Consider the following 72089-nt stretch of genomic DNA (forward strand, 5'->3'; position numbering starts at 1 on the left):
CTCGGTAGGATGAAGGAACTAGGGGGAAAAACAGGAATGTTAGTAGGACTGGACCTGCCCTCCAGCAGTGGGGGAACTGAGGCAGGGGTCCGATCCCCACACTGGGGCAATAGTTTGAGTCAGAGGAGAAACATTTAAGGCTGAGAGTGAAACAGCTGATCTGTGGCAGCCTAAATGGAATGAGAATCAAACAGTTCTTGCCGCACACTAATACACCCTGGACAGGGACACAGATCCCCTAGAAGGCACAGCGGCTGGGAGTTTAGGGACTGTGGAGCAATCCCAGGGTGAGGGCTGCTGTTGACTGCAGAGAGACGGACCAAGGGATGTGAGGGAGGAGGCTGTGGTGGGAAATGCTTGTGGAGGAAAGCCAGGTAGCGGTGAAAGGAAGGCAATACTGCTGAGTCATGTGTAGGGGGTGGAGCCATCACTATAGCCTCTCTCTCCCCACATGCCAGCATTGGCAGCTGAACAGTAGAGAGGCTGGCCCATCAAACACCTGAGGCACTGAACTGTAGGGTAGGGCCCCAGCCGGGGGGCCCTCTATGTGCGTGATGCACTGAACAACGGAGAAGAACCCCAGGCAAGGGAGCCCTCTAAGTGCCTGAATGGGCGCAGATATGGAGAAAGACTGGCCAAAGAGGCCTTCTGATGGCCAGCTACAAGAGGCTCAAAAAAAGACTCTGATAGGGCCATAACTCCTGCAGTGGAGGCAGTCTGTGTCCCTGCACACTTGGCTCCACCAGGGTCCCCACAAGCCCAGCAGCTGCGCTACCTTCATGCTCACCCCGCACTGGGGCAGAGCTACCACAGGCAAAAAAGTCTTGAGTCTATGCATGCAGGGTCACTTTGGTCGTGTACAACTCTTTGCCACCCTGTGGACTATGGCCTGTCAGGCTTCTCTGTCAGGGGGGTTCTCCAGGCAAGAATACTGGAGTGTATTGGCCAATATTGTTTGCCATACCCTTCTAAAGGACTATATTTCCTGCTGCCCTAGCCACCAACTCCCCTGAGTACCTGGTGCTGCTAAAACCACTGTGATCCAAGCAGCTGCACCACCTCCATACCTGGCCCTCACTGGGGCAGACCCAGGTCCTCCAGGGCAGTCTCAGTAGCAAATCCTAGTGGATGACCCACATGTAGAGGTGGAAATAAAACCACAATTGAAACCCAGGGGCAGTGTGGCTAAGGAATAAGACCTAAAACTTTCCACCAGCCGTACAAGCTGAAGATTAAACCCACATGATCAACTAGGCAGACTCTACATCTGTGGCATGTATAAAAAGACATTGAAAATTCCCACAAAAGAAAACACGCTGGTTCTGATAGCTGTAGACATTGGAGGCAAGAACACACAAGAGTAGAAGCAGATCAGAATCTGAGCTGCCCTACAGCAGGTCCAGAGACCAGCACAGTGTTGGAGGGCATCCTAAGGAGGTGAGGTGAACTGTGACTCCCACTGAGGGAAAAGATTCTGACAGGAGTGACTCAAGAAAAACATTTATTTTTCTTATGTTTTGACTTATTCTGAACTGAACTGTAGATTCTTTTGGATTTCCCCCCCTTTTTTTTACCCTTCTATTGTAGTTGCTGATTTTATTGGCACTATGAAATCTAATTAAGCTTTTGAACTTTTTTTCTCAGTCACATTTTTTATTATTGTTATAAACCTCTGCCTCTACATTGGGCTTTTGCAGTTCTGTGGAATTTTCCTTTTTTTTCTTTTTATAATTTTAATTTTTTAAAAATCTATTATTATTTTTTCTACATTTATTCCTTTGTTTGCTTTTCCTACTGTTCTTTTCCCCTTGCAGTTAATCTTTAATGTATATAAATCTTCTTTATCTACCTCTATTTAACTTTGTGTATCTATTCTTTCTTTCCTCTCCTCTCAGCATAATTGTTAGCTTTTTCTTCATTGCTTTATTCTTACTTAGCACCTTACTTTAGTTTTGTTTTCCAGTTTGTGCTTTAGTTATTTTTGTTCTTAACTGGTAGATATAATTTTTGATTTCTTTTAATCACTGGATCAATCTACTGTACTTTATTTTTGTTGGACTGTTTTGATTTTGCTTATGGGTGTATATGTATATGTGTATATTCCATTATTTTAATTATTATTTGCCTGATTTCGTAACTGCCATTTGTCTGGGGTTCATCTTTGGTTTTTTATTTTTGGATATTTGTTTTAATCTCACTTAATGCCAAGACAAACCACTTGTGGAACCTTTGTTCCTGACCAGAGATCAAGCCCTGAACCTTTGGAGTGGGAGAACTGACTCCAAGACCCTAGACTACCAGAGAACTAACCCTAGGGAGTATCAAGCAGTGAGAACTCACACAAAGGAAACCACTTGAATACAAGACCTGGTCTCACCTAACCACCAGTAGCACCCTGTGCTGCTGCCGCTGCTAAGTCACATCAGTTATGTCTGACTCTGTGCGACCCCATAGATGGTAGCCTACCAGGCTCCTCTGTCCATGGGATTCTCCAGGCAAGAATACTGGAGTGGGTTGCCATTGCCATCTCTGACCCTGTGCAGGATGCCTCATCTAAACAATAAACAAAACAAAAATACAAACCCAATCATCAACAGACAGGATTACCACCTCACTCAGCCTTGCCCATCAGAGGGAAAACAAACAAACAAGAAAACTCAGCACAAATCTCACCCTATATGAAGCTTACACAAACCACTGGACCAACCTCAGGAGGGAAGAAACCAAAAGGAAGAAAGAATTCAACCTTGAAGCCTGGGAAAATGATACCTCAGGCACAATGAGTTAAAAAAAAGTAATGAAAAGGCAGAGAAATACTACACAAATGAAGAAATAAACTAGAAACACGGAAGTTGAAATCAATGAAGAGGAACTAGGCAAACTACCTGAAAAAGAATTCAGATAATGATAGTAAAGATGATCAAAACCTTTGAAAACAGAATGGAGAAAATGCAAGAATCAATTAACAAAGACCTAGAAGAATTAAAGAATAAACATACAGAGACAAACAACACAATTACTAAAATTAATAATACTCTAGAAGGAATCAATGGCAAAATATTTGAAGCAGAAGAACAAATCAGTGAGCTGGAAGATAAAATGGTGGAAATAACTTCTGAAGAGCAGAATAAAGTAAAAAGAATGAAAAGAACTGAGGACAGTCTCAGAGACCTCTGGGATAATATTAAAGGCACCAACATTCAAATTATAGGGGTCCCAGAAGAAGAAGAGAAAAAGAAAGGGTATGAGAAGATTTTTGAAGAGATTATAGTTGAAAATTTCCCCAACATGGAAAAGGAAATAGTCAATCAAGTTCAAGAGTCACAAAGAGTCCCATACAGGATAAACTCAAGGAGAAACATGCCAAGACACATACTAATCAAACTAACAAAGACTAAACACAAAGAAAGAATATTAAAAGCAGCAAGGGAGAAGCAACAAGTAACATACAAGGGAAACCCCATATGCTTAACAGCTGATCTTTCAGCAGAAACTCCGCAGGCCATAAGGGAATGGCAGAACATACTTAAAGTACTGAAAGGGAAAAATCTACAACCAAAATTACTGTACCCAGCAAAGATCTCATTCAAAATTGATGGAGAAATAAAAAGCTTTTCAGACAGGCAAAAATTAGGAGAATTCAGTACCACAAAACCAGCTTTACAACAAATGTTAAAGGGACTTATATAGTCAAGAAATGCAAGAGAAGAAAAAGATCTACAAAATCAACCCCAAACAATTAAGAAAATGGCAATAGGAACACATATATCAATAGTTACTTTAAAAGTAAATGGATTAAACGCTCCAACCAAAAGACACAGACTGGCTGAATGGATATAAAAACAAGACCAACATGTATGCTTTCTACAAGAAACCCACTTCATCTAGGCCTTATTGGAAGCCACTGAAGGGATACTTCACTACCGGATGGGTACGCAGTACCACAGATGGTTGTTTATTCCATGAGGCACTGATTCTGCCTTCAGAGGTTCTGACCAGACTGGCTGCTGAAAGAGCCCCTGAATTTCTGAAGGCTTGAGGAGGAAAAAGTAAAGTTTACATACTCTTGATGTGAAGTGCATTTAAGTGTTTGTTGCCTTGTTGCAGTACTATAAACACAGAGGTGTTAATAAAGGTTATGTAGATTACTGTGATTTGAAAACTAAATTCACAAAAACTTACATTAGTGCAGAATTAGTAAGTTTTTGTCTTAAATAAAGAACTTTAACACTACATATTTTAACCGTAAACAGAATCGCTTTTCCTTTGGCATTCAGAATGACACCATGTTTTTACACATACCCCTCCCTTGAAGTGTGTTTGTGTGTGATGCCATATTTCTTTTTCAGGTAAATGCAGTCTTCCTTATCAAAATGAAATTAAACCTATTGCTCTCTCAGTTGTTTTATATTCTAACAATAAATAAAAAAGGTCACTGACTGTGCATTGTACCTGTATTTATATCTTTTGGTTGTTAATGGGAAGCTCTCTGAGGGGAAGAAAAAAAGTAAGCCTCCAGATAAAACAGCTAGTGGAGGTTTCCATTTGTTTGCACATCTCAGTATATTCCTGTTGAGGTCAAGTTTGCAGAGTCTTCTGACTTCTGAGCAAATTTTAGACTTTAACTTGTTTAAAATTTGTCTTAAATGCCAGTAATGTGGCTCTGGTTTATCAGCTAATCTTCAATTCTGTGGTAAATCTTTGAGCTGTTGAGTATCTTTGAGATGGGTTGAATTCAACTTCTGTTGAACTGAAAACTGTCTTAATTGTTTCCTCTATGTGTATAAATTATTTTTGTTACAAAGCCACTGATATGTGCACAATTGTAATTTTACTCAAGTATGTTGCAGTTGTAAATATTAGAGTTTAATCTTGTGTTCTACTTTCATTTAGCAATTACCTGATTTGCCGGTAGCTTTATAATTTTTTTAAGATAATTATTCATTATTTTGTCAATGTTATTTGAATTTAGGATACTAGGAGTCTCTTTCTAGGGACTTTGCCTAGCTAGCATGTCCTAACTTTGTTCTTGTCTTGCATAACTTTAGTAATCTTTGTCATTACATGTAACTTTGTTGCTCTGTATGGCATATTATCGTATCCATAAACATGGTAATTTTGATACAGTTATACTTTTACAGTGGTACATAATCCAAGGACTAGTATAGAATTAAGAGGAGTGCAAGGTGAGGGAGGGAAAGGTTTTTTTGTTCTTGGTAATTTAGATGTGCGGAGAAGGCAATGGCAAGCCACTCCAGTACTCTTGCCTAGAAAATCCCATGGATGGAGGAGCCTGGCAGGCTGCAGTCCGTGGGGTCGCTAAGGGTCGGACACGACTGAGCGACTTCACTTTCACTTTCCACTTTCACACATTGGAGAAGGAAATGGCAACCCACTCCAGTGTTCTTGCCTGGAGAATCCCAGGGACAGGGGAGCCTGGTGGGCTTCCGTCTATGGGGTCACACAGAGTCGGACACGACTGAAGTGACTTAGCAGCAGCAATTTAGATGTGAAACCTCTATGGAACTATCATGTGAAATGATACTGGGTGGTTGTGCTACTGTATAATGGGGATGATAATACCAGGAATTTTAATAAGATTTTGTAAAGAATATCCAGAAAAGTAGTGAACTTATTTTCAGTACGACATAGAAAACAATGTGAATATTTAAGGTCTGTGACTATACTTAAACTTCACTAAGAATTTGCAGAATTGTTTTGAGATGTGAGAATAAAGGTAATTGTGTTGAATCTTTTGGTGCTAATGATAGACAGTTAAAAAGGTAGCTAGTGTATATTGTTATGGGGAAGTATTTATTAGTTACTTCTAAAATTGAATTTGAAATGCTATGTATTCACTTTTCACTCTGTAAATGTAATTCTTCACAATGACTTTATTTATTAAAGGGCAGTCAGTTGTAATTTTTACAGGGTTGTGTGAGCTATTCAAACTCTCTAACTTCTGAACAGGATATTAGCTTCTAAAACCACAGTGGGGATAACATATGGAAATTCTTTTAAGTTTCATTTCCATTAAATGAGAACCCTTATAATTCATATTGCCATGAATTTGACCATCTCGTTTGCATGAAATAGTTCATCAGCCTGGTCCCAGTAGGCTCAACCAAAGAAAAAGACTCCAATGAATGGACATTATTACTGAGTCTTCTTCTCAGTAGCCATAAATAAACCAAAATAGTATCAAATTTAGGTATGAAATTCCACATGTGCAAAGTACTGTTAAGGTGATACATTTTTGATGAAATTTTTAAAAATATTTGAACTATTAAAAACCGTTATCTTTAAACATCCTAAAAAAAAAAACCCACTTCAGATCTCAAGACACATACAGACTGAAAGTGAGAGGATGGAAAAATACATTCCATGCAAATGGGAAGCAAAAGAAAGCTGGAGTAGCAAACCTCATATCAGACAAAATAGACCTTAAAATAAAGAAGATTATAGGAGATAAGGAAGGATACAACATAATGATCAAGGGATCAATCCAAGAGGAAGACATAACAATTGTAAATATCTACACACCAAACATAGCAGCACGTCAATACATAAAACAAACACTATCAGACATAAAAGGAGACATTGACAGTAACACAATAATAGTAGGAGACTTTAACACCCCACTCACATCATTGTATAGATCATCAAAACAAAAAATAAGGAAACACAAGTCTTAAATGATACATTAGATGGGATGTATCTCATTGATATCTTCAGGACATCCCATCCAAATGCAGAAGAATACACCTTTTTCTCAAGTGCACATGGAACATTCTCCAGGATAGACCACATCTTGGGTCACAAATCAAACCTCAGTAAATTTAAGAAAATTGAAATCGTGTCAAGCATCTTCTCTGACCACAATGCTATGAGACTAGTTACCAATTACAAGAAAAAAACTGTAAGAAACTCAAACACATGGAGATTAAACAACATGTTTCTAAATAACTAACAGGTTACCGAAGAAATCAAAAGGGAAATAAAAAAATTTCTAAAAACAAATGACAATGAAAGCATGACAACTCAAAACCTATGGGATGCAGCAAAAGCAGTTCTAAGAGGGACGTTTATAGCAATACAATCCTACCTCAAGAAACAAGAAAAACATTAAATAGACAACCTAACTTTACACCTGGAACAACTGGACAATGAAGAACAAAAACACCCCAAAATTAGTAGAAGGAAAGAAATCATAAAGATCTGAGCGGAAATAAATGAAAAAGAAATGATAGGAACAATAGTAAAGACTGATAAAACTAAAAGCTGGTTCTTTGAGAAGATAAACAAAATTGACAAACCTTTAGCCAGACTCATCAAGAAAAAAAGAGAGAAGAATCAAATCAACAAAATTAGAAATGAAAAAGGAGAGGTTACAACAGGCAATGCAGAAATACAAAGGATTATAAGAGACTATTATGAAGAACTATATGGCAATAAAATGGAAAACCTGGAAGAAATGGACAGATTTTTAGAAAAATTCAATCTTCTAAGACTGAACCAGGAAGAAATAGAAATTATGAACAACTCAGTTACCAGCACTGAAACTGAAGCTGTGATCAAAAATCTCCCAAAAATCAAAAGCCCAGGACCAGATGGCTTCACAGGAGAATTCTATCAAACATTTAGAGAAGAGCAAATGCCTATCCTTCTAAAACTCAAAAAATCTTAGATGAAGGAACACTTCCAAACCCATTCTACGGGGTCACCAGTACCCTGATACCAAAACCAGACAAAGACAACACAGAAAAGAAAACTACAGGCCAATATCACCGATGAACATAGACGCAAAAATCCTCAACAAAATTTTAGCAAACAGAATTCAGCAACACATTAAAAAACTCATACACTATGATCAAGTTGGGTTTATTCCAGGGATGCAGGGATTCTTCAATATATGCAAATCAATCAATGTGATACACCATATTAACAAAAGATAAAACCCATATGATAATCTCAATAGATGCAGAAAAAGCCTTTGACAAAATTCAGCTCCCATTTATGATTAAAACTCTTCAAAAAATGGGCATAGAAGGAACCTACCTCAACATAGTAAAGGCCATATGTGATAAGCTTACAACAAACATTATTCTCAATGGTGAAAAACTGAAAGCATTCCCCCTAAGATCAGGAACAAGACAAGAGTGTCCACTTTCACCACTATTATTCAACATAGTTCTGGAAGTCCTAGCTACAGTAATCAGAGAAGAAAAAGCACAGAACGAGTTCATTGTAACTTATAAAGACATGACCAAAATGTGAGAAAAATACATATACACTCAGGAGCAAATGCCAAGTCTTCAATACTATAGTCATGGCTTAATATAAAAAACTATTAAGGCTTTGTTTACCATCTTCTAGAAGTCTCCTTCTCTTCCCACCTCAAACAAACAAACAAAAACAACAAACAATTATGTTACCATACATAGCCTATCATATCAAAGAGGAAGAACAAATATTACATTGGAATATTTGTTTAAGATTTGGCTTAAATGGAACTCAGAACCGGGAGCCCTTTTTGCCATTAATGAGATGGCTGGATGGCATCACCGACTCTGTGGACATGAGTTTGAGTGTACTCTGGGAGTTGGTGATGGACAGGGAGGCCTGGCGTGCTGTGATTCATGGGGTCGCGGAGAGTCGGACACGACTGAGCAACTGATCTGATCTGATCTCTGATCTGATCAAAGGTTTACAGCAAAAAGGGTAAATGATGGTTAAACTGATCAGTGGAGAAAAGAATTCTGTTTAATAGCAAAAAAAAGAATTTATTTCAAAACCAGTTACATGAACTGAAGCTCCCTTGGGTGACATTTTTGGTGTAATGATTTTAAGCTTCCTGTTAAACACTGTGCACTTTGGAGATTCAATTTGCCTGAGGTATTCAGCTGATAGAAACCCATACTAATGGCCTTTTCAGTTTCTTTTATATTGGTTCCAAAACATGATACTGGATATAGCTGAACTTTTCCAAAGGGCTGGGTCATCAAACCAATTTTCTTTTTAGATGCAGTGAATTCCATTTCCGGGGAAGTTTAGAATAAAATTCACAGAAATGACAGGGATTTTCATGTTAAAAGGACAGTAATTGGATTGTATTCCTTGGAGTATGTAACTCTACGCTATCTGGTGAGGGTTGTGTTTAATTCATGATAAAGTCATAGCTCCTTCACTCAAGACACTGTAGTCAGCTGATTTCTGAGAGGAGATAAACACATAGTGTAGGCACAAGTGGAAATTTGGGGCTTTTGAGTCTTAGAAAATGGTTCTTTTTCTAAAAAAAATAATTTCTGGCTGTCCTGGGTCTTTGCTGCTTTGTTTAGGCTAGTTGCAGTGAGCGGGGGCTTCTCACTATGGCGGCTTCTCTTGTAGAGCACAGGCTCTAGGCATCAGGGCTTCAGCAGTTGCGCCTCTTGGTCTCTAGAGCGCAGGCTCAGCAGTTGCGCCTCTTGGGCTCCAGAGCGCAGGCTCAGCAGTTGCGCCTCTTGGGCTCCAGAGCGCAGGCTCAGCAGTTGCGCCTCTTGGGCTCCAGAGCGCAGGCTCAGCAGTTGCGCCTCTTGGGCTCCAGAGCGCAGGCTCAGCAGTTGCGGTGCACAGGCCTAGCTGCTCCATGGCGTGTGGGATCTTTCTGGATCAAGGATTGAATCTGTGTCCCCTGCATTAGCAGGCAGATTCTTATCCACTGCACCATCAGGGAAGTCCAGAAGATGGTTCTTGATTTGTGCTGATGTGTTTTGGTCAAAAATAGTGAGGGAATCTAAAATTACATTAAAGCTATCCCTTTCAAGAATTTTGAGAAGTCATCGAAAATTAATTACATTATTTTAATGATTTTACACCAAAAAAATTTCACTGCCAAACTCCTAGACGGTTTGAGAAACTGCTTTATCAAACTTTCTTTTCCTTCTTGGGTAAAGATGATTTTGTTATTTTTAAAAATTGAACACTGTCCATCTTGAAATATCTCACAAATCTGAACATTAAAAAAAATTCCTTTTGCTTTACTGCTTGATTTGCAAAGTATATAGTGAAGGAGATATGTCCTGCCACTCACAGCCTAAATACTAGGATAAATACACAAAACTCATATTTGGTTCATGGGGTATATCTCTGGAACAGTGAAAGATATATTTCTTCTTCTTCTCTAAAAAAAAAAAAAAAAAAAAGCAACAAAAGGTTTAGATAGTCCAGGCCAAATAGGAGATAGATAGGATTTAAAAATAGCTCCTGACAGTGCTGGGTATTCAGTGGGAAATAATATTGATTGATGGTAACCATCCTTTGCTAGAACCTATGTAGTAAAAGAAATCTCTTAGGAAAATACTTGAAATTTAAACTAAAAGCTACATGGTAGAGATTCCTGTGATTACTATTCTTAAAGAACACTTGTAATTTCATTTCAAATTCTGTGTGTAAGGGCCTAGAATTCACTATTGTTATTATTCAAAACCCAACATTAAGTTTCAAAATCTAAAAAGCCTAAGAACATTTAAGCTGGGAAAAGAGAGATTTCATACAATATTTAATGGCTACAGCTCCAGAGAAAAATTTAAAATGTAATAGAGGAGGAGTGAGAGAGAAGACTGAAAATGTGATTTGAGGCATATTGCAAGAGTTCCTTTAATGCTAAGTTCTGCAGTAGCAACTCATTCTTATGTACCAAGGGTAACCATCAAAGATTTGCAATGAGCAAAAGAGGAATGGGATGGGAACAGTATTTTTAGGAAGACAAATTTGGCCTTCAGAGACCTGAAATCCTTAATTTCGGTGCTAGATTTAATTTAGACATGGAAAGCAATTGACCTACTATGCACTATAAATCCAAGTTGCTGTATCATCTCTTCCAGCCCTTTAGGGATCCTTACTGTTTCATATACAAATTTCATTCTCATGCTAGCACCCATTTCTTGGCATTTATTCCTTGGAAGGCATTATTGTTTTATTTGCAAATTTGACCATATCTTTAGTTTTGTTTAAGCCTCACTTGGCATGACTGCAGCCATGAAATTAAAAGACGCTTGCTCCTTGGAAGAAAAGTTATGACCAACCTAGACAGCATATTAAAAAGCAGAGACATTACTTTGCCAATAAAGGTCCATCTAGAAATGGCAACCCACTCCACTGTTCTTGCCTGGAGAATCCCAGGGACGGGGGAGCCTGGTGGGCTTCCGTCTGTGGGGTCGCACAGAGTCGGACACGACTGAAGCGACTTAGCAGCAGCAGCAGTCAAAGCTATGTTTTTTCCAGTAGTCATGTATGCTTGAGGGAGTTGGACTATAAAGAAAGCTGAGTGCCGAAGAATTGATGCTTTTAAACTGTGGTGTTGGAGAAGACACTTGAGAGTCCCTTGGACTGCAAGGAGATCCAACCAGTCCATCCTAAAGGAAATCAGTCCTGAATATTTATTGGTAGAACGGATGCTGAAGCTGAAACTCCAATATTTTGGCCACCTGATGCAAAGAACTGGCTCATTGGAAAAGACCCCGATGCTGGGAAAGATTGAAGGCGGAAGGAGAAGGGGACGACAGAGGATGAAATGTTTGGATGGCATCACCGATTCAATGCACATGAGTTTGAGTAAACTCTGGGAGTTGGTGATGGATGGAGAGGCCTGGCATGTTGCAGTCCATGGGGTCGCAAAGAGTCAGGTACAACTGAGTGACTGAACTGAACTGAAGGCTCACTTCCTCCTCCTAGGAGTTTTTCTACCCCTTAAACGCACATTTCACAGAACTCCAATACTTCTTAGCTGCATCATTCCCATAATGTTATCACAAATTACCTTGTGGTGTGGCCTTCTGCATCTCTGAAATCAGCTGACTACAATATCCTTGAGTGAGGGGAATATGACTTATGTGAACTGAACAAAGCCCTCTTCCTCCACTATTAAATTATGTATACTACCCTAGCTTGGTAGGTACAACATGCTTAACTATTGACTGATTCCTTTCTCTCTCCTTATCTCATATCTTACACGAGTCTCTTCGCTTCAGTCAAAAATTAGAGGTAAGAGTTTCAGTCTTTATAGTTCAATCTTTATGTTCCATGCTATTTGCTACCAAGTGGATTTAATTTTTCCTGAAGAGGATTATAATTCAATACTAAGGAAAAAATGGCAACATTATTTTTCAGTTTTTACCATCAAGAGATGGAGTCTATTTCTCCATGCTTTGAATCTTGGTTTGGTCATATGATTTATTTTGGCCAACAGGACATTAGCAAGCATGGCATAAGCAGAGGCTTGACAAATGCTTGTTCACCAGGAGTTGTCCTCTGTCTTGCTGTCTTTGGAACTCAGCTACCATGTGAAAAAGCCCAAAGTAGCCTGCTGGACACTGGAGACATGTGACCCAGCTACTCTGTTGCCCCAGCCAACCACCAGATATTCAAGTGAGCCATCAAGTACCAGCTAGCCCCCAGCTAGACCACCACATAAGCGACAGCAACCACATGAGTGAGCCTAGGTAAGACCAGTGGAGAAACCACTTAAACAAGTCCAACCCGAATGCTGACTTATAGAATTTTGAACTAATACATAATTATTTTTAAGCCTCTAAGTTTGGAAATGTTTTGTTATATATTGAAAAATCAAACTGATTTTGTATATAATAAAATCAAGATATTAAAAATCTCATTTTCATGCATATTTGACAGAAAGCCTACTGTGTTTTAGAGGCTTCCCAGGTGGTGCTAGTGGTAAAGAACCCACCTGCCAATGTAGGAGACATAAGAGACTCAGGTTCAATCCCTGAATGAGGAAGATCCCTTGGAGGAGGACATGGTACCCCACTCCAGTATTCTTGCCTGGAAAATCCCATGGACAGAGGAGCCTGATGGGCTACAGTTCATGGGGTCACGAAGAGTCAGACACGAATGAAGCAACTAAGCATACACGCAGGCACTGTGCTCTAAGGAAGAATGTTCTACACAACTTCTAGAGAACATTTCAGGCAAAAATTAAGAAGAATTATTCTTCCTGGCTGAAGCTAGGGAAAACAAACAAAGAAGAATCACACTGGCAAGTTCATTAAGTTAAATAAACTATATCTACTCACGGAAAGGCAGGAACAGTTTCTTTCCTCCTTTTCTAGAAAGCAACAGAGAGATAAAAGTGTGTGACGTGCAGGAAAAGGACAGGCTTACAACTTCCTGCTCAGCTAATATGATTCTTTCTTCACAAATTTCTTTTTGATTGCTTAAATGCTTCAACACACAACGACATGAACAGAACCAACACAGTCCAGGAACTAAGTCAAGATCTCTTCACGGGTGAACTTTTAAAATTCTGCCTGTGACTCTATGAGAAGAACACTGTTCTGATGCTCATGTTACAGATGAATAAACTGGATTTAAATGGCTGAAATAACTTGCCCAGGTGAATATTTAAATGGTAAAGCTGCAATTTGAATCCAGGCATCTTAGATTCTTAACGAAGGGTCTACATTCTTGACTAAGGTGCTATGCTGCTGCTACTGCTGCTAAGTCACTTCAGTCGTGTCCGACTCTGTGTGACCCCATAGATGGAAGCCCACCAGGCTTCCCCTTCCCTAGGATTCTCCAGTCAAGAACACTGGAGTGGGTTGCCATTTCCTTCTCCAATGTGTGAAAGTGAAAAGTGAAAGTGAAGTCGCTCAGTCCTGTCCGACCCTTAGCGACCCCACGGACTGCAGCCCACCAGGCTCCTCCATCCATGGGATTTTCTAGGCAAGAGTACTGGAGTGGCTTGCCATTGCCTTCTCCACAATGCCTGCTGCTGCTGCTGCTGCTAAGTCACTTCAGTCGTGTCCGACTCTGTGTGACCCCATAGACGGCAGCCCACCAGGCTCCCCCGTCCCCGGGATTCTCTAGGCAAGAACACTGGAGTGGGTTGCCATCTCCTTCTCCAAAGTGTGAAAGTGAAAAGTGAAAGTGAAGTCGCTCAGTCATGTCTGACTCATAGCGACCCCATGGACTGCAGCCTACCAGGCTCCTCCGTCCATATGATTTTCTAGGCAAGAGTACTGGAGTGGCGTGCCACTGCCTTCTCCGAAGGTGCTGTACTCCCTCCCAAATAAAGAGCTAAAACAAAACAATCTGTAAGGGCTGCTTTATATTTTAGTATCCTATTTTGGAGGATGAAAAATGATAGCTTTGCTCTTGTTTATATGTCATTTGTAGGCTTTGAAGCTCAAAAGAAAAGCCTAAATTATTAGGCTACTTTCATGTTGAATTCCATCATATTCTGCTTTCTACTATTTAAAAATAATTTTCCATTGTTTTTAGTCTTTATGTGTAGGATTTTAGCCACAGCAGGGAATGATGTGTCTACAGTAATGAAACCTTGGTTAATACCAGAATATGATCCTTGATTTGGGAAGATACCCTGGAGAATGAAATGGCAACCCCACTCCTCTATTCTTGCCTGGAAAATTCCACGGACAGAGGAGTCTAGTGGGTTATAGTCCATGGAGTTGCAGAGTCAGACATGACTGAGCATGCATGCACACACACACATGAAAGGCCCCTTCTATTCAGAAGAATTATAGTAGGATCCCAAAGCATGAAATTAAGAAAGTTTCTAGATCCTTACAACACCCACAGAGACCTGAGCACTGCAGAGTCCACTTTTCTGCATATTGTAATGTATTATACAAATGTACAAAATGTTCAGTTTTTTGCTAAATCAATTCTTTAGAAACAGACATGATAGAAAAAAAATGACAACACAAGGCCATAAAGCTAACAGAGGTTGAATTTCATTACTGATTCTGTTATGAGCTTCTGTCTTAGAGCAAAGCATCCTGGGAATATCTTTAGACTCTTTCGACAACTTGATGACAGCCTCACAGCCTAACAACTCTATTTACATAACAAGCTGCATACTTAAGTCACTCGGAGAGCACTATGAAGTGTTATAAGACAGAAACATATTCACATACTTTCACCAAGTCATTTAAAATTTCTGAGCCTCAGTTTCCTTCTCTGTAAAATGAGCATCATAAGACTGTTGTGAGATAAGGATAAATGTATATGCCTCTATAAGAAGATGCTGCTGTAAGAATCTGTGCATTCATTAGTATTACACTCATTTTATGTGAAAAACATGTACCAAGACTTTAATTCAGCGTAGTAGATTCAAAACCTCTTGGCCAGTGACCCCCAAAATGTCTCAATACTCTTTGTTTGCAACCAAATTGGAAGGATATAAACATTCCATCCTCAACAAATTTCCTCTGTCCTTACAATGTTTTCCTTGTCCCTCTCTCCCTTTTCTCTACCCTATCTTTTCAAAGATTCTTCAGCAACTACAGTCATGTATCCAGCCATCATTAATATTTTATTACCACAAATAGTGCTCTGTAACTGTTTCCCATGACCTTTCTTTTCCCTTGTTTGCAGAAATGTGCTGAAAGATGAGTCACTCCTTGGCCTAATTCATGAAAAGATGATGGTTTTTTCAGAAACTGGAACAGAGAACAGTCCTTGCTTAAACTACTATCTGTATTTAAGATCAGAATGCTCCTTTTAAATTACAAAAATGTGTTGCTATTAATAAAGATTCTCTATGTATCGATTGAAGCAAGCTTCCATAACACAATGTTTAAAGTCTGATAATGTACTACTGGTTAAAAAGATTCTCAAGGATAAGCTGACCTAAAATGATCAAGTTTGTTAGCACACAAATGAGAAGATATGGGGAATCTGGTAAGGTAATTTATGCTGCTGGCTCCATCTTTCAGCAAGACCCTCTGAAATCTCTTTCTCTCATCACAGAAATACTGAGGTGTCAGTAGTGATAAGGATTTTACTGAGGACTGGACCGAGGAGATAAAACCAGTCAATCCTAAAGGAAATCAGTCCTGAATATGCATTGGAAGGACTAATGCTGAAGCTCCAATACTTTGGCCACCTGATGGGAAGAAATAACTAATTTGAAAAGACCCTGATGCTGGGAAAGATTGATGGCAGGAGGAGAAGGGGACAACAGAGGATGAGATGGTTGGATGGCATCACTGATTCGATGGACATTAGTTTGAGCAAGCTCCGGGGTTGGTGATGGCCAGGGAAGCCTGCATGCTACAGTCTGTGGAGTCTCAAAGAGTCAGACACCACTGAACAACTGAACTGAACTGGACATTGTACCAGCCCCCTTGTACACTTTTCAGTCTTCCTCACTGCTCCCAGAGGTGGGGAGAGTTATTATATTTTACAGGGTTGCAGTCTACAGAGTTAATGAGCTAGTAAGAGACTAAGTTGGGACTAAACCCGGCACTGTCTGACTTTAAAGCTCTGCAGTGCCTCTTTGACATAACCTCCCAAAACTCCTTTCCTTGTGGGAGGACCTCTCTCTGCTCTTTTACTGGGCTAATCTTGGCCCAAACTGTATGCCTTCTTCAGCACTCTCATTCTTTCCTCTCCTCATTTCTCCCCCTTTTGCTCCCTCACCTTGCCAGATCTCTCCAGTACCAGTCTCCTTCCGGTGTCATGACCACGTGGGGTTCTTTACTGAACCCAAGTAAGCTTGTACTTCCTGGGTCCTGGTAGGAAGGGGAGCAGTGCTCTTTAACTGCCCTCCTAGAGACTAACTCCTTCTTGGCTATAAAACTCATTAAAGGTGAACAGAGGCTCAATATCATTCTTGGGGTTGTTTGGATTTTTCAAAAGGAGGTAGAATAGTGGCAGAGTTAAAGCAGTGGAACAGGTAGGTGAAGCTAGGACAGAGCATTTGGGCAGAGGAATTGTTCTAGCATTAAATTAGAGGGAGCAGCAGCTGCTTTGACAAGGGAAAGAGTGTGCTGCAATCAATTGGTGATGCCTGCCAAGGGCGCAGGATGACAGAACTGTATATTTTTGACTCCGATGAAGCCCAGGCTTGGAAGAGGTGAACTCCAAGGCATGTTTGGTGGGTGGTGAGTTCATTTGGAGGTTTCCTGCTTAAGGAAAATTTCTACTACTGTGGCCTTTATCTTTTGTCCAAATTCCTTTCGCCGCCTCCATTTCCATTTTGACATAGAATGTGCACGGATCTGAGACCCTGGGTCACACTGAGAGGGAGAAAGGCATTTCACCACTGCATCCAGTCATCCTTGTAACAGAGTATAAAGAACGTTGGTGGGTGACAGATGCTGAGCTGGCTGTGAAGAAGCCTGTGAGTAGGATTAAGGTGTATAAGCCTAGCGCTCTGTTAGGGTTCAAAGCATTAGGGCCCTGGGCGGGAAGGAGGACAGAAGATCCACCACCTTAGAGCGTCAGTGGGCACTTAGTGCTCACAGTGCGGTTTCCTGGTGGGTAAACTGTCGTCTTCTCATAGCCCCTACAAGGAGGCGCAGAGTCCAGAGGTGTGTGCAGCCTGCCCCCGGAGGTAGATGGCCTTGGAGATGATTCAGACCTTATCTATTTCCCTCTCCTCATTTTCTTTTTTTTTTCAGCCCCATGGCAGGGAGGTGAAGAAGAACTTTTGAGCTGGAAGGTCTTTATTTTTTTGATATTTATTTTTAATTGATTGATGACTGGTATTTCTGTCATACATCAACATGCATTAACCACATGTTAATATGTTACAAATGTCCCATCCCTCTTGAATCTCCCTCTCACCTCCCACCCATTTTTACTCCTCTAGGTTATTACAGAGCCTCAGTTTGAGTTGCCCGAGTCATACAGCAAGTTCCCACTGGCTATCTGTTTACATATGTTAGTACATCACCTCTCAGTTCAGTTTCACATGCTGCTTAAAGCATTATTTCTTAAAATAAGGAGAAACAGCCATTTCCCATCCTTTCCCCAGGTATGCCTAAATTTGTGGGTTTATTTTTTTCTGAACCTGTCAGTAGAGTTCAATTATATGCCTGTCTTTTTCAGATATATAAAAAATGGATTCAAGACAGCTCTCTGATTCAAGACTGCTCTCTATAGCAACAAAAGCAGGAAAGTAAACATGAGGAATGAAAAAGAAAACTAATGGAGAAATTATATCTTCACCTGAAGGTTCCCCGTTTCTAGAGCATCAGCATAGAAATATTTCACCTGTGTCTAGAGTGGAAGAGAACTGGTCGATGATTCTCTTTAATTTTTTTTAAGAGAACGTATTTTCTAAGTTCTTAAGGTACACAGTGTTTCTGAAGACAGCTGTGAAATATTTGAGGTACAAATACAAGCATGAGAGAAAACAGCAAAACAATGATCCTTCTGCTGAAGCCTCTTGAGATGCAGATAATATTTTCTTTTTCCTTAAGATTATTTCTCAAGATAGATCTGTTTGGATTGCAACACAAGAGAGAGAGAATAATTCAGGTGAACTCAAGTTGAGGAGAAAATCAGGCATTAAAAATTTCTGTTATTCTTTCTTCCTAAAATAGAGTAATAGATACACAATCCCTTATGGAATATATTAGTGTGATGGAGAGAGAATGGAATTGGGAAAAAGTGAAGCCTAATATAATCCAATATCCAGTTATCCAGGAGAATTGTAGAACTGAGTTCATAGAGCACTTGAATATTTAAGATTCAATGAAGCAAGGATGCTGGAAACAAAGCCCTAAAGTCAGGGAGGAGTTTGGATATATTTTTTCCAATTATTGCTTTTACATACGTAATAGGTTAATCCTCCACCTCATAAAAATTAAAAACGTTATGTGCATGTGTGCATGCTAAGTTGCGTCAGTCATGTCCGACTCTGTGTGACCCTATGGACTGTAGCCCACCAGGTTCCCCTGTCCATGGGATTCTCCAGGCAAGAATACTGGAATTGGTTGCCATGTCCTCCTCCAGGGAATCTTCCCAACCCAGGGATCGAATCTGTGTCTTTTACATATCCTGCATTGGCGGGTGGATTCTTTACCACGAGCACCACCTGGGAAGCAGAGGTTAAGTTCTTGTCCTACCACCCACATCCTCTGTGCTCAGCATAAGAAAAGTTTTGTGTGTAATCTTTTGTTATATGGAGAAAATATATATTATTGTTTTGGTAAGGTTATTTTTTAAAAGAACAAATGGTAAATTCTATATATGTAGTTATGCAACGTTTTTTCCCATTAACAGTACAATATGTCCAACACTATTTAAGATAGTACATATCTCAAATTGCAGGCATAAGTCTCAGCTATTTTTATTTTTTAACTGAGGCATAATATACCACAGTGAAGATAGCCTGAGGTTATTTGACCATTGCCCTACTGAAGGACATTTATGGTGTTTCCAATTTTACTCTCAGGTACCTTGAATATGCTTTCTTGGTCATATGTGAAGATTGTTACTTTAGGGAAGATACTAAAAATTTACTGGGACATAAGACACATTGGAGAAGACTCTTGAGAGTCCCTTGGACTGCAAGGAGATCCAACCAGTCCATTCTAAAGGAGATCAGTCCTGGGTGTTCATTGGAAGGACTGATGCTAAAGCTGAAACTCCAATACTTTGGCCACCTCATGCGAAAAGCTGACTCACTGGAAAAGACTCTGATGCTGGGAGGGATTGGAGGCAGGAGGACAAGGGGACGACAGAGGATGAGATGGCTGGATGGCATCACCGACTTGATGGACATGAGTTTGAGTGAGCTCCGGGAGTTGGTGATGGGCAGGGAGGCCTGGCGTGCTGTGATTCATGGGGTCGCGGAGAGTCGGATACGACTGAGTGACTGAACTGAACTGAACTGAAGACATGTACCATTTAGAATTCTGTTAGCTAGAGGGGCTTCCCTGGTGGCTCAGTGGTAAAGAATCTGCCTGCCAGTGAAGGAGACAGGGGTTCAGTCCCTGGTCCGGGAGGATCCCACATACTGTGGAGCTGCTAAGCCCATGTGCCACAACTATTGAGCCCACATGCTGCAACTACTGAAGCCTGTGCCCTCAAGAGCCTGTGACCACAATGAGAGAAGCGACGGAATTGAGAAGCCAGTGCACCATAACTACAGAGTAGCTCCCTCTCTCGGCAACTAGAGAAAAATCCATGCAGCAATGAAGACCCAGCACAGCCAAAATATGTAAATAAATAAATTCTGTTAGCTAGAGATCAGAGTACATATTTACCTACACTCTACTTACAGTTGATATCATCAAACATTTAATTTTTTGTCAATCTGATGGGTTAAAAATTGTATGTCATTTTTTTATTTTCTTGATTTTTAATGGAATTGAGCATTGTTTTTCCAGTGCTTGATGCCCTGTATTTTATTTCTGTGAATTACCTGTTGAATTTTGGTGGGGTGGGGGGCGGGGTGTGTATTTTTACAATGGATTGCTTGTACTCCCATTTTTAGACATTTTTCCTTTTGTATTCCAGAAAGCAATCTTTTATCTTCTCATATGTTGAAGTATCTTTCTCCTAGTACACCATTTAAAAAAAATCTTTTTTTAATGGTATAATTTGTCATATAAAGGTTTTAATCTTGAAGTACCTGAGGTGAAAGAGGAGAGTGGAAAAGGTGGCTTAAAACTCAACACTCAAAAAATGAAGATCATGGCATCCAGTCCTATCATTTCCTGGCAAATAGATGAGGGCAAAGCGGATGCAGTGTCAGATTTCATTTTCTTGGGCTCCAAAATCAGCCCATGACTCCATGGGCTCCATGACTACAGCCATGAAATTAAAAGACACTTGCTTCTTGGAAGAATAGCTATAACAAACCTAAACAGTGTATTAAGAAGCAGAGTCATCACTTTGCAAAGGTCTGTGTAGTCAAAGCTATGATTTTTCCAGTAGTCGTGTATGAATGTGAGAGTTGGACCATAAAGAAGGCTGAGTGATGAAGAACTGATGCTTTTGAACTGTGGTTGGAGAAGACGTTTGAGAGTTCCTTGGGCTTCAAGGAGATCAGACCAGTCAATCCTAAAGGAAATCAACCCTGAATATTCTTTGAAAGGACTGGTGCTGAAGCTGAAGCTCCAATACTTTGGCCACCTGATGTGAAATGTTGCAAAGGGCATGACTTAACAACTGAACAGCAACAAGAAGGCCCTACCTACCCAAGGTCATGCATGCATTTTTGTTTATTTATTTTGAATACTTTAATGATTTTTATCTTATCTTTAAGATTTTAGTAAAATTGGAGTTTATCTTGTAACCAGCATGAACTTAAGATGTATCTTATTTTTTACCAGCTGATATCTAGTTAACCTGATGCCATTTATTAAATAATCTGCCCACTGATTTGAAACGTTACTTTGTTGTTGTTGTTCAGTCGCTCAGTCGTGTCCGACTCTTTGTGACCCCATGGACTGCAGCACGCCAGGCTTCCCTGTCCCTCAACATCTCCCAGAGCTTGTTCAAACTCATGTGCATTAAGTCAGTGATGCTATCCAACCATCTCATCCTCTGTCGTCCCCTTCTCCTCTTGCCTTCAGTCTTTCCCAGCATCTGGGTCTCTTCCAATTAGTCGGCTCTTTGCATCAGGTCGCCAAAGTACTAGAGCTTTAGCTTCAGCATCAGTTCTAACTCTTGTTTCTTGACTTGCATACAGGTTTCTCAGGAGGCAGATAAGGTGGGTTGGTAGTCCCACCTCTGTAAGAATTTTTCACAGTTTATTGTGATCCACACAGTCAAAGGCTTTAGTCAAGCAAAAGTAGATATTTTTCTGGAACTCTTGCATTTTCTATGATCCAATGGATGTTGGCAATTTGATCTCTGGTTCCTCTGCTGCTGCTGCTGCTAAGTCACTTCAGTCGTGTCCGACTCTGTGTGACCCCATAGATGGAAGCCCACCAGGCTCCCCCATCCCTGGGACTCTCCAGGCAAGAACACTGGAGTGGGTTGCCATTTCCCTCTCCAATGTGTGAAAGTGAAAAGTGAAAGTGAAGTCGCTCAGTCGTGTCCGACCCTTAGCGACCCCATGGACTGCAGCCTACCAGGCTGCTCCATCCATGGGATTTTCTAGGCAAGAGTACTGGAGTGGCTTGCCATTGCCTTCTCCTTCTGGTTCCTCTGCCTTTTCTAAATCCAACTTGATCATCTGGAAGTTCTCAGTTCGTGTACTGTTGAAGCCTAGCTTGGAGAATTTTGAGCATTACTTTACTAGTGTGTGAAATGAGTACGATTGTGCATTACTTATCTTTGGGATTGGAATGAAAACTGACCTTTTCTAGTCCTGTGACCACTGCTGAGTTTTCCAAATTTGCTGGTATATTGATATCGACCCACTGATTTGAAATGTTACTTTAGCATATACTAAATTTCCAAGTATTATGGAATTTGTATGTGGAATTTCTATTCCAGTCAAAGACCACTTTACTCTTGTTTCCATACTATACAGTAAGTCCCCTACATATGAATGAGTTCTGTTCTGAGAGCACAGTCCACTTTGTGCATAGGTCCAACAAAGTTGGTCTAGGTATCCCAGTAACACAATTGGTTATGTAGTACTATACTGTAATAGGTTTATAATGCTTTCACACAAATAAATAGCTCAGACTGCAAAGCATCTGCCTGCAACGCAGGAGACCTGGGTTTGATCCCCGGGTTGGGAAGATCTCCTGGAGAAGGAAATGGCAACCCATTCCAGTATCCTTGCCTGGATAATCCCATAGAGAGAGGAGCCTGGTGAGCTACAGTTCATGGGGTCACAAAGAGTCAGAAACAACTGGTTGAAAAGTGCAATAGTACAGTACAACAGCTGGCATACAGGGGCTGGCATCGAGTGAAGAGGCAAGAAGAGTTACTGACCGGAGGAGAGAGAGGACGTGGGAGATGGTAAAGACGAAGGATCATCAGCAATAAAAGACAGAGGGCAAGCTGCAATTCCACTCACTCACATCCTGGACTTGAAATAAAGTTATTGTACTACAGTATGCTATACAGTTAAATAAATAAGCAGGGTGACAATATACAACCTTGACGTACTCCTTTTCCTATTTGGAACCAGTCTGTTGTTCCATGGCCAGTTCTAACTGTTGCTTCCCGACCTGCATACAGGTTTCTCAAGAGGCAAGTCAGGTGGTCTGGTATTCCCATCTCTTTCAGAATTTTCCACAGTTTATTGTGATCCACACAGTCAAAGGCTTTGGCATAGTCAATGAAGCAGAAATAGATGGTTTTCTGGAACTCTCTTGCTTTTTCCATGATCCAGCAGATGTTGGCAATTTGATCTCTGGTGCCTCTGCCCTTTCTAAAACCTGCTTGAACATCTGGGAGTTCACGGTTCACATATTGCTGAAGCCTGGCTTGGAGAATTTTGAGCGTGACTTTACTAGCATGTGAGATGAGTGCAATTGTGCGGTAGTTTGAGCATTCTTTGGCATTCCCTTTCTTTGGGATTGGAATGAAGACTGACCTCTTCCAGTCCTGTGGCCACTGCTGAGTTTTCCCAATTTGCTGGCATATTGAGTGCAGCACTTTCACAGCATCATCTTTCAGGATTTGAAATAGCTCAATTGGAATTCCATCACCTCCACTAGCTTTGTTCGTAGTGATGCTCTCTAAGGCCCACTTGACTTCACATTCCAAGATGTCTGGCTCCAGGTGAGTGATCACGCCATCGTGATTATCTTCGTCGTGAAGATCTTTTTTGTACAGTTCTTCTGTGTATTCTTGCCACCTCTTCTTAATATCTTCTGCTTCTGTTAGGTCCATACCGTTTCTGTCCTTTATCGAGCCCATCTTTGCATGAAAATTTCCCTTGATATCTCTAATTTTCTTGAAAAGATCTCTTGTTTTTCCTATTCTGTTGTTTTCCTCTATTTCTTTGCATTGATCGCTGAGGAAGGCTTTCTTATCTCTCCTTGCTATTCTTTGGAACTCTGCATTCAGATGCTTATATCTTTCCTTTTCTCCTTTGCTTTTCGCTTCTCTTCCTTTCACAGCTATTTGTAAGGCCTCCTCAGACAGCCATTTGGCTTTTTTGCATTTCTTTTCCATGGGGATGTTCTTGGTCCCTGTCTCCTGTACAATGTCACGAACCTCTGTCCATAGTTCATCAGGCACTCTATCTATCAGATCTAGACCCTTAAATCTAGTTCTTACTTCCACTGTATAATCATAAGGGATTTGATTTAGGTCATATCTGAATGGTCTAGTGGTTTTCCCTACTTTCTTCAATTAACTTATATGCAGAGTACATCATGAGGAATGCTGGGCTGGAAGAAGCACAAGCTGGAATCAAGATTGCCAGGAGAAATATCAATAATCTCAGATATGCAGATGACACCACCCTTATGGCAGAAAGTGAAGAGGAACTAAAAAGCCTCTTGATGAAAGTGAAAGAGGAGAGTGAAAAGGTTGGCTTGAAGCTCAACATTCAGAAAACGAAGATCATGGCATCTGGTCCCATCACTTCATGGGAAATGGATGGGGAAACAGTGGAAACAGCGTCAGAGTTTATTTTTTGGGGCTCCAAAATCACTGAGGATGCTGATTGCAGCCATGAAATTAAAAGACGCTTACTCCTTGGAAGGAAAGTTATGACCAACCTAGAGAGCATATTAAAAAGCAGAGACATTACTTTGCCAACAAAGGTCTGTCTAGTCAAGGCTATGGCTTTTCCTGTGGTCATGTATGGATGTGAGAGTTGGACTGTGAAGAAAGCTGATCGCCGAAGAATTGATGCTTTTGAACTATGGTGCTGGAGAAGACTCTTTAGAATCCCTTGGACTGCAAGGAGATCCAACCGGTCCATTGTAAAGGAAATCAATCCTGGGTGTTCATTGGAAGGGCTGATGCTAAAGCTGAAACTCCAATCCTTTGGCCACCTCATGCAACGAGTTGACTCACTGGAAAAGACTCTGATGCTGGGAAGGATTGGGGGTGGGAGGAGAAGGGGACGACAGAGAATGAGATGGCTGGATGTCATCACCAACTCGATGGACATGAGTTTGCGTGAACTCTGGGAGTTGGTGATGGACAGGGAGGCCTGGCGTGCTGTGATTCATGTGGTCTCAAAGAGTCGGACACGACTGAGCGACTGAACTGAACTGAACTGAATGCTATACAGTACTATACGGTAAAGTACACAAAAGCAAAAAGACATGGATGGATGCACACGACAGAGTACACCAGACTTGTGAACTAACTTACGCAATTCAACATGCAAATTCACACTCACACCTTTGAAAGTGCCAACTTGAAGGTTCATATTTAAGGGGCTCACTGTGTCTCTGTGGCGACTTACTGTGTCTCTGTGGAGCCTGGTGGGCCACAGTCCATGGGGTCGCAAAGAGTCGGACACGACTGAGTGACTTCACTCACTCACTCGCTGTGTCTCTTGAGTTACTGTGGTGTGTGTGCCAAGTCACTTCTGTCGTGTCCGACTCTTTGCAACCCTATTGACTGTCGTCCACCAGGCTTTCTGTCCATGGGGTTTTCCAAGCAAGGGCACTGCAGTGGGTTGCTGTTTCCTTCTTCAGGGGGTCTTCCTGACCCAGGGACTGAACTGGCATCTCTTGCATCTCCTGCACTGGCAGGCGAGTTCTTTACCACTAGTGCCACCTGGTAAGTTACTATAGCTTATTTAAAACTTGATACAGGAAATTAAAAGCTCCAAAATTTGTTCTTCACAAAATTACCTTGATGGCTGCTTTTCATTGAATTATTCACACAAATTTTAGTACGCTCTCACCAAATTACATAAAAGGTAATTGGGAGATTTTTTTATTATGATTGCATTAAATTTACAGATTAATTTGTGGAGTATTAAGTGGAATTTTCTGGTTCACAACCAGATATGCTCTTCAGTAATATTTTGTAGTTTTCTATAAAAAGGTCTTTCACATCTTGATAACATTATTCAAAATATTTTATAGTTTTGTTACCATTATGAATGGTGTTATTTTGCAATTGCTGAATACAGGTGTATAGAAAAGTATCGTATTTTAAAAAACCTTTTTTCATGACAGAAATTTCCTATGTGAAGAAGATTTTCTCTTTTCAGTGCTGAGAAAAAGATTTGATGGGGTTCAGGGCAGACTGCCCCAAATATACCACATTGGCATATTGATTATTTTGAATTGAAGTTACTTAAGAACAATCAGTCTAAAGGGGGCACTTTGACCCTCCTTTGTCCCCCTAAGAGCAGGAAATAAATCTCCCTTGTGAAAGGTACTCCCCTGCCCCACACCTAGAGATAAAGAGACATCCGTACTTCCAGAGATAGGGAATTCGGGACTGAGGAGTTTGTGTAAACAATAACTTTGCTTAGATTCTTCTAATCAGTTTAGTTCAGTTCATTCACTCAGTCGTGTTCAACTCTTTGAGACGCCATGGACTACAGCACGCCAGGCTTCCCTGTCTGTCCATCACCTGGACCTTACTCAACCTCATGTCTGTCGAGTTGGTGATGCCATCCAACCATCTCATCCTCTGTCATCCCCTTCTCTTCCTGCCTTCAAACTTTCCCAGCGTCAGGGTCTTCTCAAATGAGTCAGTTCTTCGCATGAGGTGGCCAAAGTATTGGAGTTTCAGCTTCAGCATCAGTCCTTCCAATGAATATTCAGGACTGATTTGCTTTAGGACTGACTGGTTGAATCTCCTTGCAGTCCAAGGGACTCTCAGGAGTCTTCTCCAAAACCACAGTTCAAAAGCATCAATTCTTCAAATTAGTACCCAAGTGTAAATTTCTGTCTTGTCAGTTTTTCATAAATGTATTATTTCTTCGTCTAAAAGGTATAAAAGCTGCTTGCTTTGGTCACTTCTTTGGTTCTCATATTTCTATGAGTTCCTATATGTATAAATTAAATTTGTTTTTCTCCTGTTAATCTGTTCTGGGCCAATTTCATTCTTCGACCAGCTGAAAAGAACCAAATGGGAAAGGGGGAAATTTCTCTTCCCTGACAGCTTTGAAAGAATGAGGGAAATATCCATAAATGTCCCTTTCATCCAGAAGTCAGGTGTACTCATCGATGTTTGCAGTGACCCTGGGAGACACTTATTGTTTGGTTTCAGTACAGTTTCTGCTGCTCCTCTGATCCCTCCTATGACTGAGTTCTAGTATTTAAAGCAAATAAGTTCAAATAAATATTAATCTTGAAGAAAGGTAGATAGACTTAGGAAAGAAAAAATCTTAAAGAAAGGTAGATTTTTGTATTAAATCTGTAAATATGGATTGGAAACCTTTTGTGCAAGACACAACTAGTTACTGTGACGCATATAAAAATGAATCAAGTATTTCCCCTGCCCTCAGGGAACTTAAAATAGAGTTAGCAGTGGGTGTATTTTTAGGTCAGTGGTCACAAATTCAGTAAAGTAGCTAACTTTCACTGAATGAGTGCTGTACACCAGAAGCATATTTGTTTTTTATTTAATCCTTATTTTAAAAACCTTGCAAGATTATTCACATTTAGAGGTGAATTTTCTGGGTATGTATGCGTGTGTGCTCAGTTGTGTCTGACTCTTTGCGACCCCAGGGACTGTAGCCTGCCAGCCTTTTCTGTCCATGGGATTTCCCAGGCAATAATAGGAGTACATAATAAATAATTTGACTGGCCTTTGTCCATCATTTCTGGGAGGAAACCTCTAAACCCTTGGAGTTGCCCTGAGTGATAGGAGTGTCTTTGTTAGTCATGGTGGGCTGCCTACAATGTACCTACCAGTGAGGTGAGTCCTGGTGGCCCCTAGACAGCGTGTGCTGATGAGATGATGCCAGGGGGCTGGCCAGCCAGAAAGACCAACCCTGTACTAGAGGGTTGGGGCTTCAAGCCCTGTGATATCAACCCAAACTTCAGGGAGGGGAGAGGGCTGAAGACTGAGTTCTTTTGCCCAGCCAGTGTTTCTATCAATCATGCCTTGGTAATGAAACTCCAATAAAGCACTGTGCACAAAAGATTAGACGAGCTTCCCTGATTGGTTTCTTGAATATCATCATAGCTAGGAGGAAGCAGTGCTGTCCAGGACTCCATGGAGAGAGGATGACTGGAAGCTTCATGTCTGGGACTCTTTCAGAACTCTGTGTGTTTTTCTCTTTGACTGGTTCTGACCAGTATCCTTTCGCTATTGTAATATTATAATTGCGAGTACAGCAATTTCCTGAGTTCTGTGAATCACTGTAATGAATTACTGACCCTAAAGGGACTCACTGGAATCCCTGAATTTATAGCCAGCTATCAGAAGGGAGAGCGAAACTGGGGGCCCCAGACTGGCAGCTGGTGTCAGAAGCAAGGGCAGTCTTGTGGAGGACTGTGCCCTTCACTCAAGAAATTTGGCCCAACTGTGCATAGCTGGGGTCATAAGTTGTTGCAGGAAGCTTATTCCTTAGATAGATCTGCTGGAGATTCCTTGTGCAAAACAAATGCCTAGCCTCTAATTTATGTTTCTTAAGTTTCAGTGTTGGCATGTTTTGCATCTAGATGAGGGAAGGGCAAATTCCCCTTACTAGTTTCCATTCTCTGTGCTGGATGTAGACATGCTATGGCTTTCATGTATATAGGCAGGCAGGGATGAGCTAGGGGAAAAGCGCACCCTATTGAGGCAAGAGGTAGGTGCCCCCGTACCCCCAGGGAAAAGCAATTGGAAATTCATCCCATGTGCACTGATATGCCAAGACTAGAACGGCAGGACAATTGAGAGGGGAGGCTGGGCCCTGCCCAGGTAGAAGATAAGAGATCACATATTTCTCATTCTCGAAGTCAGGAGACCTCCCTGACTACACACGTGAAGAAAGGTTCCTTGGAGGTCAAAAAGGGAGTTATGCTAATCAGAGTTCACTACCCATAGATCTCTTCAGTGGAATCCATCTTGGCTAAGAGATGCATAACACATATGGAGGATCCTGAGGGATACTAAATATGGGCTGTAAACCAGGCAAATCAAAATGATTGGCCAAAGGAAACCTGGAAGAAATGCCTCATTATGAGTAATTTAAGCTACCTCAAGGACTCGACTCTCTCTGAGTTTATTCACACGTATTGTACTTTTTTCCCTCCTAATAAATACTTTACTTGTTTCACTACTTTCCATCTTTGAGGGAATTCTTTTTCTGCAGAGCTGAAGGGCCAGGGCACTGACCACTGCTCTAGTGGTTAGTATTTCGTGCTCTCACCACCATGACCGAACTTCAATCTCTTTCGAAGGAATTGAAGTCCTGCTTCAAGCTATTCCTGCATGAGGCCACCTGACATCAATATTATCAGAAAGTCCAGTTGTAAGCATTGTATTTTCTACTTAACATCAGAATGTGCCAAAGAAAACCAGGCACAAGGGCTGTGGAGTGCTGGATGAAGACTCCTCAAAAAGAAATCTTCCAAGCAAGGATTCTGGGAGCCTCTCAGATCATATTCATCTTGTGCCTTGATATTAATAAGCAGCTAAGCACAGAATGTGTAAAATGCAATTAAGATGCAGACATGAGTTAATTTTATAGCCACTGGCTCAGAAAACATGTGTTTCCTGCTTGAGAACTACAAGGTTTTTTCACACCATGCAGTGAGAATTACACACATTAACCTTTTCTCAAAGTTGGTAATTCCACTGAACAGTGTTCTATGTTCAGTCTACACCAACTAAGCCCCAGCCTACATGTGTGCCCTCAGTGTGGTTCCAGCTTCAACACCAAACTGCTCTTCTAGGGCATTTTCCTGCTCATAGAGTTATGAAAATTCTGGTCACTATAGATGTAGTACTATGAAAAGAATACTGAAGAAAATGTCTTTTCTTGGCCAATGGAAGTTTCTCAAAAGTGTTAACCATGTGGGTATGAGTTCTTGGGCAAGGTTGCAACTCTTATCCATATAACCAGAGGCTGAGGTGGCATTGGTGTGTTTTCTAGTGAAGCCTCAGCAGATCTGCCCCATTATCTGTGGCTGGGACGGTAGAGGTGATTTCTTCCAAAGGTGGAGTAGCCACAGCTGGACTCTGTGCCCCATTGTTCATGGCAGTGGTTATTCAGAACATCTCTGAGCTGTGGCCACCATTCCTATAGGGAGGAATCAATGCGTAAAGGAAAATCTCCATTTATGATATCTGTGTATTTTCCTGTGGCTGTTACAACAAATTATGACAAATTTGGTGCCTTAAAACAACAGAAATTATTATTACTTTTTATTGAAGTATAAATCCCATGGACAGAGGAGCCTGGTGGGCTATGGTCCATAGAGTCACAAAGAGTTGGACACGACTGAAGTAACTTAGCATAGCCATAGCACAGTCAATTTACAATATTGTGTTAGTTTCAGATGTACAGCTAAGTGATTCAGATTTCTTTTCCATTATAGGTTATTACAAAATACCGAATATAGTTCCCTGTGCTATACAGTAGGTCCTTATTGTTTATCTATTTTATATGTAATAGTGTGCACATGGGTGTCCCAGGAGGCACTAGTAGTAAAGAACCTATCTGTCAATGTAGACATAAGAGACATGTGTTTGATCCCTGGATTGGGCCCCTGCAGGAGGGCGCAACAACCCACTCCAGTATTCTTGCCTGAAAAATTCCATGGACAGAGGAGCCTGGCAGGCTGCAGTCCATAGGGTCACAGAGAGTCGGACCCAACTGAAGTGACTTAGCACGCACGCAGTATGTACCTATTAGTCTCAAAGTGTTATTTTATCCCTCCTCTACCCCCTTAACCTTTGGGAACTATTAGTTAATTTTATTTATTTTTTCAGAGATTTTTTTTTTTTGATGTCCATTTGTAAAAGTCTTTATTGAATTTCTTACAGCATTGCTTCTGTTTTATGTTTGAGTTTTTCGGTTGTAGGAATGTGGGATCCTAACTCCCCAACCAGGGACTGAACTCACACCCCCTGAATTGGAAGAAGAAGTCTCAAACACCAGACCACCAGGGAAGTTCCAGAAACTATAAGCTTTAAACAGCAGAAATTTATTGTCCCACAGCTCTGGGGAACAGACAAAATCAAGATGCCCTCAAGGCCACACTTCCTTCTAGGGGGAAGCCTTCCTCACCCTCTCAGTTTCTGGTGACTCTAGGCATTTCTCGGCTTGTGGCTGGACAAATTTGCTCCTGTCTTCAAAAACTTTCTTCCCTGTGCCTCTATGTCCAAATCTCCTTCTCCTTTCTCTGATAAAGACACCAGTTATTAGATTCGGGGTTCACCCTAAATTTGGGATAACTTCATCTCAAATTCTTTGACTAATTACATCTGCAAAGACTCTATTTCCAAATAAGCCTACATTGTGAGATTCTGGGTGGACATGAATTTTCATGGAGCACTATGAAACCCGCTACATCATCCAAACATGAAGATTTGAGTCATGCATTTTTCTGACCTAATCTTTTTGAGCCTCAATTCCCTCCTTTGTAAACTGAGGCTAATGATGACACCCAGCCCAAATACCACACAAGGTTGTTAAGGTTGAATGAGATAATTGATGTGAAAGTGCTTTATAAATTATTATAAGAATAATGTGATAAGAATATAATGGAATATCTTAACTGCTGGTTTTAGGATTTACTGTTATTGTTCAAGGAAACATTTTGGTAAGACTACCTGCTGTGTCAATGAAAGGCTGAGGATTCGGTGTGGGCAGTAACCAAGGTAACAAATGTGGATATCTGAAAGCCTTGTATATGTCAAGAAGAGGAAGAATTATTATTTTATCTAACTTTTTATTTCCCTTAGGAGGAGGAGAGTGTGAGCTGGGAAAAGCTAGGACATAATATGGGTTTAAAGGCAACACTTAAAAGCAGGGTGCATGCTAAGTCACTTCAGTTGTGTCCGACTCCTTGTAACCTATGGACTATAGCCCGACAGGCTCTGCTGTCCAGTTGGATTCTCCAGGCAAGAATACTAGAGTGGGTTGCCATGCCCTCCTCCAGGGGATCTTCCTGACTCAGGGACTGAACCCACCTCTCGCTCGGACCATAAAGAATCTGCGTGGAATACAGGAGACCCGGGTTCGATCCCTGGGTTGGGAAGATACCCTGGAAAAGGGAATGGCCACCCACTCCAGTATTCTTGCCTGGAGAATTCCATGGATAGAGGAGCCTGGCAGTCTACAGTCCATGGGGTTGCAAAAAGCTGGACACGACTGAGTGGCTAACACTTTTTCTTTACCACTAGTGCCACATGGGAAGCCCCATAAGAGGGAGACTGAGACACTCTTCAAAACAGAAACTGCCATTTTGTACTTTAAAGTTGGCTGCTCTCTGGTGTGTGATATGAACCCTTACAATGGTGCCCAAGTCCTCAGAAATGTCAACTGCACTAGGATATTTTCAACAGATAGGATTTCTGAGAATATCTTTGGAGATCAGTTTCAGGTTTAGGCTGATGTGACTTGAGAAACTGCATCTGTATAAACAGAGCCAGGACACAGAGAAGATCTTGAGAATGTCATTATTTCCCCCAGGAATTGGCAGAAAATTGGAGGAGGAGTTTGGTCTTAACCAAGGCATGGAATTAGGGTTGAACCTGTCTTTTCCAGAATTACTTTGGCACAACAGTCCCAGGTAACTGGATTCCTTAGCACTGGATGCAGGAATGAATGGATAAAGAAGAAGTGGTGTACACACACACACACACACACACACACACACACACACACACACAGAGGAATACTACTCAGTCATAAAAAATGAAATCATGCCATTTGCAACAACTTGGATGGACCTAGAGCTTATTATACTAAGTAAATCAGACAAAGCAAATATCTTATGATATCACTCGTATATAGAATCTTAAAAAATGGAAAGAGAGAGAAATGGTTTAGAGAGATACACAGAACATTTATAAGCACCAGAGGTAGGTCTACAGCATTGTGCTAAGTCCAGGGCTCACTGTTATGAGAGGCACAGTCTCCATTCTAGGAAAGCTTGGGGTCTGGAAAGAGAGACGGACTGTGAACAGGTAGAAACCATACACAATGATAAGCTCATGGAGAGTGGCAAGAAGGGGCTGCTGGGAAGCAGGGGGACCTGCGTCAGACACCTAATCCAAGGCTGGATTTTGGGTGGAGAGTTTCCATGATGGCCTCCTGGACACTGAGACTTCACAACTGTCTCATTTAAGAGATGGCCAGGAATAAAGAAAGCGGAGGAAGATCCTTCTAAAACGGCCTTGCCTGACTTGCTAATCTATGAGTACCTCTCATTTCAATGGGAACATCAAAGGCTGAGAGAGATATTTTGGAGAAGGTGGGGTCGAGTTGTGCCCCTTAAGTCACACTTCTTGGGCAATGACACTTGTGCCTATAGCTGAGTGCCAATTGTATAGAAATTGCTTGATTGTCACTTCACAGAAGCCAGCACAAAAGATGGCATGCACTTCCAATTTTAGTTCTAATAAAGCAAAAATAGTTATAAGGTAAATAAAAAACAGTAAAAGTAAATTAATACTAGAGAAAGTTGTAAAAATTGGTTGCTGATTATCTCATTGTATGCGTGCATGCGCAGTCGCTCAGTCATGTCTGACCCTTTGCGACCCCATGGACTGTATAGCCCACTAGTCCTCTGTCTATGGAATTTTCCAGGCAAGAACACTGGAGTGGGTTGCCATTTCCCACTCCAGGGGATTTTCCCGATGCAAGGATTGAACCCTGTGCAGGAATATGCACTGGCAGGCAGATTCTTTACCACTGTGCCACCTTAGAAGCCCATCTCATTGTATATGAGATAAATTTCTGAACCACTAATCACTTGCTTAATCATAAAAAAATTGCTACTGATGTTTCAAAAATCTTGGAGTATCAATTTGACAGTCCTTTTCAAATGTGTCTCATTACTTATTCTGCTTGGACTGCACCAGCTAAATCCTCTCTTGTTAGTCTGGATCCTGTTGTCATTTTCTCCAGAGAATGGGGGTTCTATTGATACTTCCAAAAATATCAGTATATATACATATACAGACATACTTTTACATACATGTTTATGAATAAAAGCTGATATTTTACAAAAACATATACAAGAGTATCAGTTCAGTTCAGTCACTCAGTCGTGTCCGACTCTTTACGACCCCATGAACTGCAGCATGCCAGGCCTCCCTGTTCATCACCAACTCCAGGAGTTTACCCAGACTTATGTCCATTGAGACAGTGATGCCATCCAACCATCTCATCCTCTGCCATACCCTTTTCCTCCTGCCCTCAACCTTTCCCAACATCAGGGTCTTTTCAAATGAGTCAGCTCTTCGCATCAGGTGGCCAAAGTATTGGAGCTTCAGCTTCAACATCAGTCCTTCCTATGAACACCCAGGACTGATCTCCTTTAGGATGGACTGGTTGGATCTCCTTGCAGTCCAAGGGACTCTCACATCGTTTCTCCAGGGGTCATGTGTGGATGTGAGAGTTGGACTATAAAGAAAGCTGAGCGCCGAAGAATTGATGCTTTTGAACTGGGGTGTTGTGTATATATACACTCAGTGCTCATTATTTGGGGATTCCTTGTTTGTGAATTCGCCTACTCACTAAATTGTTTGTAACCCTAAGTCAATACTCTCTGTGCTTTCCTGGCTAGTTATTCGCTGACATGTGCAGAGTTGCCCTGTTGTGCACGTTCTCAGCTGAGGTGCAACAGGCGCCAGTTCTGCCTTGGTATGGCTCATGAAGAGATGACCCCTGGATGGAGACAGTGGAGCGGCACACCGCAGTGCAGAAGCTCTGGCTCTGAGCCAGTGGGGCCAGGTTTGAATCCCAAGTCCAGCACCTGTTAGTAGGGCATCCTCACTATTCTTCTAACCTCATTTTCACTTTTGCAAAATAAAGAAAACAGAATCAACCAGGATGAGTTGTTTTTTAGGATTTGAGATTATAATATAAATTATATATGTATTTCTACACACACACATACACACACACCTATATATGGATATAGCATAGAGTAACATATAGATGGGCTTCCCTGGTGGCTCAGATGGTAAAGAATCTGCCAGTAATGCAGGAGACCTGGGTTCGATCCTTGGGTTGGGAAGATCCCCTGGAGAAGGGCATGGCAACTCACTCCAGGATTCTTGCCTGGAGAATCCCATGGACAGAGGAGCCTGGCAGGCTACAGTCCATGGGTTGCAAAGAGTCAGATACAACTGAGCGACTATGTAAGCACACACACAGCATATAGATATTTTCCCTGGGACAATGGTACAATTTTCTTAGTTACTTTATAGAATGTAACTACCACAAAATGTAAATCAACTATATACATGTACATATGTACATACATATGTATACATACATATGTATACATACATATGTATACACACATACATGCACATACACACAGACACACTTGGGGAAGACACACACGTTTGCACGTTTGTAAATAGGATAGAGTATGTCTGACCATTTGCTATGTATATTCTCAAATCCACACAGATATAATCAACAGATATTGCTAACGGCTCTTATTTCTTCCATTTTCAGAAGTGAAGAAATTATCTCTCAAAAGAACTTTCCTCCTGATGAAAAGGGACTAAATCGCTCACTTTGTGCAGCTGCATTAAGTTCTTTTGGGAAAGCCTGCTTCAGCCTGCTCAGTAAACTCTCTTCCTCAACACACTGCATAGTATCCCATTAATCTTACCAAGTTAATGCAATTTCAAAAGGGAGATAATTCACCCTTCTTTCATAAGTATGGTGAGAACCATAATGCATATTTTTCCCAACTATTTTTCTATTCATTGGCTAGGATTGCTAGATGAAGCTTACATTATTATAGAAAAAGGATGACTGCTCATGACAGGTAAAAAGCGATGCCACTGATTTTAAAATAGTATGAGAACTTTAAAAGATTCTTTCAAAAGTTCTAATGGATTCATAATATTCCTTTTCTGCTCTTCTTCTATGACTTTTGATGACCAAGGGGACATGTTTACCAGACAGCTGAAAGGCAGAAGTATTTGTCTTTTGAACTGAGTGGACTAGCTAGTCTATGAAAGGTATAGACCGTTCAGCCTTGACATTTGTAATCCAGAACATAAAGCTATTGAACCCATGAAAAGTATTCAGAAAAGGCAGTGTGATGTTTAATTTGCTATGCTTGTGCTAAGCTGCTTCAGTTGTATCTGGACTCTTTGCAACCCCACAGACTCTAGTCCACCAGGCAATATACCAAGAACCAGAATGCAGTTAAGCAAACTTGGTCCGAAACCTGTGTGTACTCAGTGGCTTCTGTCCTGTCCCACTCTGTGACCCTATGGACTGTACCCCGCCAGGCTCCTCTGTCCACGGGATTCCCCAGGCGAGAATACTGGAAGGTTGCCATGCCCTCCTCCAGGAGATCTTCCTGACTCAGGGATCGAACCTGCATCTCTGAGGTTTCCCGAATTGGCAGGCAGGGAATTTGCCACTTGCACAACATGGGAATTTGCTATATAGCCAAGTGTAAAACCACTTATTTATGTTTTGGTGTTATGAAGAAACAATTCCTGTCTACAAGTTTATAACTCTTACTAGAAGAGAACTAGAGTTGTTTCTAAATATTGCATTACTTGGAACGGATTAGGTTTAGCAATAAATAGGCCCCTAAATTAAAGATAGTTCAAACACAAGATAAGTTCAACTCTCACCCACCTAAGAATCCAAATGGTTGCTTCCAGATGGCAGGCATATCTCCTCCAGGCTCCTTTACTCTGTGGTTCTTTCATCTCCCATGCCCTCACTGTCACCTGCATCTAGCAGACAGAAAGAGGAAAAGAAGGTGAAGTAGGCAAAGCCACATTGTGAAAGCTTTGACTTAGAAACTCCATCCTTTATATTTTCCATTGATTAGAACTCAGTCTATGGCCACACCACCAGGGAAGCCCCCCAGCTGGAAAGAACGCTGGGAAATGTAATTTACCCATGCACCCAGGAAGAAAAAATCATAGAATTTGGACCTAAACAAGGGACACAGACATTCTCCATCATAGGTCGAAGACGAGATCTCAAGGTGGGTGTGGAGTCCTTTATGCTATAAACATCATGGGAAAGATGCTGCTGCCTAGTCAGAAACAAGAATTGAGACAAAAGCGTCAAAGGGCAGAGGGCAATTCGTTTCACCTTTCACTTGGTTTCTTTTTTTTTTAATGTTGGAATTTAATGAAGAAAGAATTGAGATGTTTAAAAAAGCAGTTCCTCATATGAAAGTGATACACTCAGACAACACGTCTATGAATTATGCCAGTGATTTGGGAATAGAAGCTTCTGTCTCCTGATACGCGGAAAAGTACTGCCATTTGTGGGAGTGAACATTCCAATATATTTTGAATATTTTCTTCACATTCTGATAGTTCTCCATCTACTGAGAACCCCTCAGAGTTAAAAGCAGTATTTTTCAACCTTCCTTGCCCCTAAGATGAAGATATGTACCTTCAGTTCAGTTCAGTTCAGTTCAGTCGCTCAGTCGTGTCCGACTCTTTGCGACCCCATGAATCACAGCAGGCCAGGCCTCCCTGTCCATCACCAAATCCCGGAGTTCACTCAAACTCATGTCCATCAAGTCGGTGATGCCATCCAGCCATCTCATTCTCTGTCGTCCCCTTCTCCTCCTGCCCCCAATCCTTCCCAGCATCAGACTCTTTTCCAGACAGATGCATAAGACTGATTCAGAGACCAGCTACCTGAGGGACCTGGCAGAGTACTGGTCTACCTGTGCTGCTGGTGTGGTATTGTGCAAGATCTGTATTTCTGGGGTTAATAGTGGTAGAGGCAACCTCCTGATTATAGCAGAGGTTGAGTGGGTCTGGAGATGGTGGTAACAATTCCTTGGGCTGGTTCTGAGAGTTGTCCCTGGAAGCTTAGTCTAGCACTATTCCTCCAGATCTTTCAGTGATTCTGTGAGCTTTCTAATATCCTTTAATAAATTTCTTCTGCATCATCTGGCTAGACGGAACCCTGTTGTCCGCAACTGAAAACCTTCATCAGTACTGAGATCCAGCTAGCCAAGGTAGAACCAGACCTCGTTGCTTTGTATGTGAGACTATTTATATTCCTAATTATTCACATTTTCTTATTCTAGCTAGAATGGTTCAGTTCAGTTGAGTCGTTCAGTCATGTCTGACTCTTTGAGACCCCATGGACTGCAGCACACCAGGCTTCCCTGTCCATCATCAACTCCTGGAGCTTGCTGAAACGCACATCCATCAAGTCGGTAATGCCATCCAACCATCTCATCCTCTGTCCTCCCCTTCTCTTACTGCCTTCAATCTTTCCCAGCATCAGGGTCTTTTCCAATGGATCAGTTCTTCACATCAGGTGGTCAAATTATTGGAGCTTCAGCTTCAGCATCAATCTTTTCAATGAATGTTCAGGACTGATTTCCTTTAGCATTGACTGGTTTGGTCTCCTTTCTGTCCAAGGGACTCTTAAGAGTCTTCTTCAACACCACAGTTCAAAAGCATCAATTCTTTGGCCCTCAGCTTTCTTTGTGGTCCAACTCGCACATCCATACATGACTACTGGAAAAACCACAGCTTTGACTATATGGACCTTTGTTGGCAAAATAATGTCTCTGCTTTTTAATATGCTGTCTAGGTTGGTCATAGCTTTTCTTCCAAGGTGCAAGCATCTTTTAATTTCATGGCTGCGGTCGCCATCTGCAGTGATTTTGGAGTTCAAGAAAATAAATTCTGTCACTGTTTCCATAGTTTCCCAATCTATTTGCCATGAAGTGATAGGACCAGATGCCATGATCTTCTTTTTTTGACTAATGAGTTTTAAGTCAGCTTTTTCACTGTACTCTTTCACCTTCATCAAGAGGCTCTTTAGTTCCTCTTCACTTTCTGCCACAAGGGTGGTGTTATCTGCATATCTGAGGTTGTTGATATTTCTCCTGGAAATCTTGATTCCAGCTTGTGCTTCATCCAGCCCAGCCTTTCCCATGATGTACTATGCATACAAGTTAAATAAGCAGGGTGACAATATACAGTCTTGACGTACTCCTTTTCCAATTTGGAATCAGTCCATTCATTGTTCTTTGTCCGGTTCTGTTGTTTCTTCACCTGCATACAGATTTCGCAGGAGTCTGATATTCCCATCTCTTTAAGATTTTTCCACAGTTTGTTGTTATCCACATAGTCAAAGGCTTTAGCATAAAGCAGAAGTAGATGTTTTTCTGGAATTCTCTTGCTTTTTCTATGATCCAACGGATGACTCTTTCTGACCCTATATACTACACAGTCCATGGAATTCTCCAGGCCAGAGAATACTGGAGTGGGTAGCCTATCCCTTCTCCAGCAGATCTTCCCAACCCAGGAATCGAACCAGGGTCTCCTGCATTGCAGGTGGATTCTTTACCAGCTGAACTACCAGGGAAGCCCAGCCAGAATAAGCACTGTGCTAAAAATAAACAGAGAAAAAGTTCTGTTCATGCTGTGTTGAAATATTAAAGCTGGATCAGAACACATTTGGAAGAGATCATGGTTGTGGCAGGAGAACTCCAAGGGGAGATGGTACATTTCAGGAAACTAAATTGGGACCACTTATTCAGAGGCCCCTCTTTACTAGGGAATTCTCTTTCCAGAGTTACCCCTGAAGGTTTGGGGATATAATTTATTTAAAAAGGAGAATTCCTTCACAGATTGACTATAAAAAGAAATCAACTATCCTACAAATGGATATCTCATCTCTTTATTTTATTTTTTGCCTAGAGGACAGTGGTCACTTGGGCCTGATTTTTGGAGAAATTATTTTACTAAAAATTTGTATACCCCAAATAATGTTTCTAAGTTAATATAGGCTTAACAGAGACTGAAACCAAAGATACGCCATCAGTACTGCATATGCAGAAGAGAGATGGCTTTGTGAAAGGAAACTTGGTTGAGTGGGAAGAGCTTTGGGTTCTGTTACTTACTAGCTATGTGTGGCTTTAGGCAAAGTTACTTAACTTTTCTGAGCCTTATTTCTTCATCTGTAAATTGGAGGTAATAATTATAGGATTAAGATCATGGAGTTATCATTATGCTTAATTAAAGGTGTGTAATGGTTCTTCATTGCAAGCAATAGAAACCACTTCTGGCTGACTGAAGCAGAAAAGGAATTATTGGGAGGCTATTAAGATGATCACAGGAAAGTAAAAGAACCAGAACCTGAAAATGAGCAGCATTAAGGGAAGCCAATCGACAGAAAAGGGCCAAGGTCAAAGCAGGAAATGGCTGGTTGTGGGACACTCACTGGCTCCTCTACCACTGACCCTAGCTCCTGCTGCAGCAGTGCCTGGCTAAGCCAGACACTGATGCCGTGGGACTCTGATCCCACTGAACCTATGAACTGAGCCCTCTCAGTGATGTCCTAAACCTGAATTTTTTCTTATCAATTCAGCTGACAATCAAAGTTTTTATTTTATTTTTATTGAAGTATAGTTGATTTACAATGTCGTATTAATTTCTGCTGTACAGCAAAGTGATTCAGTTATCCATATATATACCTTTTTTCTCCTATTCTTTTCCATTATGGTTTATCACAGGATATTGAATATAGTTTCCGGTGCTATGCAGTATGACCTTGCTGTTTATCCATTCTGTAGATGATAGTTTGTATCTGTTAACCCCAACTTCCCACTCCATCCCTCCACTTCCCATTTCCCGCTTGGCAACCATAGGTCTGCTGAACCTGAATTGAACCTGACTGAGAGATGACTGCTAAACATTCAGGAACTCTGCAAGCTGGGCATTAAAGTGTTTCTAGTTTGAAATCAGCCACAGTAGAAGTTATTTATACCACATAAATCAGTGAATGCTAAAAATCAGGGCTGAGATTTTGTTTTGTTTTCTCCCAAGACCCATTTACCAGCACACCGCTGCTTCAAATGCCAGTCCTGAATGTGAACACCCAATTGGCTAAGTCTAAACACAATATTGTGTTTAGCTACAAGGGGATGGCAAGAGGAGTGGCTGGCCTTTTAGACAATAGCCGAAAGGGGATCTCTCTCTTACCAAGACTGAACCAGGTGGAGAATTCTACCCAAAAGATTTTCAGTGCTGAAAAGTGAAAGTGACAGTCACTCAGTCGTGTTTGACTCTGTGACCTCATGGACTGTAGCCCACCAGGCTCCTTTGTCCATGGAATTCTCCAGGCAAGAATACTGGAGTGGGTAGCCATTCTCTTCTCCTGGGGATCTTCCCAACCCAGGGATCAAACTTGGGTCCCCTGCATTGCAGGCAGATTCTTTACTGTCTGAGCCACCAGGGAAGCCCCATCTCCCAAAGTTTCACATATTCTCTACAGTACTCAAAGGGCTCACCTAAAGTTGTGCCCTTACCCATCACAAGTACCCAGAATATGTGGGGTTCCTTCTCCTTCATTTTCTTTTCCTAAATTTTGGCCACATTATAATTCTTACTTTTCTGTTTGATATGTGCTCTGAAGTTCTGACCACAACAAAATTTAATACAGCCTTGCTCTAAGTTGTATCCAGTTAAAGAATAAGGTCATTGCAAAGGTTCCAAGTATAAACTGACAACTGTAATATTATGTTCCTTGTTAAGGAAATGAGCATCTTTTGATAATATAGAATGCTCTTAAAATTTTCACATTTAAGTACTTTTTAGATGAAAGTAACTGATAAGTACAAACACTTGAACAAGATAAATTTCTTATTAAGATACTGAAGTTCTTTCTATTTATTAAGTTATTAAAAGTCCTAGCAGAAGAATTTTTCATTTATGGAAAGGTGGTTAAAACAAAGAATCTTCCAAGTGAGAGGATATGGCAGGCAAAGCAAGCTATTTTTCCTCCAGATTAATAAATGTTAAGGTTCCTTGTTAATCAGCCAGAGGCTATGAAAAACTGAATATAAATAAAATCTTTTTCATGAAAATTGCCTTTTTGTAATATCAGCTACACAATGATTTACGTCCTAGAACTTGAATGAAGAGGAGAAAAAGCTGTTTTAGTAATAGAAATTGCATTGCAAAACATTTTTTTTTGGATGTATCTTATTTAATTCTTCACATCGCATATTCATCACTCTGTGTATACAGGTTGGAAGGTGACTCAATTCACATTTGAAATTAGAAAAATCTGTCACTGTTCAGAGTCAGCTTTCACTTTCTAAATGATTTAAGAGGAAGGGATTTTTTTTCCAGATGAAGTTGCTCATTCTTAAAAGGATATTTGGAAGTTTCTCTACCTGAAACTTTGCTCAAGTGTTTGGAAAGGATGATGCAGGGACTGCTGGGTGAGGGCAGGAGAGGCTGCACGGGGTCCTGGAAGGAGAACAGATTTCACTCTGACCCCAGTGATTTCACTGACTGGCAGCTGGTCAGCTTGCCTCCTGGCCTCATTTAGGTTCCTCATCTGAAATATGAGGGCCCATCTAGAAGTCCTTTTCACTTCCTTACCCTTCAAACTTCTGCATCCTAATGACTAATTCTAATGCCATCTCTTTGTTGAAAAATGCACTCTGTTATTTGTAGTTCAGCTAGGCACTCATGAAACATTGGCAAACGGCCATGAAAGAAACAGAATTTCCTATTCCTGGTGCCCCAGTTCACACCTGCAGCACAGAAATCCCCTCCTCCAGCTTTTCTGTATGAGTGAACACTTATTTTTGGCAATGCTGGCTTGAGAATAGCATCTCCATAGAAACCACTGTTTGGGTGAATGCTTTCCTTGCGATTGAGACTCTTTCCTACCTTTACATGTCACCTTAATTGATAAAACAGGTACATCTGTCAAGATCACCAAGCCTCTCCGCCAGCTTGCAAGTCAAATCCTAAATTAGGTACAACACCTGAACAGGCACGCAAGCTGAGAGGAGGCATCAGTGTTGTCATGACAACCGGGAAATGCTATGTCTCTCTACAAATGATAATTCAACTGTCATGGTGGGTTTTACACACCAGTTGTTATTGTATTTCTTCTGGGAGCAAAAATAAAGTAACATTTTGGGTTTTCCCTGAGGGAGTCAAAGCCATTTCTTTTGTTGTTGCTGCTGGTGTTGTGGTGGGTTTCTTTCTTCTCCTACATTCCAACCCTGATTTTCTCAGAGTTTCAGGGTCTGGTGGGAGCCAGTTCCATCAAGGTGTCTTTAAAGGGCCCTGAGGAACATTTGGAGGCTGGAATTGGAGCAGAGAAGACCTAGATGACCTGCCATTATATACTTTGAAGTCTAGGTTCTCAAACAGAGCTCTGCAAACCAGCTTTATAAGATGGCTTAAGGATAAACAGAAATAAATGGGAAAGCCCCAAGTGTATCACTTGTTCCAGTGCTATTACAGTCAGAAAGAGCTTTCATTTGATACCCAAACCATGGGCGAAACTATATAATGCATACTGTTATTCCCCCACTTCCCCCTCCAGCTCCCAATTGTGTGGATAATTATAAAAACTTACCTGTTTTCTAGAGGATGGATGGTGAAATGATGAACTCTGGACAGAAACATTTTCCAGTGGGCCGGCTACACTTTCCAGCCCCATCAGCCTCAATCTTCTTGTCCCTGATATGTTCAGAAGCAAAGAGGCCAAACAACTCTATGATCTGGTAGAGGAAACCCTAGCATAGTTTGCATCAAGGTATTGTGACAGGAAATATATCTAGCTGTAAAAAATGGATAGGCTGAAACAATTCATAATTTTGAAGAGAGCACTTTGTTTGGAATGTTGGGTCAATAGGGAATTCTCCATTCGGAACCATTCAAGACTTCCTGATTTGTGGATGTGTCACAGGGAGCCAGAGTAGAATTTTGAAATGTCAGTTTGATTGCTCCCCCTGGAATGCTCCTGGTGTTCTGACAAGAAGAGGAACACACTCTGTTCAGAAGCATATGCTGTCCCTGTTCTTCAGGAAGGATGGAGAAAAACAGCACAAATGGGTGCACACACTGTTTTTAATATTTTGGTGCAACACGTGCACCATGCTTGCTCAGTTTTTCATTTCCTGTGTAGATGTATTCTCAGATTAGGAACAACTTCATTACCCACACATTCACGTTAATTTCTGAGTCATGCATAGCTTCTTCTCATGAGAATAGATCATAAAATCTAGGTATTGAGAGCTGGTTGACCATTTTTCAAGCTAAGTGTTCCAGAATAAGATGTTCCATGAAGATCAACTGTGATGACACCACTTCTGATTGATTAGGTGGCCTGAGAATCTCAAGTCATGAAAAAAAAAAAACTAGTAATAATTCAACCAAATCACGACCAGTGATGAAGGGCTGCCTAGTTTCCAGGCATTTGTATTAACCTCATTTAATTTTCACAACAATTCAGCGAATTTGATCTTATTTTCAGATGAAGGAACTTGTTTCGGAGATTAACTTGCGCAGGTCATACATCCCTGAGTGCTGGAGTTAAAATGCAAACCTGACTTTGCTTTATTCTTAAGCCAGATACCTCCACACTAAGCAGAGCTTCGTCACCAGTCAGTAAGTCACAGGCAATGGTATATTTTTGTTGGTACCTATGATATTAGCACCAACAAATGTTAGTAAAGATTAAATGTAGGTGTCCTAGAAGACTGGGCTCTCTATTGCAGACAAGGCATTAGAATCTTTCATAATAATGAAGAAGTAAGGCCTGGATAAACAGAAATGGAAATAAAAAATAGGGACAATATTACGTGGAAATGAGAGAAAATAATTCTTATTAGCTAAATGAGATTGTGGCCTGCCATATAAGCCAATCCTTCAGTATTTATTGAAATGCCAGTGTAAGTGGAGTCCTATAGTACAACCTTTAGCAAAATCCAGTACCAATTACCAGCTAGCAGCTACTGGAGGAGGTTTCAGTTTTCATGAAGTCCAAGTATAAGGTAAGTGTTGATTTTACTTTATCAGGTGTCATCTTGTTTGAAATACCGAGCAATGAAATTTCACTTAAAAATATTTCTCTGATTTTTTTTAAGTGAAAGAATTATGCTAGGGCAACTGCCTTGTGCAGGAAAAAGGGGTACCATTTGCCCAGATGGCAACAAAAGTGGTGCCCACCTGATTTATGCAACAGGGCAGCCTTCACTGATTTGAGAGAAACTCCAAGACTCTTCTCTACTGACTTATGAGCTTTTGAAAAAAGTTATTTCCCTAAGCAGCTGAGTGGACAGTGGTGTCATTTAGTGACATGCAAAATCCTATGGGAGGAATGAACTTGTTTGCAGGGGAAGCCAGGAGTGCTCCTGTGGGGATGTTAAATTTGAAAGGTTGACTCTGTCATTGGATATGCAAGACTGGAGAGGAGGCGAGAGGCTGGGACCAGATGTAGAATCTGGGGAGTTATCAATATGCAGGTAATGCTGTGGAACTGAGTGGGATGGCCTAGAGAGGGAGAGTGGAGAGAGAAGAGGCCCAGGACTGGGTTCAAAGTTCTGCCAAAGGCTGAGGAAAGGGCCTCTGAGACCAAAAGGGGAGCAGGCAGTGAAATGCAAGGAAAACGAAGAGGTGAGTGTCCAGAGTGGAAGACAAGTAAGAAGAGCACTGCAAGAAGAACAAGTGCTGGTCACATGCTGCTGAGCATAGGGGGTCCTGCTGATTCTTTCTCCTAGTATTTTCTAAATATGCTTCCTCCTTTCCACCTCTGTCGCTGCTTCCCTGGCTCAGAAATACAACAGTTCCTCAAGGCATCTCCTCGCCTCTTGATGAAGCCTCCTTAAAACCCATGCTCCATACTATCCCCAGACTGGGTAATCCCTCTAAAATGCAGTGCTACTATGCAATAGCTCTCTGTTGCCCCTAGAATATAATCTTCGTTCCTTCATATGTCTGTAACCAAACAGAACCCTCTGGAGCCTTCCACATATCCTCTGCTGTAGTTCCTCTCTGAAGCACCCAGATAGTCGTATCTCATGCATATTTCCTGAGTCCTTCAGATGCTAAAAACCACCACCAAATGGAAGAAATTAACTAGTTGATGACTGGAAGACTCGACACCTTCTGGGGCCCAGTGATTGATAATGTTAACTGCCCTGTTACCGCAACATCAACCAGAGAATTATGCATGAGCTGATCACACACCCTGCAACCCCTCTCCCTTGCCTGACATTAAGAAATGCTTTGCTAAAATCCTTCTGGGATTTCAGGGGTTGGGGGAGGGGGCCATGAGCCACCTGTTCTCCTTTCATGGCCCTGCAAGTAACATTTCTCTGCTCCAAACCTGACATAGTAGTTTGTTTGTCCTCACTGTGCATCAGGTACAAGAACTTGCATATAGTAACATGTCCTATGAAGTCCTTTACCACCTGGAACTTAACTCCTGCCACTCCAGCTCTATCTCCCACACATCGTGTGCTATGCCCCCACTGAGTTGCTATTAATGTGACCCACTTTTTTTTAAACCTCCAGGCAGTTCCTTCTGGCTGATGCTATTCCATCTAGTTAAAATGCTTTCCTCCACATAGTCCTCCTAAAATTTCTTAATATATAGATCTAAGTTCCAGAGTTATCTCCTCTGTAAAGTCTTCCCTGACCTCCCTAAACAGATAGGTATTGTCCAACCCACCATCCCATGACTTGCGATCTGTATACCTTCCATTTGTTTTGAGGCTGCTTTTTATTAGGATTGTGATACCAGATGCTGCCATTAAACCATGAATTCCTTAAGAGAGAGCCCATCCTTCTCTTTCAATGGTTCCAGTGCCATGTACAGTGTCTTGATTCTGATCCCAGAGAGGCAGCAGTGAACCCTGGCTTGAAACTAGATCTTAGTTCCCTGCCCAGGACTTGAAGTTGAGTAGCCCGGATGAAAACCAGGAATCCTAATCACTAGTACAGCAGGGGCTAGAGGCTAGAAGCAAAATTCCCCTAGCCCTTGCCTCCATTGAGAAATGCTTTTCTCAAGGAGGCAAAAACTGTATAAAACAGGTACAAGGTTTATCATTAGAGACACAATACACCAAGTGGGAGAGCACACAGAAAACAGTTTTGTTTCTTTTTTCAATTAGGATGGAAGCAAGGCAGAGATACACACCCCAAAAAAGAGGGTGGGGCATCCACCCTAAGGAAGAGAGCAGTAAACAGGTGGTTAAATCATTTATATAGGGTAGTTCTGCATCTTTGTTTACCTTTGGCCAATTACCTCGTTTCTTTATCCACACCTGACCTGCCCTAGTGCTCTCCCCAACATGGGTGAGTAACTTACTTTCCAAGATGAATTTCAACACAGAGGCCTACAGGGGGCCTTGGCATCACCTGTTCTGGGGTGGTCCCCCCTCCTTTTTGATCCCGAAGGAATCTTTCTGTGCATGTGCAGTGCCTCTCTTGCCTCAGGGATGGGAAATAAGTGACCTCTTGATCTTCTACTCAAACAAGGTTTAGCCCCTCTCTGTTCCTGCCATAGCTGTTATCTTCAAGTGTCCTCAGGAGACAAAGCCTGGCTATTTACCCTGTTTCCGTTGTTATTTCTATTTCCAAGTGCAAACGGGAGGCTGATTGTAAATGCCTAACCTGGAGCCCATCTGTCTCCTGCCTCAGTTTCTGTGAGGAGCTCCATAGTACACACTGAATGAACAAGACTTTCAAGCCCTTATGATAGTCTGTATTTCCATTTTGGCTGTTTTTCAGCAAAATTCTCAGGGGTTTAGTCAATTATTAAAAGTCATGGCTAATCACTCACCAGGCCCTCACCTGGTGAATACATTGCCCAAGTAGTCCCAGGTTGCGGTCAACTGGTGATTGCTCTGTTTTATAATTCAGAAGGGGCTATTCCTGACCATTTCCTGTAGGAATTTACAATGTGAATCATGCAGCTGGTTGCTTAACCTAGGCAACTCCGCTCATCCAATTTCTTGAAAGTCCAGTGCTATATTACTTCAATTAAAATGATTCAGTATTTGTCAAAGTTCCCCCAGCTACAGAAATTATACCTCAAGATAATAATAAAACTTTATTAAGACTTCATACTTTTATTAATATAATTTTTAAAGAAAATGCCTTACATAACCTAGCCATTACCAATCGAGGAATATGATATAGGGAGGGAAGTGGGGTAGACTACATTAGCTTAGAGTTGAAATAGTTTATGGAGGCGATTCACGGAAAGCATTACAAAGTCAGATTCTGGCATTTAAGTACTTTCCACTAGAAAAAATATATTTTTTATTTCCCTGACACTAAGGTTACATAATAGTAGAATTTGATCATCTCTGTCTTGTTTTCTTCTCTTCTTCATATTAAAAAAAGCTACTTCAAGATATATCTGCTGCTGAAAGATTAAAAAGATAAAATTCAGGCTTCAGAGTGTAATTAAAGCATGAATTTTGACCTCTCAAAATCTGACCCTTTAGAGATAGACTATTCTGGTCCTCCTCTCTGTGTTTCAATAGCCATAATTGAAATTATACCAGAACAATGAGAATCTGTCCTATTTTTTTAGAAGCCTGGAAAAGAAATCTCCACCATTAACTCATTTTAGTATACACTAACCCTTTGAAGGGCCTTCCAGGTGGCGCTGGTTGTAAATCCACCTGCCAAGGTAGGAGAGCCAGGTTTGATCCCTGGGTCATGAAGTTCCCCTTTAGAAGGAAATGGCAACCTACTCCAGTATTCTTGCTTGGGAAATCCTATGGACAGAGGAGCCTGGTGGGCTACAGTACATAGAGTCACAAAGAGTTGGACACAACTGAGCACACACATACAACTCTCTGAAACTTCTCTCATCTTCTTGATGGACTTAATGCTTCCATGAAGCCTTTTGCTTCCTCCAAGTCTGGACAACACCATCCATAAAACCACATCTTCATTGGGATGCTTTTGGCTTCACTTAGCAGTAAGCTCAATTCAAACTTCCAGTCAGGGAACATATTACCCCTTATGACTGCAAGCCTCAGGTCACGTGGGTGCTGGACCCATGTGACTGATTTGCTCAAGAATATCCCTGGGACACAGGTCTCTCCAACTTCCCATGACCATCCTCAGAGCTTGTTCCAGTCTCAAGCTGGTAGCAAGATAAGTACAGGGGCAAAATCCAGAAGTAGAAGAATGGTCACTTCTTCCTTTGTTTCTTCCTTAGAAGGGAGGAAACCTTTTCTAGAAATGCCCCAGCAGACTTCCCTTCATGTTTCTTGGTCTGAATTGGCCATTCTTGAATCAGGCATTGACAAGGAGGAGGAAATATCCACAGGTGACCAATTATGGGTGGATTAAGCCACAGAAAGTGAAGAGGAACTCAAAAGCCTCTTGATGAAAGTGAAAGAGGAGAGTGAAAAGGTTGGCTTGAAGCTCAACATTCAGAAAACAAAGATTATGGCATCTGGTCCCATCACTTCATGGGAAATAGATGGAAAAACAGTGGAAACAGTGTCAGACTTTATTTTTTTGGGCTCCAAAATCACTGCAGATGCTGATTGCAGCCATGAAATTAAAAGACGCTTACTCCTTGGAAGGAAAGTTATGACCAACCTTGATAGTATATTAAAAAGCAGAGACATTACTTTACCAACAAAGGTCCGTCTGGTCAAGGTTATGGTTTTACCCGTGGTCATGTATAGATGTGAGAGTTGGACTGTGAAGAAGGCTGATCGCCGAAGAATTGATGCTTTTGAACCATGGTGTTAGAGAAGACTCTTGAGAGTCCCTTGTACTGCAAGGAGATCCAACCAGTCCATTCTAAAGGAGATCAATCCTGGGTGTTCATTGGAAGGACTGATGCTAAAGTTGAAACTGCAATACTTTGGCCATCTCATGCGACGAGTTGACTCACTGGAAAAGACTCTGATGCTGGGAAAGGTTGAGGGCAGGAGGAGAAGGGGACGACAGAGAATGAGATGGCTGGATGGCATCACCGACTCTGTGGACGTGAGTTTGAGTGAACTCCGGGAGTTGGTGATGGACAGGGAGGCCTGGCGTGCTGTGATTCATGGGGTCGTGGAGAGTCGGACACGACTGAGCGACTGAACTGAACTGAAGCCACAGAGGCCTCCACATCCACCTGTCATTCCATCCAGCTTTCCTCTTTGGCCTCTGGTCCTCTCCCGTTACCCATTTCCTCCAGTGACTGGGAAGGAAGGGCCAAGAAGAGGACAAGAGAACACAGAGACAGAGAAGAAGGGGTAGTTCAAGTTTGTATTAAGAATGCAACTTGAAAGTGGAGAATAGAATTTATTAAAAAGGAATCATTTCTCACATTTATTAAGTAAAAGTTAGATCATGTGATCTGAGTTCCCATTGAACCCTGAGGTGTGATTCTGACTGATAGAAGCTTGGGCAGTGAAGTCAGACAAGCTTGTGTGTCCTTAGGTCAATTAGTTTAATTGTGTTGAGCCTCAGTTACCTCATTTGAAAAACAGGAGTAATAACAATCATCTTGCGTTTTGTTGTGAGCACTGGAAATATTATATAACCAGTGCTAGCATCACACCTGGTACTTTATAAATAATAGCTGTTGTTTATAATAATATTAAAAAGAAGAAATTAAAGATGCTAAAGACAGTCAGCATTAGGGACCATAGGAAGCCTGAATACTTTTGACTGATTATCATGAGATCTTAACTACCAATATTGAATAAGTCATTGTCTTAGTGCATTACTTGTGTTGTCTCAACCCTTGTTATCCTCCCTTTATGGATGAGCATTCAGAAGGTCCAGGATTGGTGAGTGAACAGCCTAGTCTGGAATCTGGATCTGCTTTGTACCAGGGCCCAAGCTCCCAACCATACATGATACTGTTTCCAGACATAAGCCCCCTTACTTGATGCCTGGATTGTGCATTCACAACAATTCAAACCAACACTTGCTTTGACTTGCTTTATTTATCCACTTATTTGAATCTTTTAAAATTGCATGTATGCTGACAACCTGTTGTCATACACAGTCTGTTTTCACCCTTTATTAATGTTGATACAGAATACAAAACCTCTTCCCATTCCCTAGAAAGAATCCACTGGCATCAAAAGATGAGTGAGGTCATGTTGGTGTTTGGTAGAAACCAATGCAATACTGTAAAGCAATTATCCTTCAATTAAAATAAATAAATAAATAAATAAAACGATGAGTGAGGAATGCAGTTTTCCCTAAATACCATATGGCATGGAAGGAGAAGGGGGTTACACTGCCGACCGCACAGCCACCTACTGGAATTCTTACCCAACCTATCAGCTCTTGAGTTTCCTTCTTCCCCATTAGCTCTGCACAGTGTGGTGGACTGTTCTCCTTGGTGCTTTCCTACAGCCAGGCTCCCTCTCTGGGTCCCAGCTCCTTTTACCTGGTCTTTCTCACCTTCACTCTGATTACCCACCTCTTTTCTCTGCAGAGAATTTATTAATAGCTCTTCCCCACTTTCTGCCTTGGATCTACATACCCAGGCCATCTTGAAATCAACTAAAAATATGTCCCCTCATAGGAGCCCAACCTCCTTGGAAAATGGATAGGGAAGAGAGATAAATAATAACTCTGTTTTACATGTTTAAGCTGCCTCAGACTCTCTTGAGTTTGCAGCAGGGAATATGTAAAAAAATACCTCATGCTCCTCATCTTACATGCTGACCAGGTTTGTTCTCCACTATTCATCCATCTCTAGCTCTATTCCATTGTTTCAGCGCTGATTATCAGGATAGTCTGAGGACTATTGGGAAATTTTCTTGAGATAATGTGTCTACTAAAAAAAGTTTCTCCTTTTTATGACCACAGATATCTATATATCTTTTTAAAATATTTCCTCCAACTATGTGCTCATTGTAGATTATTTGGAAAATTCATAAAACTATCATGAAAAACATAAAAATCATTTATAAACCTACTGTCGAGAATGACTTTCTGTTTACATTTGGGTATATTTTCTTACAGCTTTTTTGCCCCTATTCTGTTTTTCTCTCCTGTCAGCTATTTTTAATATTTTTACAGAGTGAAATGGACAGAGGACACATAAAAAGATGCTCAACATCACTCGTTATCAGGGAAATGCAAATCAAAACCACAATGAGACATCATCTCATCTTTGAGAATGATGGAGAACAGAATGGCAGTTCCTTAAAAAACTGAGTTACCATATGATCCTGCAATCCCACTCCTGGTCGTGTACCTGAGAAAACTCTCATTTGAAAAGATGCATGTACCACAGTGTTCATGGCAGCACTGTTTTTAATAGCCAAGACATGGAAAAAACATGTGTCCATCTATAGATGAAGGAATAAAGAAGATGTTATAAGTATATACATACATACAATGCAATACTATTCAGCCATAAAGAAGAATGAAACCTTGCCATTTGCAGCAGCATGGATGGGACTAGAGGATATTATGGTAACTGAAATAAGTTAGACAGAGGAAGACAAATGTATGATTTCACTTCTATGTGGTATCTGAAAAAAACAAATGAATAAACAAAACAGAAACAGACTCATGGATAAAGAGAACAAACAGGCAGCTGCCAGAGGAGAGTGTGTGGGGAGAGAGAGGAAGTAGGTAAGGAAGATTAAGAGATACAAACTTCCAGTTGCAAAAGAATCACAAGTATGCAATATAAGGAGAATATGGTCAATTACTATATATACCTTTGTATGGTCATATAGCGTAACTAGACTTATCATGATGATCATTTTGAAAAGCATAGAAATATCAAATCACTATGTTGTGTTACAGGATCTAACAGAGTACTGAAGGTCAACCATATTTCAAAACAAAAAAGCTATGTGAACAAACATAGAACGGTGTCGGATTTGTGGTTACCAGCGGTTGGGGGTGGTAAGAAGTCAAAACATACACAATTCCAGTTATAAGATAAATGAATACTAGGGGTATAATGTACAACATGATCAATATAATTAGCCCTATACATTACATATGAACATTGTTGAGAGAGTAAATCCTAAATTCTTATCACAAGAAAAAATATTTTTCCTGTTTCTTTACTTTTATATCTATATGAGATGATGGGTGTTCAGTAAACTTACTGGGATAGTCATTTCATAATTTATGTAAGTCAAATCATTTTGCTATACACCTTATACAGGGCTGTATATTAACTCTCAATAAAACTCAAAGAAAAAAGATTTAAAGGAGTTTACAAGACAAGAACACTATCTTACCTTTACTGATAGAAGATAGAATGGAGGTGACAAATGAGAGCTGGAGGAGAGCATCTGACTGACTCTTTTTTCCTGTGGTGAGAAGGGCCAGACGCACAAGATTAAAGAGAAAAACTCCTGTATAGTCTTATACCTCCACAGCTACAATCTCCAAACTCTAGACATATAGTAGTATTAAAATATAAGAAACATAAGATATATGTTTATAATTTTTACATTTTAAGCTATAAGGCAAACTTAGCAATGCATCTTTTTTTTTCCAATTTTATTTATTTATTTTTTTCAAGTTGAACAGACTAAATTTCTTTAAACAAACTTATTTATACTCCAGAGTCCTTTAAAAACTTAATAGCATTTATACATTGAAGGTATTTGATTTTCTTGTAACTAGCACTTCAAATGCAACAAGCATTTGAAGCAACAAGCATTTGACCCAACAAGTAAAACTTTCTACAGTTCATAACTTTTATAAATAAAATAAATTAAATGTACAGTGAATAAGTTCTCTGAAATATTTCAATATTTCTGCAGGTTTAGTAACATCGTAAAATACATTTCAACTAAAATTCACAAATCTAAAAACCTGTTAGGCATTTTTAGGCGTTTTAAGATGGAAATGAAGATCAATGTTACATCGTAATATGCCAATTACAAATAGTACTTCAAATAGCAAATACTACAGTTTGTCCCAAACTTTAAAAACTATTCATGAACTCAACACTGAACTATTGATGGCTATGAGAATTGTTTCCTAGCCTTTTTGAAAATTTCAACCCATTTACGTTTAAGGTAATTATTGATAAGTACGATCCCGTAGCCATTTTCTTTATTGCTTTGGGTTCAAGTTTATACACTCTTTCTGTGTATCCTGTCTATAGAAGATCCTTTAGCATTTGTTGGAGAACTGGTTTGGTGATGCTGTATTCCCTCAGCTTTTGCTTGTCTGTAAAGCTTTTGATTTCTCCTTCATATTTGAATGAGATCCTTGCTGGGTATAGTAATCTGGGCTGTAGGGTATTTTCTTTCATCACTTTAAGTATGTCTTGCCACTCCCTTCTGGCCTGAAGAGTTTCTGTTGAACGATCAGCTGTTATCCTTATGGGAATCCCCTTATGTGTTATTTGCTGCTTTTCCCTTGCTGCTTTTAATATTTGTTCTTTGTGTTTGATCTTTGTTAATTTGATTACTATGTGTCTTGGAGTATTTCGCCTTGGGTTTATCCTGTTGGGGACTCTCTGGGTTTCTTGGACTTGGGTGATTATTTCTTTCCCCATTTTAGGGAAGTTTTCAACTATTATCTCCTCAAGTATTCTCTCATGGTCTTTCTTTTTGTCTTCTTCTTCTGGGACTCCTATGATTCGAATGTTGGAGTGTTTAACATTGTCCCAGAGGTCTCTAATATTGTCCTCATTTCTTTTAATTCGTTTTTCTTTTTTCCTCTCTGTTTCATTTATTTCTACAATTCTATCTTCTAGTTCGCTTATCCTGTCTTCTGCCTCTGTTATTCTACTGATTGTTCCCTCCAGAGTGTTTCTGATCTCATCTATTGCATTATTCATTGTATATTGACTCTTTTTTATTTCTTCTAAGTCCTTATTAAATCTTTCTTCCATCTTCTCAATCCTTTTCTCCAGGTTATTTATCTGTAACTCCATTTTGCTTTCAAGATTTTGAATCATTTTCACCATCAAAATTTGAAATTCTTTATCAGGTAAATTCCCTATATCTTCTTCTTTTGTTTGTGTTGGTGGGCAATTATCTTGTTCCTTTACTTGCTGGGTATTTCTCTGCCTTTTCATCTTGCTTATATTGCTTTGCTTGGGGTGGCCTTTCCCTCTTCTTGCAGTTTGTGGAGTTCTCTTTATTATGTAGTTTCTTCGCTGTGTGTGGGGTTGGACGGGTGACTTGTCCGGGTTCCCTGGTTAGGGAAGCATGTGTCGGTGTTCTGGTGGGTGGAGCTGGATTTCTTCTCTCTCCTTTAGAAGACAATGGGGTGCTTTTCTGGGAGCCTGATGTCCTCTGCCAGTATTCAGAAGTTGTTTTGTGGACTTTACTCCGCGTTCAAATGTTCTTTTGATGAATTTGTGGGGGAGAAAGTGGTCTTGCCATCTTATCCCTCCGCCATCTTGTTCCTTCCTCCCCAGAACACTGGATTCTTATATTCCACTTGGTCGTGGAGTATCTCTTCCCAGCTGCTCCAGCAAGGTGCAGCCGCTGTACCTTACCTTGGACGAGGGGTATCTCCTCAGGGCCGCGCCTCCTGCTTTGAATGTAGATCAGCTCCTCTCGGCCCTCCGGTGCCCAAGCAGCCACCGCCTCCTGAACGTGGTACAGCTCCTCTCGGCCACCGCCCTAACCCTGGGCGCGGGGTAGCTCATCTCAGCCACAATTCTGCACGTGGTCGGTTGTGCAGGAGCTGGGCGTCTCCCGCGTCTGCACCGCTGGAGCCGGGCGTCTCCCGCGTCTGTGCCTGCGCCGCCGGAGCCGGGCGTCTCCCGCGTCTGCGCCTGCGCCGCCGGACAGCAATGCATCTTTAAACTGTGATTTATTTCTAAATAAGAAGAAAGCATACTTTTGGACTTCCCTGATGACTCAGTGGTAAAGAATCCAGCTGCCAATGCAGATGAGAAGATCCTTAAGGATCTTCCTGAAGATCCTTCCTTCGAAGGAGAAGGAAATAGAAACCCACTCCATGTTTTCTTGCCTGAGAAATACCATGGACAGAAGAGCCTGGAAGTCTACAGTCTACAGTGTGGCAAAGAATCAGACATGACTTACTGACTAAACAACAGCAAGCATATTTTTATAAAAGAGATGAAAAACTTTTCCCCTACCATTTGATTTCTTTTTGAGAGAAAAGAAACTTGCACTTTTTTCTGAGTTTTTTTTGTTTGTTTGTTTGTTTCATGAGACTTCTCTGGTGGAGCAGAGGTTCCTGTGAGCCAGAGGAACACTCTTCACTTCCATTGCAGTAGGTGTGAGCGCAGTCCCTGGTCAGGGAAAGTCCACATGTTTTGAGGTGTGGCCAAAAAAGCCAAATTGAATACTAAATTGTTTTCTTTAAAAGGTTCACAAAAACGGATCCTTTTACAAATGGTAGGAGACTACATAAGGCATGAGTACCTGGAGGTAGGGATCACTGGGGTTAGTCCTGGAGGTTGGTGACCACAGACATGAACTGGTCATTCATAAAAGTAGAAGACAATGGCTAGCAAGTGTGCAAGGGTTAACCCATAGCACTTGTGTTGCAGGGTCTGGGCATCTCCCAAGTAGTAGGCTCTGAGGCCCATAGCTGACAGGCTATTCTTGTGGGTCAGCCCAGTGTACATCGAGGGAAATTAGGATCAGACTGAGCTGTCCTCCGAAAGTTGACATGACACCCCATTCTCTTAAGAAAAGGCAGAAGAACAATGCCTAAGAGATATCTTTAGGTTAACCATTTCAGGCCACAGGGCAAAATGTGGTTGACCACGGTCATGGCCAAGTGCGAAAGTTGCTCAGTCGTGTCTGACTCTTTGCAACCCCATGGACAACAGACTGCCAGGTTCCTCTGTACATGGAATTATCAAGGCCAGAATAGTGGAGTGGATAGCCATTCCCTTCTTCAGAGGATCTTCATGACCAGGAATTGAACCCAGGTCTCCTGCAGTGCCATCAGATTCTGCATGGTCTGAGCCACCAGGGAAGCCCAATGGGCAAGAGGCTTCCAGTCTAAAAAGTCAGTGCAGGCAGATGTTGAGGTTTTGAGCTGTCACTCAGAAGCAGAATGATGTACCAAGAAGCCCCACTGAGCCCAGACCTAAAGGCCAACTCCTTGGCATTTTGTTCTCTTTGAAGATATTTGCCAGTAAATAATTGTGTCTGGTAAAGTAAACTCTGAATCCAAACAGCAAATTCTGCCTTTAGGACCTCTGTCAAGGTCCAGGAGATCAAGAAAATCACAGCTTTGAACCAGCAATGGCTTCTTAATCCTAACTAAAATGATGCTACTATGGTGCGGAATCTGGTAATGAAAATCTTGCTGTTGGTATTCCATATTTATGTTCTGATGTATAAAGGGAACAAAGAAAGGTTGAGATCTTGAGTTTTAAATTTAAAAAAATAATAAAAATGTGGTAGTATTGCATTTTCATGAAACCAATAAACAAAATGAATCAAAAAATTCTATTCAGTCTCATATAGGAAAACAAATCTTTTATTTTGGCATTCTTAATTTCTTCCCTGTAGACTCTAACCTCATTTTTCATCTTAACTCCAAATTTTTACTGTCTTCCATCCTTCTCTTTGGCCATATCAGTCTATTCTACATTCCTTATTCATGTCTTACATTTCTGATCATGTTTGTCCTGTTGCTGTCTCATCTGTGTTACCATGGCTTCTTTCATCTTCCTACATAATTCTTAGACTATTTTTTAAGGCTTTTATCAAATCTCTTCCATTAAAATTTTACAGACCACTCCAGTGTTTTCCGTTCTCTGAACTCCAAAGGCATCTTTGGTCTAATTTCTCATGTCAACTAGGCATTCACTAAGCTATTATTGAGAAGAAACTGAGAAAGGAGTACAGCAGGGCTGTGTGCTGTCACCCTGATTGTTTAACCTGTACGCTGAGCACATCATGAGAAATGCTGGGCTGGATGAGTTACAAACCAGAATCAAGATAGGCAGGAGAAACATCAACAATGTCAGATATGTGGATGATACCACCCTAATGGCAGAAAGTGAAGAGGAACTAAAAAGTCTTTTGATGAGGTGAAGGAAGAGAGTGAAAGAGCTGGCTTAAAACTAAATATTAAAAAAAACTAAGACCATGGTATCCAGCCCCATTACAGCATGGCAAATAGAAAGTGGAAAAAATGGAAGTAGTGACAGATTTCCTCTTCTAGGGCCCTAAAATCACTGTGGATGGTGACTGTAGCCATGAAATCAGAAGACGATTGCTTCTTGGCAGGAAAGCTATGACAAACCTAGACAGTGTGTTGAAAAGCTGAGACATTGCCGACAAAGGTCCTTATACTTAAGGCTATGGTCTTCCCAGGGCTTATGCACGGTTGTGAAACTGGACTGTAAAGAAGGCAGAATGCCAAAGAACTGATGCCTTTGAACTGTGGTGCTGGAGAAGACTCCTGAGAGTCCCTTGGACAGCAAGGAGATCAAACCAGTCTATCTTAAGGGAAATGAACCCTGAATACAGATCTGAAGGACTGATGCTGAAGCTGAAGCTCCAGTATTTTGGTCTTCTGATACAAACAGCCAGTTCATTGGAAAAGTCCCTGACACTGGGAAAGATTGAAGGCAGGAGGAGAAGGGGATGACAGAGGGATGAGATGGTTGGATGGCATCACTGATGCAATGAACATGAGTTTGAGTAGGATTTGGGAGTTGGTGATGGACAGGGAAACCTGGAGTGCTGGAGTCCTTGGGGTTGCAAAGAGTTGGACACAACTGGGAAACTGAACAATAACAACAATAAAGCTATTGTTTATTTTTGTATGATTACTTAACATTTGGCATGTATATACACTACTTTTTCAAATAGATTGTAAGCATTTTAAGAACAGGGTCTATGCTCTATCCTTCTTTGATCTCCTTGCCTCATTCTACCCTTTGGGGACTACCTCCTTGTCTCCCAGCAGGTGATATAGCACTTTGTAACAAGTAACTAATCAATAAGTACTTGATGGATTGATCCATTGATTAAAGGATCCATTGCAGGAGACCATACTATAGTCTGACTATCTTGCAGCAACGATTTATCTAAGGGAAGGAGAGCTGTGTTCAAGCCAGTGTAAACCTGGTGACTGATGGGGTGGTGATTCATTTATGCTTTGCACTAGATATGAAATCAGCAGGAGTTATACCAGCCCAAGAAACTGAAAGATCAGAGATAATATATATGCCATCACATGAGATGCTCAGAGTGATCCATTTCTAGTGACATTTCTACAAAGTTGGTCGATTTTTCTCTATCTCAGGCTTTGAAGTCCTGTTCTTATGATTAAGTGTAATTCATTAAATATATTGCATGAGTGTCAGTCAAGGGTAAAAGCATCCAGAACCAATACTGATACATAGTAGGTGCTCGACAATCTTTCCTTCTGCCCTAGTTTTGGGTGGCAAACATTCTGGTCATTTGCCAAGATGGTCCCTTCTTCCTCACTTCCCCACTCCTGCCTCACTGTTTTCACAGGGTGAGCTTTTGCTTGTTGATGATCGTTCCTTATATTCATATAGTGCTTATGGTATATAACGCAACTTCAGGTACATAATTTCATTTGAGTGTCACATGACTCCAGCCAGATATTATCTTTAAGATATATCATTAATCCCCAATTTTCTATCCTCAGTGAAGTGACGTGAAAGTAGCTCAGTCATGTCCAACTCTTTGTGACCCCATGGACTATACAGTTCATGGAATTCTCCAGGCCAGAATACTGGAGTGGGTAGCCTTTCCCTTCTCCAGGGGATCTTCCCAACCCAGGGATCGAACCCAGGTCTCCTGCACGGGAGGCAGATTCTTTACCAACAGAGTTATCAGGGAAGCCCGTATCCTCTATAGGTATCTCCAATCATCAATATATGTATCATTAATACTCAATTCTCAAGTGAAAAAATTGAGCCTCACAGATCTTAAGTTACTTGCTGTTGGTGAATGACTTGAACTTGGATTTCCTGATTTAATAAAGGAGAGGGAATGAAAAGATGGAGAGGAAGTATCATTTTTTGTTTTGTTTTTGTTTGAGTGGTATTACCATTTGAAAACTGAGTACTGAAGAATTGATGCTTTTGAACTGTGGTGTTGAAGACTCTTGAGAGTCCCTTGGACTGCAAGGAGATCCAACCAGTCCATCCTAAAGGAGATCAGTCCTGGGTGTTCATTGGTAGGACTGATGTTGAAGCTGAAACTCCAATACTTTGGCTACCTGATGCGAAGAGCTGACTCATTTGAAAAGACCCTGATGCTGGGGAAAATTGAGGGCAGGAGGAGAAGGGGACTACAGAGGATGAGATGGTTGGATGGCATCACCGACTCAATAGACATGAGTTTGGGTGAACTCCGGGAGTTGGTGATGGACAGGGAGGCCACAGCACCACCATGTGCTGCGGTTCATGGGGTCGCAAAGAGTCAGACACGACTGAGTGACTGAACTGACTGACTGACCATTTGAATGGCATTTTGTTTTGTTTGAATGGTACTACCTTGAGAATGGCTTCCCTGGTGGCTCAGATGGTAAAGCATCTGCCTGTAATGTGGAAGACCCGGGTTCGATCCCTGGGTCAGGAAGATCCCCTGGAGAAGGAAATGGCAACCCACTCCAGTATTCTTGCCTGGAAAATTCCATGGACTGAGGAGCCTGGTAGGCTACAGTCCATGGGGTTGCAAAGAGTCGGACACGACTGAGCAACTTCACTTCACTTCATTTCACCTGGAGAATACCACTGTGGCAGACACTATTTGTCTCTCAAATAGAGGTAGATTTACCATGAGGTGAATTAAGTTGGGTGTGTTTAGAGGGAAAGGAGCCGAGAGAGACCAGCTTTTGGTGAGTGTGGACAACTGGGCCTCTGAGCCAGGTTTCATATGAACATCATCACATCTGGGATAATAGAAAACCATGAAATGTTTGAGGGTGAGATGAGATGTAATCAGGTAGGCCTTTGAAAGAAGGAAAAAACAAAACCTTCTTACTTCTGGGTAGTGTTCTGGGTAGTGGTATAGAGGTATCAAAGTTTATTTAACTATTTACTTACAAAATGACTTTTTGATTGTTTCTAGTTTTTAGCTATTACAAATAAAACTGCTAGAAGCGAGTGTAGGTTTTTGGGTGGACTTAAATTTTCATTTTGGGGGGGACAAATGCCCAGGAAAACAATTGCTGGGTCATATACATGTTTAATATTTTTTTTTAAGAATGTGCCAAATTATCTTCCAGATTAACAGTATCATTGTACAACCCCACCAGCAATGTATGAGAGGCAGTTTTTCTCCATTCTCACCAGCATTTGATACTGTCACTACATTTGGTATTGAAAATGAAAGTGAAAGAAAGTGAAGTCGCTCAGTCGTGTCTGACTCTTTGTGGTCCCATGGACTGTAGCCTACCAGGCTCCTCCATCCACAGAATTTTCCAGGCAAGAATACTGGAGTGGGTTGTTCCAATATCTCATCATGTTGTTCATTTGCATTTCCTGAATGGCAAGTGGTGTTGGTACTTTTCACGTACTTATTTGTCACCTGTACATCCTTTATAGGATAAACAGGATATCTTGTCTTTCGCCCATTTTCCAACTGGATTGTTTGGATTTTTTTTAATGGTGAGTTTTGAGAGTTCTTTATATGCTCTAGATGAGTTTTTTTCTTAGGAATGTAGATTGCAATTTTTTTCTCTGCCTCTGTAGCTTGTCTTTTCATAAAAGTCTTTTGCAGAGTAATAGTTTTAAATTTTGATGAAGTCCAATTTATTAATATTTTCTTTAATGGTGTCATGTCAAAGACATGACCCTAAGTTCTCCAAACTCTATCTTGTATTATGTTCTAAAATTTTTTATAGTTTTACATTAACATGTAAACCTATGATACATTTTGAGTTAATTTTTGTATAATATGAGGTTTAAGTCAACATTCTTTATTTTTTAAAATATTTTTACCCATGGATACCAAATTGCTTTAGCACATTTCTTGACAATGCTATCTTTCCTCCATTAAATTGCTTTTGCATCTCTGTTAAAATTCAAGTAGCCAAAACTTTCCTGGTGGTCCAGTGGTTAAGAATCCACCCTGCAATGCAAGGGATGCAGGTTCAATCCCTGGTCTGGGAACTAGGATCCCACTTGTTGCAGAGCAACTAAGCCTGTGTTCTGCTACTAGAGAGTCTGCATGCCACAACTAACACATGGTGCAACTAAATAAATACTTTTAAAGCAATTAGGTAGCCATACCTATGTGGAGTGATTTCTTGGTTCTCTTTATTCCATTGATCAATGTGTCTATTCTTTTAATAATATCACCCAGTTTTGATTACCATAGATATATAACAAGCCTTAAAATCAGGTAGACTGATTCTTCTCACTTTATTCTTTTTTTTCAGAATTATTTTCACTTTTCTAGTTCCTTTGCCTCTCCATGTAAACTTTAGAATTCTCTTGCTAAATCCACAAAAAAAAATCTTGCTGGAATTTTGATAGGAATAGTATTCAATTATATATAAACTTGGAAAATTGGAGATCTTTAGTATGCTGGGTCTTCCAATCAAGAAACAGGGAGTATGTCACAATTTATTTTTATCTGCTTTCATCAGTCTTGTGCAGTTTTTAGCATTCAGGTCCTGTAGGTATATATTGTTAGATTTACACGTTAAGTATTTCACTTTTTTTTGAGCAATTGTAAATGATTCTGTGCTTTGAATTTCAGTTTCCAGATGCTCATTACTAGTGTATACAAGAAGTACAATTGATTTTTGCATGTTGATCTTGTATCCTGTGAACTTGCTGAATTTGTAAGTTTCTGGAGATTTTTGTAAATTCCTTGAGTTTTTTTTTTAATGTAGAATATCATGTCATCGACAAATAGGGGAGGTTTAATTTCTTCCTTTCTAATCTGTATGCATTTCATTTCCTTCCCTTACCTTATTGCACTGGCCAGAACTTTCAACATTATGTTGAATAGTGGTGGTAAGAATGGACATTTTTGCTTTATTTTTGATTGTAGGAAGAAAACATTCATTCTTTCCTCATTAAGTATGATGCTAGCCATAGAATTTTTTTGGTAGATGTTCTTTATTAAGAGTAGGAGGTTCTCCTCTTTTTCTAGTTTCATAAAAGTCTTTATCATGAAAGGCTATTTAATTTTTCAAATGCTTTTTCTGCTTCTGTTGGTAAGATCATGTGATTTTTCCTCCTTAGACTGTTAATATGATGAGTCACATTGATTGATTTTTGAGTATTTAATCATCCTTGCAGTCCCTGAGAGAAACCCCCCTTGGGTATGGTGTAAAATTATTTTCATATATTGCTGAATTCAGGTTGCTAATATTTTGTTAAGAATTTTTGAATTTATTTTCTTGAGGGATACTGGCCTGTGGTTTTCTTTCTCTCTGTTTTTATACTGTCTCTGTTGGTTTTGGTATCATGTTAACATTTGCTTCATAAAGTGAATTGGAAAATATCCCATTCTCTTTCATTTTCTACACAAGACTATAGAATTCATCTTGACTCTTCTTTAAATACTTCATAGAATTCTCCAATGAAACAGTCTGAGATCAGAGTTTTCTTTATGAAGAATTTTAGTATTACTGATTCAATTTCATAGTAGTCATAAGGCTATTCAAATTATCTGTTTCATACCGTGTGAGTGGTGGGAATTGATGTTTTTGAGGAACTGATCTACTTACCTAAGCAGTCAGATTTATTATACATGTAGATTTATTCACGGTATTCTCTTATCTTTTTGATGTTTGCAAGATCTGTAGCAATATCCTGTTTCACTCCTGATATTGGTACTTTGTGTCTTTTCCCTTTTATTTTTGTCAGTCTCCCTAGAGGTTTGTCAATTTCATTGATCTTTTCAAAGAACCAGCTTTTGTTTCACTGACTCTCTGTACTTTTTGTTTTCAACTACAGTGATTTCTGCTATCTTTATTATTTCATTTCTTCTTCTTTCCTTGGGTTTATTTTGCCCTTGAAAGTGTGACATCACTCTAAGTCATTTCTTCTTCTTTCCTTGGGTTTATTTTGTCCTTGAAAGTGTGACATCACTCTAAGTCAGATTCTCAAAGGACAAGGACCATTTGACTTGTGACTGGGTAATTGGAAGCTCTGAAAAACTAAAAAATACAGAAACTGAGGGGGACAAAGCCCTTTAGGTAAAAAATTGAGTCCTTCTGAGTAATTCATTCAGAGCATTAACAAATCTCTATGGAAAGGGAGTTGCTTTTGAGTTACGTGTTTTGGCCCTGAGCCCATGTTTTGTTTTCTCAGATCCCAAAGAGCACAGTATGAAAACTGAGGCCTTCCCTGATGGTCTAGTGGGTAAGAATCTGTGTTCGAACCCTGCTCCCAGAAGACCCCACATGCCAAGAGGCAACTAAGCCCTGCGCCACAACTACTGAAGCCCATGTTCTAGAGTCTGTGCTCTGCAACAGGAGAAGCCACGGCAGTAAGAAGCCATTGCACCACAATTAGGGAGTAGCCCCTGTTGGAGAACAGGGAAAGTCCATGTGCAGCAACGAGGACCCAACAAAGCCAATAAATAAATAGATAGGTGTTTAAAAAATATGAAAACAGAGAATGAAGGAGAGAAACCAAATGGTTCCATGTGATAATGTGACATACTCATTCCACATGGCATACACACTATGAGAGGCACTTTGCAAGCTGTGAGTGTATTCTCTTTGAGTGCCAGAAGGATGGTACAGGCGGAGGGAGGGGAGCTTCAACTCAATCAACCAACTATAGTATGTATAGGACCCAGAGATAAAGCTTGTGTAGAATTAAAAAAAAAATTCTAAAAGTTGCTGGGAGGTGCTTACCCTTAGTGAGCTTTTGGTCTTAAGGCATAAAAACCCTGTGCTCTAAAATGGTGAGTCCAGCTCCCCAAATAACAGCTCCAAGCTCTCTGATTCACCACTGTATAAAATGCTCCTTGGCAGATAAATGGAGCAGTTAGAACATGTCAGCTCTCCTGGATCCTATAGGGAGTGGACTTGTGGAACACCTAATCAGGACTGGGAGAAACTGTTAGTGAATACCTGTCACTTTCTTGTCAGCGGGGGCTGAAGTGTGACTGTCACTGCATTTCTCTTAGTGTTATCATTCAGAGTGCTCTGACAGAGCTAGCAAGGAGGAGAACTGGCACAACATCACGACAAAATTTGTTAGCACTTGGACAACTAGACACGGCTTCCCAGGGGACTTTCCAGTGCTTCGCCAAGCTCTCCTCCCACGCTACGACATGGCTGCCTCTTGCAGCCCTCTCCCCTCCTTGAAACATTGACTCTGTTGTGTCTGGGTCACCAGGCAGTTTGCAAGGATTTGTGACACCCAGGGGCACGCTTTGCAGCACTGTCCTTAGAAACGTTACACTAGAGATCTGTCCTTCATTTTACATTTAATCCTATTCTTACCTCACAAAATAGAGACCTGAAAATGTCAACCATTGAATATAAAATGAGGATTTCTAAAGTAGATTCTAAAATTGACAATGGAAAATTTAAGTTCAATATTAAGGAAGAGCCAGTGTTTTGTATTCATTAGCAATTAGATCTTTCAGATTCTTTATTCCAAATTATGCTATTCTGTAAGGAGTGTCCCAAATCACTACAGATGCTGATTGCAGCCATGAAATTAAAAGACGCTTGCTCCTTGGTAGGAAAGTTATGACCAACCTTGATAGTATATTAAAAAGCAGAGACATTACTTTGCCAACCAAGGTCCGTCTAGTCAAGGCAATGGTTTTTCCCGTGGTCATGTATGGATGTGAGAGTTGGACTGTGAAGAAGGCTGACCGCCGAAGAATCGATGCTTTTGAACTGTGGTGTTGGAGAAGACTCTTGAGAGTCCCTTATACTGCAAGGAGATCCAACCAGTCCATTCTGGAGGAGATCAATCCTGGATGTTCATTGGAGAGACTGATACTAAAGCTGAAACTGCAATACTTTGGCCACCTCATGCGACGAGTTGACTCACTGGAAAAGACTCTGATGCTGGGAAAGGTTGGGGGCGGGAGGAGAAGGGGACGACGGAGAATGAGATGGCTGGATGGCATCACGGACTCTGTGGACATGAGTTTGAGTGAACTCCGGGAGTTGCTGATGGACAGGGAGGCCTGGCGTGCTGTGATTCATGGGGTCGCGGAGAGTCGGACACGACTGAGCGACTGAACTGAACTGAACTGAACTGAAGGAGTGTAAGAAAGATGCCCTTGGTCTGAACAAGGAGCATGAAAATGTACACCCCCAGGGAATTTGCAGAGTGTTTGACTGCCTAGAGTCAGTGGGAAAGGTAAGGTTTCATATATTTCAGTAATATCCTAGAGGAAAATAACAGCTACTCCTCTGTTCTTGCCATGTGTCAGGCACTGACACATATAATATCCCAGTGAAATAGGCATTATCATCCCCATTCTCAAGATTATGAAGTTGAGAGCTGGAAAGCTTAGGTGACCTGCCCAGTGTTAATCAGTGAGTGCATGTTTAAGCCCAAATGAATCCCAAATATATCCACTGCCCCTTCTTGCTAGAATTTAAAGCTAAATGAATTAGGTCAAGGAATCCAAATATCAATTTATTCTACAGATTGTTACTTATAGCCCTCTGATGGTGCCACAGCTTTACCTGAGAACTTTAACTAAGTGTGGCCTGCTCCAGAGTGGTATAAATCTGATTTCTAGACTTTATTTTCTCAGGCTCCAAAATCACTGTAGATGGTGATTGCAGCCATGAAATTAAAAGACACTTTCTCCTTGGAAGAAAAGCTATGCCAAATCCAGATAGCATATTAAAAGGCAGAGACATCACTTTGCTGACAAAGAACTGTATAGTCCAAGCTATGTTTTTCCCAGTAGTCATGTATGGATGTGAGAGTTGGTCCATAAAGAAGGCTGAGTGCTGAAGAATTGATGCATTTCAACTGTGGTGCTGGAGATTCTTGAGAGTCCCTTGGACAGCATGGAAATCAAAGCAGTCAATCCTAAAGGAAATCAACTCTGAATATTCTTTGGAAGGACTGAAGCTGAAGCTCCAGTACTTTGGCCACCTGATGGGAAGAGCAGACTCATTGGAAAAGACTCTGATGCTGGGAAAGACTGAAGGCAAAAGAGAAGGGGGCAGCAGAGGATGAGATAGTTAGATAGCGTCACCGACTCGATGGACATGAATCTGAACAAACTCTGGGAGAGACTGGCGGACAGAGGAGTCTGCTGTGCTGCAGTTTGTGAGGCTGCAAAGAGTGGGACACAACTTAGTAACTGAACAACAAATAATCTACCTAATACAATATGTTGAAGCTTTCAAAGCACAAAAACATGTTTCAAAATGTTAGGCTGGTTTCCTCTTCCTAACATCACCTGAAAAAAATGTACAACCTGAAAGCTAAGAATTGTTTTATCTGGCGGACAAAACTGAGGATGTAGGTTGGTACACAGCCTCTCAAATCACTCTGAAAGATTGTTCTGAAGAGGTAAGAGAGGAGCCAGGATATATAGTTTTTGCAAACATCAAAATGTTACTGTTAATTAAAGGAAACTAGACACCTCAACTTAATGAATTCAGTGCATTTCTATGTATTGTTGCTATGTTCAGTTGATAAATCATGTCTGATTCTTTGTGGTCCCATGGACTATAGTCCTCCAGGCTCCTCTGTCCTTGGAATTCTCCAGGTAAGAGAATACTGGAGTGGGTTGCCATTTCCTTTTTCAGGGGATCTTCCAAAGGAATTGAACTTGCATCTCCTGTATTGGCAGGCAGATTCTTTACTGCTGAGCCACCAGGGAAGATACAAAAGTCTGGACTCATTGTGATCATTCCTTTGATATGCACCTTAACTCTCCAGGGCCAATATCCTGTGCTTTCTCATCCTGAGTCTTTCAGTTCAGTTCAGTTCAGTTCAGTCTCTCAGTCGTGTCCGACTCTTTGCGAACCCATGAATCACAGCACTCCAGGCCTCCCTGTCCATCACCAACTCCTGGAGTTCACTCAAACTCATGTCCATCGAGTCGATGATGCCATCCAGCCATCTTATTTTCTGTCGTCCCCTTCTCCTCCCGCCCCCAATCCTTCCCAGCATTAGACTCTTTTCCAATGAGTCAACTCGTCGCATGAGGTGGCCAAAGTATTGGAGTTTCAGCTTTAGCATCAGTCCTTCCAATGAACACCCAGGACTGATCTCCTTTAAAATGGACTGGTTGGATATCCTTGCAGTCCAAGGGACTCTCAAGAGTCTTCTCCAGCACCACAGTTCAAAAGCATCAATTCTTCGGCGATCAGCTTTCTTCACAGTCCAACTCTCACATCCATACATGACCACTGGAAAAACCATAGCCTTGACTAGATGGACCTTTGTTGGCAAAGTAATGTCTCTGCTTTTTAATATGCTGTCTAGGTTGGTCATAATTTTCCTTCCAAGGAGTAAGCATCTTTGAATTTCATGGCTGCAATCAGCATCTGCAGTGATTTTGGAGCCCCAAAAAATAAAGTCTGACACTGTTTCCACTGTTTTCCCATCTATTTGCCATGAAGTGATGGGACCAGATGCCATGATCTTTGTTTTCTGAATGCTGAGCTTCAAGTCAACTTTTTCACTCTCCTCTTTCTCTTTCATCAAGAGGCTTTTGAGTTCCTCTTCACTTTCTGCCATAAAGATGGTGTCATCTGCATATCTGAGGTTATTGATATTTCTCCCAGCAGTCTTGATTCCAGCTTGTGTTTCTTCCAACCCAGTGTTCCTCATGATGTACTCTGCATAGAAGTTAAATAAGCAGGGTGACAATATACAACCTTGACGTACTCCTTTTCCTATTTGGAACCAGTCTGTTGTTCCATGTACAGTTCTGACTGTTGCTTCCTGACCTGCATACAGGCTCCTCAAGAGGCAGGTCGGGTGGTCTGGTATTCCCATCTCTTTCAGAATGTTCCACGGTTTATTATGATCCACACAGTCAAAGGCTTTGGTATAGTCAATGAAGCAGAAATAGATGGTTTTCTGGAACTCTCTTGCTTTCTCCATGATCCAGCGGATGTTGGCAATTTGATCTCTGGTGCCTCTGCCTTTTCTAAAACCTGCTTGAACATCTGGGAGTTCACGGTTCACATATTGCTGAAGCCTAGCTTGGAGAATTTTGAGCATGACTTTACTAGCGTGTGAGATGAGTGCAACTGTGCGGTAGTTTGAGCATTCTTTGGCATTGCCTTTCTTTGGGATTGGAATGAAGACTGACCTTTTCCAGTCCTGTGGCCACTGCTGAGTTGTCCCAATTTGCTGGCATATTGAGTGCAGCACTTTCACAGCATCATCTTTCAAGATTTGAAATAGCTCAACTGGAATTGCATCACCTCCACTAGCTTTGTTCGTAGTGATGCTTTCTATGAGTCTCTTTAGGGTGCTCCTTTTGGGGGGGTGGTGGCTGCAGTGGCTCCTATTTCTCTCTTGAGCTCCCTTAGGGCTCACCATGGGGAGGGGAGCTACAATGTGATGATTTGATGGGGGCAACATCTTTTGTTTACTGATATGCTAGGTGACATTTTTTTGTTGACACTAAAGATGGTCTACTTAGAGCTGAAATATTCATGTCTATTGGGAGCTCAACATTAGTCCTCAACTGAATGAGACCCAAGAGACACTGGAACCCAATGGTCTGTTTTTCTAGGTGAGTGAGCCACCAGCCATCCAGGTCCATGTGTCATAAGATGATCCTCTCCCCCTGCCTCATGAGCTTGTTTTACATCATCTACTAGGATCTTAGAGAGTCTACTTGTACTGGCCAAGTTTCCTCCATCACTGGCATGAATATTGACAGAAAAAATGTATAAATAGAACAAGACATACTCTGATTTAGAAGGTAGAACAGAGTGAAACAAAGTGAGTGTAAAGATCCCTACAATAATTAGTATCATAGTCTTTGAAATGGATTGGGGGGCATCTCCAGGGAGAGTGAATTAATAACAATTCCTCTTTATAGTAGTGAATAACAAGAATAATTAAGAAAATGAATGTGCTGCATGGAGTTCTTTTTTGCCAGTGGACACACAACACTGGATGATTCATTGGCTGCTGGAACAGGATTCTGTACCCTGGATCAATTGTGTGCCTTCCTGATGACACTTCAATAAAAGAACAAGTGGGCACAGAGTGACAGCTGATGACGGAAGGCACAGACACAAAGTAGAACTGCCATTGCCTGGAGCTAAACGAAGATGACACCTTTGAAGAACTTAAAGCCCGAGAGCTGATACGTTGTCAACAAAAGGCAGAAAGTTTCCAATCAAATGCATAGGTTATAAATGTCAGGCGCTCATAAAATGTGTATTTCCGATTGAGGCTGAAAGAGTCAATATATATAGGGAAACAGATGGAGGATAGATAACTTCATAAGAATCTCAAATGCTGTGCTAAGAAGGCACATGTGGCCTGTGGACTCAGACCTGCATGTGGACCCAGACCTGCATGGGGACCCAGCGGCCTTTCAGAACGGGACTTTGTCTCTCCAGGTCCTAGCCTCCTTGGCTCAAACATGACCTTCATGTTGTTGAAAGAGGCTCCTTGGAGAAGTTCCTTTCTACAGAATCACCTGCATAAAGGTGAATATTCTTAGGATAAATGGGACTGACTTACATGGTTAATTCTATCAAATGGCTTTAAAATTAATCCATAGAAAAATGAAAAGGGGCAATGCCACGAAGTAATAACAGCTCTTTGTGATGTTCTTTTCCTCGTAATTTAAGTGAAGGTACAAACCAGCACACAGAACTTTTATCATAGATGGAAGGAGAAAAAGAGACGCTTGTCATTCTGCTGTAATTCATGTGCAAAAAAGAAAAAGAAATATTCTCCCTCATGGTTTCCATAGCTACTCCACCCCATTGGTTTTCATTTGCAGCCAACCTACAGGGGAGGTCAGCAACTTATGGCACCACAGCCTTCTCACCATCCCATGGAGTTGCACACCCTGCCTGACGTTGATCAAAACCCTCAGATGTCACCAAGGAGGGCAGAGCAAATCCAAACAGAATCCTCCCAACTAAACAATTGCCCTTTCTCTTTCCCTTTGAAATTCTTATCTAAAAGTAGCTCAAGAATGTCCTTCAAGCTAAATACAAACTAAGGCATTGAGGTAAATTATGATTATTTAATAAAGCAAAAACAAACATATATTTTAAATATTTCCGACAAATACATTTCATATCACCAGTTTGAGGCACAAAATAAGATCACATTTATTTTAATGTTGAAACAGAACAATGAAAAAATGCTCCCAGACTGACAGACCTTTCTCCTAGGGTCCCCTTCCTCAAGTGATTTTTAGGATGTAATGTTCCTCAACTCCATCCAGGGACACAGTTTCTGGTCCTCTTCTACTCTTCTCACACCTTCTCTGAAATTGTCCTTCAAGGCTGTTTTCTGCCCCATAATCATTCATTCCAAGTATCATTCCCTTCTCTTAACATTCCCAAGCAGAAATAGGTCTGGTCAGTGATATTAAAAGCTCTTTACTGAATGTTGGAGAATGTTGAATCTTGGGCCATCTGGCTATAAAACCTTGGGATTTGTGCCTCGATCCTGGGAGGCTCCACATGGCTCATCCTACACCAATGAAAAGTCTCTGGAATCAGAGCCCCCCACCTGTTTGATCCTTGCTTCCAGTCCAAGGTGAATATCATCTTAGCACGCTAGTGTTCCTTAAGGAGAAATTCCTCCTTTGTTCCCCTCCCCTCAAAACACACAAGACAGATGGTTTTGCATGACCCAATCAAGTCTAACGCATAGATATAGGTCTTCTGATTAAAGATGGTGGATTGAATACACATGCTTATTTCCCCACTGAGATTCCAATAAAGAGACATAAAGAAGACAGTTTAGTTCAGTCAGTTCAGTCACTCAGTCATATCCGACTCTTTGTGACCCCATGAGCTACAGCACACCATGCCTCCCTGTCCAACGCCAACTCCAGAGCCCACCCAAACTCATGTCCATTGAGTCGGTGATGCCATCCAACTATCTCATCCTTTGTCGTCCCCTTCTCCTCCTGCCTTCAATCTTTCTCAGCATCAGAGTCTTTTCCAGTGGGTCAACTCATCGCATGAGGTAGCCAAAGTATTGGAGTTTCAGCTTTAGCATCAGCCTTCCAATGAACACCCAGGATTGATCTCCTTTAGAATGGACTGGTTGGATCTCCTTGCAGTCCAAGGGACTCTCAAGAGTCTTCTACAGCACCACAGTTCAAAAGCATCAGTTCTTCAGAGATCAGCTTTCTTCAGGTCCAACTCTCACATCCATACATGACCAATGGAAAAACCATAGCCTTGACTAGACGGACCTTTGTTGGCAAAGTAATGTCTCTGCTTTTTAATATGCTGTCTAGGTTGGTCATAACTTTCCTTCCAAGGAGCAAGCGTCTTTTAATTTCATGGCTGCAATCAGCATCTGCAGTGATTTTGGAGCCCAAAAAAATAAAGTCTGACATTGTTTCCACTGTTTCCCCCTCTATTTCAATGAAGTGATGGGACCAGATGCCATGATCTTTGTTTTCTGAATGTTGACCTTCAAGCCAACCTGTTCACTCTCCTCTTTCACTTCCATCAAGAGGCTTTTGAGTTCCTCTTCATTTTCTGCCATAAGGGTGGTGTCATCTGCATATCTGAGGTTATTG

At 41.1% G+C, this 72089-nt stretch overlaps 1 long non-coding RNA gene across 1 annotated transcript; it reads right to left on the reverse strand.

The window, feature by feature from the left end:
• Positions 1–29307: 29307 nt before the first annotated feature.
• On the reverse strand, positions 29308–43218 carry LOC148777594 (uncharacterized). The gene is made up of 3 exons (XR_016037508.1): positions 43112–43218; positions 36367–36471; positions 29308–29821 (listed from the first exon to the last, which is right to left on the reverse strand). It is a non-coding gene; the product is annotated as an uncharacterized LOC148777594 (long non-coding RNA).
• Between the last annotated feature and the right edge of the window lie 28871 nt (positions 43219–72089).

This window comes from Moschus berezovskii, chromosome 6 (assembly GCF_049115385.1).
Source record: "Moschus berezovskii isolate FMDL1 chromosome 6, NW_MosBer_1.0, whole genome shotgun sequence".
Taxonomy (NCBI): Eukaryota; Metazoa; Chordata; class Mammalia; order Artiodactyla; family Moschidae; genus Moschus; species Moschus berezovskii.